The 70,567-nt window shown below is 40.0% G+C and overlaps 6 protein-coding genes, 1 long non-coding RNA gene and 1 pseudogene across 9 annotated transcripts; 4 read left to right on the forward strand and 4 right to left on the reverse strand.

The window, feature by feature from the left end:
* Positions 1-866: 866 nt before the first annotated feature.
* LOC124193233 lies at positions 867-18,074 on the forward strand. Its single transcript, XM_046586962.1, has 7 exons — positions 867-1,317; positions 13,263-13,573; positions 13,672-13,723; positions 14,889-15,021; positions 15,560-15,732; positions 15,944-16,180; positions 16,954-18,074. The coding sequence occupies exons 1-7, from the start codon at positions 1,257-1,259 to the stop codon at positions 17,034-17,036; spliced, it is 1,050 nt and encodes a 349-aa protein (XP_046442918.1). The 5' UTR covers positions 867-1,256; the 3' UTR covers positions 17,037-18,074.
* Positions 18,075-18,330: 256 nt separating this feature from the next.
* LOC124193232 (sodium channel and clathrin linker 1-like) lies at positions 18,331-20,374 on the forward strand. The gene is made up of 2 exons (XM_046586961.1): positions 18,331-19,119; positions 19,405-20,374. The coding sequence occupies exons 1-2, from the start codon at positions 18,463-18,465 to the stop codon at positions 20,188-20,190; spliced, it is 1,443 nt and encodes a 480-aa protein (XP_046442917.1). The 5' UTR covers positions 18,331-18,462; the 3' UTR covers positions 20,191-20,374.
* LOC124193230 (mediator of RNA polymerase II transcription subunit 17-like) lies at positions 20,304-22,997 on the reverse strand. The gene is made up of 9 exons (XM_046586957.1): positions 22,857-22,997; positions 22,471-22,798; positions 22,052-22,406; positions 21,767-21,981; positions 21,587-21,701; positions 21,353-21,518; positions 20,938-21,247; positions 20,644-20,792; positions 20,304-20,574 (listed from the first exon to the last, which is right to left on the reverse strand). Exons 1-9 carry the CDS (start codon positions 22,958-22,960, stop codon positions 20,349-20,351), a joined length of 1,968 nt encoding a protein of 655 aa, XP_046442913.1. The 5' UTR covers positions 22,961-22,997; the 3' UTR covers positions 20,304-20,348.
* An 88-nt stretch (positions 22,998-23,085) lies between these two features.
* On the forward strand, positions 23,086-23,555 carry LOC124193235. Its single transcript, XR_006874121.1, has 3 exons — positions 23,086-23,175; positions 23,232-23,389; positions 23,448-23,555. It is a non-coding gene; the product is annotated as an uncharacterized LOC124193235 (long non-coding RNA).
* A 160-nt stretch (positions 23,556-23,715) lies between these two features.
* On the reverse strand, positions 23,716-26,168 carry LOC124193231 (E3 ubiquitin-protein ligase TRAIP-like). Of its 2 annotated transcripts, XM_046586959.1 has the most exons (8): positions 25,978-26,168; positions 25,847-25,915; positions 25,764-25,781; positions 25,545-25,658; positions 25,385-25,474; positions 25,134-25,282; positions 24,189-25,071; positions 23,716-23,890 (listed from the first exon to the last, which is right to left on the reverse strand). In XM_046586959.1, exons 1-8 carry the CDS (start codon positions 26,020-26,022, stop codon positions 23,801-23,803), a joined length of 1,458 nt encoding a protein of 485 aa, XP_046442915.1. In that variant the 5' UTR covers positions 26,023-26,168; the 3' UTR covers positions 23,716-23,800. The 2 variants fall into 2 exon arrangements, with proteins under 2 accessions (XP_046442915.1, XP_046442914.1); XM_046586958.1 differs by having other exon boundaries at positions 25,545-25,781.
* A 186-nt stretch (positions 26,169-26,354) lies between these two features.
* On the forward strand, positions 26,355-27,860 carry LOC124193234 (annotated as a pseudogene).
* A 2,235-nt stretch (positions 27,861-30,095) lies between these two features.
* Positions 30,096-30,936, reverse strand: LOC124193236 (endocuticle structural glycoprotein ABD-4-like). The gene is made up of 3 exons (XM_046586964.1): positions 30,825-30,936; positions 30,570-30,760; positions 30,096-30,496 (listed from the first exon to the last, which is right to left on the reverse strand). The coding sequence occupies exons 1-3, from the start codon at positions 30,831-30,833 to the stop codon at positions 30,187-30,189; spliced, it is 510 nt and encodes a 169-aa protein (XP_046442920.1). The 5' UTR covers positions 30,834-30,936; the 3' UTR covers positions 30,096-30,186.
* Positions 30,937-33,279: 2,343 nt separating this feature from the next.
* LOC124193237 (F-box only protein 21-like) lies at positions 33,280-35,908 on the reverse strand. Of its 2 annotated transcripts, XM_046586966.1 has the most exons (9): positions 35,624-35,908; positions 35,325-35,567; positions 34,866-35,265; positions 34,596-34,777; positions 34,216-34,531; positions 34,034-34,153; positions 33,700-33,973; positions 33,452-33,615; positions 33,280-33,378 (listed from the first exon to the last, which is right to left on the reverse strand). In XM_046586966.1, the coding sequence occupies exons 1-8, from the start codon at positions 35,782-35,784 to the stop codon at positions 33,461-33,463; spliced, it is 1,851 nt and encodes a 616-aa protein (XP_046442922.1). In that variant the 5' UTR covers positions 35,785-35,908; the 3' UTR covers positions 33,280-33,378; positions 33,452-33,460. The 2 variants fall into 2 exon arrangements, with proteins under 2 accessions (XP_046442922.1, XP_046442921.1); XM_046586965.1 differs by having other exon boundaries at positions 33,280-33,615.
* Between the last annotated feature and the right edge of the window lie 34,659 nt (positions 35,909-70,567).

The following is a 70,567-nucleotide window of genomic DNA, read 5'->3' on the forward strand; positions in this document are numbered from 1 at the left end:
TCGATACGAGAGACAGAGAGTAAGGGGGCTTGAAACTCTTTTGATTCGTGTTTTTGATGCAGTAACACATGTGAATCCTAGATGGCGTTTGCGCAAATATTCGACATTTTAGTCGATCAATTTTCGTTAAGAGACTAAAAAGGCTAAAAAGAAAAGACGTGGTGCGAAGTAATATGACACAAGGCAATCTTCAAAAGTTTCTCAGTAATGTACAGACAATTACCTGCGTATTCACTTGACTAGCTCTTAAATCATATATCATCTTCTATCATCCGGAATTAAAATTGCCAGAATCCTTCACGTGAACAGCACTACCGTACATTGTTTGATAAAAATTGCGCATTGTGACAATTCTATTGACAGATTTTATCTCAAAAATTTCAAACAAATTATGTGGAAGAATTTTGTTTTGTTTGCCACGACTTGTTAATTATTTTGAACATGTCACTCGCTCATCATTTCGCGCTCGAGTGAGGCATTTCGCCAACTGTTCAGTCGCGTAACATCTGCAGGACGCGAAGTTAAATGAGCTAACACACGCTCCTCGTCTCGTCTCCATGCGACCCGTTATAAATAATTTTGACTCATAAAGACAATTGCGCTCTCTGGTCGGGAGATTTGGCGCCGGACATGGTTTCGGCTGAATTTTGCTGGACAGCGGGAACGATACGGATCCTGGTAGATGAACTGAACGAGATAGAGCATATGGAGGAGGAGCTTGCCTCTCTTGTCGTCAGCTGAGCCATCAGCGAGAGTTAGAACGCCTAGAACGCCTAGAAGGGTAGTGGGAAAGGGGGCGGGACTTGGCCCGTTTGTCTCGAATAAAAAAAAAAGGAAAATAGAAAATAAAATAACAGAGAAGGGAAGTTGACCGACCGAGGGTCTGACTGACTCACAAGTAGTCCATCCAGTCATCAGAAAGGACGTTCGAGTTACCTACGGACAACCTCTTTTAATAAGCGGGCCCGCAGTTTTTCAACGAGAGGCAGTTTAAATCGTCTTCCGGTTGAAACATCCGACTTGTTTCCGTCAGCTTCTCATCAAAGAAATTTCATCTATTGTCAGAAGCACGACCGTTTCAACTGGCTCCTATTGTTATTCGCTCCTACTGACTTTATCGAAAAAAGACATTTTCAACGGACAAGCAAAACAGCCAATCGAAAGACATACTCAGAGTTCGCCTTTTCTCCTTTTTGATCTTTTGACATTGTTCAACTGAAGAAACCAACCACCAACTGAACCAATTGACAGCGAAAATGGCCAAATCGCTACACATCGTTTTCACGTTCACCATTTCCCTGCTGTGCTCCAATTTGGGTAAGTAGACACACTGCTAATATTAGTTGTCATTTACTACTTGTACTGGTTATGTAGATACGCTATAAAGACGTAATGATATATTTATACAGTAGTTTATTTCATTACCGATTTCTCCGCCGAAAGGCTGTGCGCTTAATCCCGTGCTGTGTGGTCCAACCGGTTTTATGTTAATAGTTGTCTAGTGATCTCGCGGTGATTTTCATTTAAGCTCTCACTGTGTTTCGTTTCGTTTCGTTTTTTTTTTTTGCGTCCCGTCGAGGATGATGGCTTGTCATGGTATCGGTGATATAGGACCTGACAGCATTTGCTAGAGACCCGCGCGCCGTCTCCCGCTGGACGAGAGCTATTTATGTTTGGTTTGAAAAAAATCTGCGTCAGCGCCTAGTTCAAATGATGGAGTGCGCACGCACCTCCACCGTCGGGGGAAAAGAAAAAGAAGGAGGAGGAGTGAAGTTCTCAGGGAGGAGGGGGACAGCTTGAGCAAGAGAAGAGAAGAAGTGTACGAAGTTTGTTTCTTTTTTGTTCATCTTGATATCGCGCGTGACACGAAAGCGCTGCGTTGTCATCCATCGATCAGACTATCACCCCGAAACCATCTTCTCGGCGGATCAAATACCGTAACTCGACCGCATTGCTCAATGGCTCTAGGGTTGATGTGGGGGGGGGGGGATTAGGGGAGGGGTTCAACTTTCTAGTCGTCAGTTCTCATAAACTCACGATTGAATTACTGATTCTTTTGCGGTGTCACTTTCGCCCGAGATTTTTATTTTACACACATTTATCGCATGCCCTCTGCTCTTCGCCCTTGGCACTGCAGATAAGCAGATGGACAGCTCACATAATGAACTGAATTCCTTCTTCTCCGTTATCCCGATCAAACTAATTGAATTAGTGTTGATTGAAATGACTGTCGGCCTCGTACGAGATTTGGCTGAAAAACGACTGAAGGCCAGTGCTGCATCGGTTGCTGCTGCTCACGCTGAGAAATTCCCGAACGAAGAAAATGCCGTTCCTCGTGAAGCGACGAGAGACAGTTGCACCACAATTTCCCGCCATTGTCAATATAATGAACGTATAACACTAGACGTCCTTTTGTTAGAATGGACACGTATAGCGGTAGTATGCGCGAATAGCTGTGCATGTGCATGCAAGATGGTGTTGTCCAATTGAAGGGATGTGATGGCATAACAGGAGCCGCTCACATTTGCGCCCAAGTTTATATTAATATTCTTGGCGATGGCGAGTATGTTATCGCGTTATTTCATCGACAGACTAGGTCATCCAGTCAAAGTTCTGTCAAGGGAAAAACACGACCCAAGTGGAGCGGTCGGATATCGGCTGGTCAGCGACACGGTCAACACATTTGTGAACAATTTGGTCGTTATTATGCGTGCGCTGGGAATGGGTTCCTTCTTTTTCCCATGGCTCTGGCGTTCGGAATTCTACGTGAGCTGTTATAGCAATACAATGAAACGTCTACTTTTTGAACTATCTCTCCTACGACTAGGCTACTACACAACATTTCTCCTTTGTTATTCCAGAAATCGGGAAAGAAAAGGGGACCACATTTTTATGGCTCTCAGAACTCGATCACAGGCCTCTGTTTCATTCGAGTTTCTCTCTTGTGTAGATTTCCGAGTCGCGGGAAAAAAGGAAACAAAATTCGATGGATAGAATAATAAGAGAGAGAGTGCTACAATTGCTGAAGGGGAGTGGGGGAGAATTCTTTTCACTTGCCAAAGAGCCTCGTATAAACAACAAAAAGGACAAAAGGAAAAAAAAAAAAACAATTTGAAATTCCAAGTTCCGACGATGTATGAGGATTCACGGTTTAATTGCAGAGTCATTTCGTCCTTAACCCTAGCAGTGAGTCCACAATGCACGGGTCAAAAAGCTTCCACAGCGCCACCCTACCCGGAATCCTTCCCTCGTTGCAACGGAATGGTCAATCATATGATATATCCGGAGGACGGAAACAGGTGTCCGGAAATCCATGCTTTATTTCCGGTCGCCATTTAGTTGTCTGATCTGGATCACAACTACGACATTGTATCTCCATTCTGTCTGTAAGCATCCAGCAGTAGTGGCATTCTGACGTTACCCTGTTATTATTACGACATGACGCAACCATATCCTATCGCCTATTTGTTTGCTGTTATTTGGGAGGGGGGAGAGAATATGAGTCAGGGAGAAGTTACCTCATTCTCTACATACATGCAACGCTCATGGCATGCGTATGACGTTACATGACGCATCTGTCATCTCGTTAAAACAAAGCAGTTGCTGGAAACCGAAAAAACCAAACAAAAGCAAACAAACAAAAAAAAATACCAAAATATAACGAGGTATAGCAAATAGAAAGAGAGGGTGGCAGAGTGTGTGCGCGTGTTGACGCCGGTTTATAGATTGGAATATGGTCCGGCTGCCGTCGCTGGTGCGCGCGTACACCTGCTCACACACGTTCACCAAAAGTCGCATCACTGACCAAGCGTAAACCGGAAATTTGTCTACCTATATTTACTCGTCTTCTCCTTTATATTTTCCTTTTTTTCCCTTTTTTTTTTGCCTTGGAGGGGGGATTCGACAATCGTGCTAAAGGACCAAAAATAACAAAATATGCACCACCCAATAAACTGGACCGCTGCTCCCATATATAGCTAAATATCTCCATGTGTGCAATATTCAGTACACACACACAGGGTGTGTGTTTTGTGCAAGGTATCCTGGGGTTGGCACAGGCACGAGTTGTGTACGTTTTTTTTTTGTGTCGTTATTCGATTGAGCTCGTGCACGTCCATCTGCCAGTATAGCGTCGGCTGGACAATTTGGTTTCAGCTGCCGCTGCTGACGCGGTTGGGTGAGACCCCAACAAGGTCTCTTCATCAGCTGCTGGCGTGCCATTAGAGGTATCGCAGTAGCGGCACCACCACAGCACCACCAACCGCAGCACTGCTTTCTCGTTTTTCACTGGCTTCTTTTGTTCTTCACCTGCTGCTCCTGCTGCTCCTCTTCAGCAGCCGAATGTCCTGAAAAACAGCAACCCCTTTTTTCTCTCTCTCTTATACTATTATTCCCCCCTCTTTTTATTTCTCCGCTTTTGTTCTTCTGGCTCTTGTATTCCATTCCCCCGTTGACGACGACGACGTCCTTTTGCGTTCTGCATCTTCCATTCTTTCGTCGGGTGTCTCTTTCTCGTTTCGTTTTTTTTTTCTTTTCTTTACTCTATATTTACGACATGACGGTCCAGCCAGCGATCGGACACGCATTAGTAACGGCCAAGTACACCGTCCCCCCCCCCCTCTCTTTTTCTTGTCCTGTTTGCTATTCGAATAGCTTCTTCGAATGTCTACACACATAGGCATCACGACACTTCCGCCGCTACTTTCCAAGGAAAACAATAACAAAACAGCCAAAAAATGAATGATGTTGATGCATCATTATTATTTTCCCTTTTGTTTTCTCCGGCGGGAGGGACGATTCGTTTGATCGTGTCATCCCCTTTCGGTTGCGTCAGGGTCATCCAGAGATCCGTATCAGGAGGACATATGCGTGGGAAATGTGACGTCGAATATCTCTTGAGCACTTTTCATTTTAACTATCTCCCCCTTTTGGGTTCTGCTCACCCCCATCTCTTTCATTTCCCAATAAGGGTTAATTGCTGGCCCCTATTTCAAGTTTACCGAGATGTTATAAAATGAATGAACGGCTAAAACCACACGTCCCTTTTTTTATACTAAAAAATGTCTAACATTTTACAAGGAAAATAATAATAAAAAAAAAGTTTGAATGATTTCACGGGGAAATGAACCTGAATGCAGCAGAATTCAATGGCAGCAGCCCATCAGTCCTATACGTCAAAAGCAGTGATGTAGTACCACTGGCAGAACAGGTAGCAACAACAAGCGGACAGCACACAGCACACATCAGTCAATAACAACACTATTGTACTACTTCTTTGGCTGTGAAATTCGGAAAAAAATAGCGGGCCAAAGACCGGATGTAAGCGAGTCTTCTTATATACATGTCCCGGTGGCTCTCCATCTGCCCGGCTTGTATATGGACGGACGATGGATATTCTTTTCCTGCCTTCCTGTCTTGCATACGGCTTCCGGCACGCATCTGCGCGCTTTGTTTTCCTTTTTCCTCCTTTCATTTTTCCTGTCCGTCCATCCTTTTCCAATTCGATCTCAACGTGCAACACGCATGTTCCGTCCTATATACGTTTAAGCCAAAAACAAAAATAAAGTATAGGGCCATACACGGTGTTACATCACGTAGGTGCGTAATACCCTAATCGTTTTCCCTAAAGATTCTCGGAACTCGAGTGGACGATACTGCTACGGGTCTATGCTTATAGATGAAAAAGCAACACGATCGCGGCCTTCCTTGTCCGCTGGATGATTAAATTTAATTTTATGTTTGCTGACTACACGCGTGTGTGTCGTTTTGATCTACCCGTATCCTTGTCTATATCCTTTTATTGTTTCTCTTTTGGGCAAAAGAAGGAAGAAGAAAAAATAGGTTCACCGCTATAGATCATAAGTGTCTGACGGCCCTATACACACGAGGCGTTCATGTGGTTTTTAACAGCTGATAGTAAAAAAGAAGAAAGAAGAAAAAGAAAAGGAGAAGAAAAGAATATTATGGTAAAGAGGGAAGACTTTGGACGGCCTCTCTCTCAGCAGGCCATGGCAATCTATCCGGTTTCTAATAGGGCTTGAAGGTCTCGAATTCGGGGATTAAATTACGAATGAAACTGTCTTGCAATAAAACGAAATGTAGATGTATGAATCAAGGGCCGCGTTATTCGCCTGTTGCTCCTGTCCCTTGACTTATAAGCGTGAGATTGAAATAAACCATCATCGTTCAGCAGCTAAGACGTTCAGCAGCAGCGGCAGTAACGAAAGTTATACTGCCACCGACCAATCCGGCAAAAAAAAAAAACGGCAACGATACATCACTAGTTACTATACATGTATGATAAATAGCATACTTTCCATTTTATAGATACCAGTTATATCTTTTCTTTTTGATGCTGGGATGCTAACCGAGTTCGGAGAGAGAGAGAGAGAGAGGAGGAGGTGAAGGTGGGCAGCCCGGGGAGGGTGGCTCAGGAGCAGAGCGCAGCAGTGTGAGGGAGATCCATCTTATTCAATGTCTGCGCATAATGCCGGTTGGGTTTCCCTGGCATCATCATGACAACGCGTCAAAAGGCTGTAATTTTTAAAGCGATACCAACTTCCTTTTCGAAGCCAATGGACACATGTAAACAGAAGAGAAACGGAGGGAAAGAAAAGAAAGAAAGAAAGAAAGAGCTTCGTCGTTGTATATATTTAACCGCACAAACTGTAGAGATCCTCTTCGGCGGAAAGGCCGCCAGATGGCCGCCATCCTGTAATTGCTTATGCAAGATGCAAATCGCGCAATGATGGGTGAAAACTCGTTACAAACATTTGAAATTTACTTCCTCCTTATCCATGTGAGATTGTAAAAAAACGATAACGCGCGCGCTTGTGTAATCGATGCGGTGTATCATATATTCCATCCACTCGCGCGCAATCGGGATTTGAAATCGGGCCGACGACTAACAAGATACGCTATATACACGCCTATAAAGCATCTTACGTTGCACATACTAGGCACTCTCGTCTACAACAACGCTGTATACCTAATAGGCACCTTCGGTAATTTCCGAAACAAAACAAAAATCCCCATCGTGATTTGTCTTTTTTTTTTCAAAGTGGAAGAAGGATGATTTAAGCGTCTTCGGTCAGTTCGGTGACTTTGAGACTCTTAGCAATCGAACTTTCCCGTATGCATCCCGCAACGGAAGATGAACAATTCATGTAGCTAAAAGAAAGAAAAAAGTGATCCCTGTCGACTTTCGCCTTTCGCTGCGTTGAATATTCTGATTTGAAGGAGCCAAAAAGGGGAGAGTGTGCGTTAATAGAGAAACTATGCGCGAGCGCATATAATCTATAAGCTGCTCTTTTCAAGTCAACATTGTATCTGTATACTATACCCCGATGCAGCACGCCATGTAAAACTTATTCAGGCAATATTGCGTCATAAGATTACGCAGGCAATAAATCAAAACCAATAGACTGAACATGTGAGGCCACGGCTATAGAAAGGATCTCGAGAAGAACAACGTCGACGAGTTTCCAACGAATTTCAGACTCTGCTCTTTCATCCAGACATATGAATTACCGAGCGGAGCATTTGCCAACGCGGTAACTCAAATCAGATTCGATTCGACCTTATACTAGCTCGAAGAGCGGCACAACGCCGGCGATTGCTGATTCCACGAAAGAAATCGACTCTCGTCGTCCCTTCTTATTTCCCTCTTCACAATTCACATTCCAACGTTGTTATGAGGTGTGTTGCGGTCGCAATGCCACGTGACCTTTCTCTCTCTCTAGAGACTCGTCTCGTCCGCATCATTCTCTCAGTCGAGGCCGTGGTTAATCAACAGATGAAGCCGTTCCGACCTTTTCAACCAAGTGAGGGGTCGACCTCGCCCTTTGATATAGCAACATATCACGACGAACGCGACGCCGTCAGGTCTCGATCGCCCCACGGCGTCACTGCACAGCCAACGATAAGGGATTTTTGTTTCAACATTTTCATGCAGCAGAGGGGATTCTTCTTCTCGAAATGTGTTGGCTTTCGATGGTCTCAATATCGTCTGCTGTCTATAGTTAGAACTTGCTTGGAAGCCACACGGAAAAGTGGAGCCGCCCATGATGATATCAAGAAACCTGACCCCGCCAGTGCATGCAGTAGATTAAACTGTGTACGATACGGATCCATTCGGTAATGTCCCGTATAACATCTGTTAACTGGGCATCTGTACATCGCGCCCTATATATACCCGTTCAACACATACGAAAATACGCTACACGCATGTGATCCCTAACCGATTCGAATTTCAAACAATTTATCCATTTATTTTTATTTTTTAATAAATCGGAACCGGAAGTCGAGTTGAGCGTCGAACGGATTCTTCCGGTTGTCAACCTACTGAGTGCAATTCCAACCCCCGCGTAAATTCGTGATTGTTGGAATATAAGACGAGCAGCAGCTGCAGTATGTGGACAGTCACACATACTCCTGCCGCCGCTTTTGAATGGTGGCCAGCGGTTGCCCGACCGGCGCCGACAAAAGAAGTTTGAAAAACAACAAAAGAATCAAAACTATATTTAAAAATATACATGTTTTTGAAAAATCAACGCTGTTTCTAAGGCAGAAAGAAGATGGAAAAAAAAGTGACAACCGCTCGTCCGAACCTAGTGATTACGCTCAGTAGCTCAGTTCTATTTAGGGATTTGGCAAGCGTTGAATGCCGTCATTTTCTAGAATGGCTAACACAAGTTGCCCGCGTGTTGTACAAAAGAAGTAGACATCCAAGTATATATACAGCGCAAGCAGATCAAGCAACCGCGAGCTATGTTGGCGGGACATTTTTAGCAGATCAACGCCCCCCAACCCTCGTTTACAGTGTGTCAAAACATCGCGAAAAAGTGATCTCGACCAATTCGTTCATCGCGCGCCGATGTAACAATTGCGCAATGGGGAGATCTTTGCGTCATATCAGCAATTTCAGTTATGGAATATTTCAGGTATTCAGTTATGGGTTTTGATTGCAAACATCAGCTGTTATCGGGAGGATGGTGGCAATTATTTCTATACGAATGGAATCCCTTGACATAATGATGATCGCTAATTCTATTTGAAACCATGGCGTATAGCCGTATACGTATTAAGTCGAAATTCTAAGGGAACGAACGGTAATACTCGTTCATCAAGAGAATGGCCCTTTAGGGACTCATTTAACTATTGAAAGATTCTTCACACTTTTAAACTTGAAGCGCTGAATTTCCTTCTATTCACGGTGGACTGATAGACGACTGCCTTGGGGCCGAGTCTCTTTCAGATGCGATTCTGGATTCTCTGTGTGTGTATGCTGTGCAATCAAAGGAACCCAAGTGAGAGAAGGATAGCTGAGCGATTTCTCCGATGAAAAGAGAAAAAGTGTTAAAAAGAGGCAAGCACTCGAGAGAACCGCATGAAGCCATCCGGAATTGGAGGTGGATATATATAAAGTCTTTTGGTGGGGATCGTAATCGAGTCAAATGTTTGTTTGTTTTATTTTCTTTGCTAAACATTTCGGCTCAAATCTTATCGTAAAGGACGCGGAAGGAGGTAAAATAAAAAGAAAGGGGGAAAAGAAAACAAAAAACGAAAATACTAAGCAAGAGAAGGAAATAAAAATAAGAAACGAAAAGGAAAAAAAAAGAAATAGGAATAAGAAAAAAAGGGCCACCAACGGTGAACAACATCTATCTGACGCTCTGCATCTCCAGAGCGATTCTCTGTTTGGTCTCGGGCTGGAGCAGTGGAGCATATGGGCCGGCAAACGTCTCTGAGGGTGATCCAGCTAGAAATAGTCCATCTGATAGTATGTCCCTGCGCCCTTTGGGGCGAAATACGTCAGCGCAAGCGTGAGTATATCAGTATATAATCAGGGCCTGGACCCTGGGAGCGAAGGCATCGAACAGTCGGCCTCGTCGCACGTAAAAATCGACGGAGCCGACGTGATTTACAACCGGACCCGCGCGCGGACACCCCACCAGAAATAATCATCAAAAGAGGGGGAACAAACACAAAAAGGAACTCGGCGGAGGTCGCCGCCTTCTTGACTGGTCTCGCTTCTATAAATTTACCGCCCTTTTTTCTTGTATTGCCAGGCCACTGCAATAAGAGGCCTGATACCAGCAAAAGTCGAAGAGGAGAGAGAGAGACCGATGGGGTATATAGAGTCGAATGTATAGTAAAGAAGAGTGCGACATGCGCTCCATAGACACAAAAGAGAAACAAATATTTGGGTATCGAGGCCTGCCGTAAGCCAAATAAGAAACCACGGGATCGAGGCCTCCATAACGCACGCCACGAATGTGTCAGACAAGAAAAAAGGAAAAAGAAAAAAAAAAAGTTTTTTTTTTTCTTTCTTTCTTTCCTGGCGCCTTGACCTGCCTCTCTTTCTCTCTCTAGCTCTCTGCTCTTTCATGTAACTCTCTCTCTCTCTCTCTATTTCCACCTCTCACTCTTTTTCAGTTCCTATTCCCATCTGCATGGCCAAACATGAGAAGAGAATAAGAGATAGCGATGAAGAAGAGACTACCCGCAGTGCAGCCAAAATACCGTACCTCTTGTCTCCTGAACCACAATGTTTGATCCTCCAAGCTCGCTCACATGCCCCCACTGTCTCAAGCCCTTGCGCCTGCTTGCGCAACGCTATCAACCGCACGCAAAACAGTCCGGACGGTCAAAACACAGACGACATAAGACGGCGACGAATAAAAAATAAAGACAAATATCTCGAGGGAAACACTATCGCGCCCGACGAGTCCTCACTAAAACCTTTTTCGGATTCTTCAGGGTTATTCAGCACCCAGCCCAGCAGTAGATATTCTTCCACAACAACATTGCCCGTCATGTACATACACCGGTCCACCACCACCACCACCAAAGTCCAAAGCGGGTGGCGACGGTGGCGTGTGCGCTCACGACCGTGTGTGGCCCGTCTTGTGACTCTGCCCTTTCCATAGGAAGGCGAAAAGGTCGCCCCAGTCTATAGCATCTCTCGACGACGAATTCTATACACGCAACTGTTTTGTACCACCAGTTGTATAAACCACCGGAGCATATACGTAATATATGACTTGTTATATGTGGAGGCCTCCCTTCAATTCTACACACATAGTATCCATTATATTACACCCAGGCTTATTTCTCCTACCAGTTGAACATATTCACGCTAGATTCAAACGCCGTGAAATCGGCGCACTGTATCACGAGGTTTCGCGGCTTGCGTTAGAATTAGAAATATTGCACTTCTCATTTTTCGGACTCCTTTTTTTTTCTTTGAATGATACTTTAGTCGCGGTTGCAACCGCAAATCCTGACCATATTTTTCACGCTCTGCGAAGAAAGACCACTCCCCTCCTCTCGCCTCCTGAAGAAAAAAAAAAGAAACAAAAAATGGAAGAAGAAAGAGATAACAAAAACGACAAGATAAAAAAAGGAAGAAGAAAAAATATCTTAGCCGAGATAGACGATTGGAACCGTGTCCATGTTGACCTGTATACATAAGCGATTTGCTCACTCCATATATATATATATATATAGAAAGAAAGGCGCTCGTGATGTGATCTAGTATCGGGAGTAGAAAGTTTCTCGGTGCTGGAGCGCGGTGGGGGGCAAGGGAATTTATCTTCTTCAATTTTTCCTCCTTTTCTATCGCTCCTTTGAATACTGTTTACCCAATCCAGTCTGATACGAACCACCCCAAATTGGATATGTGCACCACACGTGATTTGCAACCGATATTTATTTTATTCAAATTTTTTCTCCATTTGGCCGATTTTTTTCTGCTGCTGCCGAATGTCGGTTCCATACCTTTTTTTGTTATCTAGTGGAAAAGGAAAATAGTTTGTTCACCAAAATAATTGGCTAAAATAGAAATTTCCTACGCAAAAAAAAGTCGACATTGATGAATCGATTTGATTGCAAACAATGTCACAATATGCTATTACGTTTCCCTTGATTTATTAGCCCTGCAGCCTGCTGCGTAGTATATCATAATAATAGGGTTGAATTTCATTCTAATATACACCCGCCTGCTGATGGAATCGAAATAGAGATTTCCCGATATTGGGAATCAGAGGACATTCGTCATTACTCCCACGTTCGTGTAAAGTGAAGGCGTTTTCGTTACGCGCATCAAAAGTATACAGACTTGCGTAAACGCATAACACCCGGATCAGCAACCGCACGCGCGTGCCTTTCGATTTATTATAGTAGTCCCTGACTAATTTCCCGCTTGAAGGCTTGAAATTCGCTGCAGAAAAAAACAACATATGTCCATCCCCCCTCCCACCAAAAGAGAGAGCGGGAGAAAGTAATAATAGAAATATCAAAAAATGTACCTCAAACGATAATAATAATAATTACAAACGATTTGATTTGAAAATTGTATTTGCACATTATGACCGATTTAAAACCAGACCACAGCACCAATAATACGTGAAATAATAAGCTGATGAAATCATATAGTCCGTCTCTTAAAAAAAAACATGGTGCGGGGGCTACAGTTTCCCTTATTAATTCAATTGTTGGGGATTGTTATTGTGCTGAATCATCATCCAAATCCCCCGTTCGAGCTTCTGGTCGCGTATGGGACGAAGCAGTTTGAACAGTTGATGTCATCACATATTTAAATAGTTCCCTCTTGTCTGTTGCCAGAGAGGATTTTGCAGCTCACTTCCGGTTGCATCTATAAATGGACAATGGTTTCAATTATCCAACAACATAAAATGAAAAAGAGTGAAAGTCAAATGTGCTGATGACGTGTCCAAATAATTCACAACGCAGCGACTCATTAACAGCCAGTTAAGAAATGGAGCGCAGTTTACCCTTGTTTATTTTTGCTGATCGTGACTAGATCAGCCAATCAACGAGCTACGATTGTGTGTACATACATAGTGGGTCATCACGATTTACCATAAGCTCGAAAGCGGTTTCTAAAAAAAAAATCCGGCGCTGTAACGCAGTGACGGCGGTTAATAGCTAACAAATCTATCGCGGTTTTATTCCTTTTTCTCCGCTATCTAGACTATAACAAGAAACAAAGAAAAAGCAAAGAAATCCATAGCCTTGGAAGAAATCCAGCTTGTAAAGTTCAAATTGCCACATCTGAATTTGAATAATCGTTTTTTTGGGAAAATTGCATTTTAAAAAGCCATGATAGTAAAATAGAAAATAAAGATTATGTAATTGATGACATGTTTTCTCTTCTTCTTCTTCTTTTTGAAAAGATGGAAAAGAAAAAGGAAAATGACTAATGGTATTTCTGGTTCTATTACGTGATATGTGCACAGGCGTGGGAGGAGTGAGCATCACGTCGATCCGAGTGCCACCGGCCGTTGAGAACGGTAGCGCCCCGGTGATATTGGACTGCGAGTACTCGCTGGCCTCACACGAGAAGCAAGGACTGGTCGTTCAGTGGTTCTTTCGCGACCACCCCGTGCCCGTCTACCAGTGGATTCCGGGAAAGAGGCCCCAAGATAACGGACCACTTAAAGGTCGCCTCAACCTGGAATACCGGGCCTCGGAAGATCCTTATCACCGTCACAGGGCCCTGGAGATAGTGCGACCATCCACCGACCTTGGAGGCGACTATCGCTGCAAAGTAGGCTATTCATATTCAACCGATATGTTATTTCATTGTATAATAAAATACCGGCGCGCATAAAGTATATCTCACTTTCCAACTTTGATTTCATATAGGTAGCCACTTTTGACAACGAAGACACTCAAAACGCTCACATGGTCGTCTACGGTAAGGCGATGCTCAATCCATTACTTGTTCCTTTTCTTTTTTTTTCCATTTGGTCGTCTTCTTAAAAGGTTTTCGTGTTTCTCGCTTTTTGTTCTTTTGGTGCTATGTTTTTTGTGTGTGTGTGCATTATTTCCCTGGTTTGATTGCCACTCTATTTCTTTCTCACAAGCGGTAATCATTTGTCACTGTCCCGTATTTTGGGTGTTCTCGGCGACCGAGTCCCTGTCACAACAAAGAAACAAAACTAGGAAAGTTATCACAGGCAGATGATCGCTTTAGAAACAAAAAGGGTATACAAGAATAACTACGGCTTGCATGTAATAATTAGCCACTGAGCTAAATAGAAAGAAAAAAAAGTCACGTTATTGCGATTGTAGCTACGACACATTGGAAATAATACAGGCCCTAGCGTACGATCAACTCGGGTTGACCCGTTGGCCTAAATTCAAATTTCCTTGCGGTCGGGTGCCGCGATAGTTTAATGACCAAATGAAGGACAGGATTGATTGATGCGCACGGTATATAAGTCTCATTTCCCACATTACTCAATTCCTTTTCGGGATGGAAATGAATTTTGATGTCGACAAATAAAGCCGTCGAATATGCGCCGCAGTGGGAAGTGCTGCGAGAGAAAACCTCGGGGAAATTGGCGGCGATGATTTTGTTTGATTAGCCTGGGAATGCCTTTCAATATTTCGTCGTAAAACGGAGCGAAAGAATTATCGCATCGCAACTACAGCGTAACGGTGCACAATTCGCCCGCTCGTAAAAATCGACAAAAGGAGCAATTTTGATAGCAACACGGCCGTCCGCGTCCGTGCGTGTCTATCGCCTGTTGTCTCTACGCCTTTGATGAAAGCAACAACATCAAGTCAAATAAAGAAAACAACAGTAGATAAGAACCCCCAAAAATAATAAAATGGGAAAAATTTCAAGCCATTCGGGAGAGGATTGTTGGAACACGCCCGGAAACTTCTGCATCACACAATCCGCCTATATTTATATACGCTTAGCTTCCAATCACTCGATTCTTATCTCCTACCTTGGCCCGTGCTGTGTGTACAACTCTTAAATAATGTAAAGCCAGCATAGCATAGCCCGTCTGTGATTGTACATTGATTACGTTTTTATTGGTTGAACTCATATGTTTGGTATCTGATTGCAGTGCCAGCCGCTACGTTCACAGTGGGAAAGACCAAGCCGACGATATCAACAGTGAATGTGACCTGCAAGGTCGAAGGCATCTACCCTCTTCCCCAACTCGAGCTGATTCAAGAGGACGGACCCCATGGCAGCAGGTACGGTAGACTTCGAGTTCTCGTTTTTCTTTCCAACCGCGACGTATTCGGCGCAAACATGCACCACAATAAATAGAAATCTTTGGTTTTGTATGTATATTTACGGTGTGTGTGTGTGTGTGTGTTGCGTGCGTGTACGTGCGAGTGCTGTGCGAGTCTGTGGGTGTCCGTGAGTCTCTGCTGTATAGAGAAGATATAAGGAAGGAGGTAAAAGTGGAAAGAGAAAAAGGGAAAGAGCGCTGGGGCTATAGAAGATGCAGAGAGCGAGACTGCGAGACGGTGAAAGAGACTTAAGAGAGAGAGAGAGAGAGAGAGAAGCAAAGGGAAATAAACGGCTCGTGACCTCGCCGTGTCAAAAGCCACTCACGTTCTTATCATTAAAATGCTACATCGACCGGCCGTCGTCGATGGCGCGTAATCTGTTCGGTCGTAAAACGTCTACCCTTTTGGAGCGCGGGCCATCGGGCCTCCTTTAATGTTCATCTGGCTTGATTCTTTATTTATTGCTCATGGCTCTTTGCTTCTTTTTATTTGCCAGGATGGCCGTGAAAGAGACGACGCTGTTTGTTTCCTCGCGAGACGGACGCTACGACGCTACCTTGTTTCGAGTTCTCGAAGATAAACATCTACCTGCTGACACTGTCTTTGAGTGCCTCTTGTCTTTACCCGCCACAGAGTATCAAACCGTCCAGAAGTTGTCTTACCAACCAGGTATTGTACTACTCCGCTTAATCAACGATGAGCAATCATCTGCAAAAAGATGCAATCACTCCAACTGCTGTCCATTTCACTGCTGTACATTTGAGTGATTGACATCTTATTGACATTTGGCAAATTTGGTTTAATTTACAATCACTGTTGGATGATGGGGACACGTAATTCACAATGGAAATCTCATTCTGACAATGGCTTATATCACCAGGTGCACCCGTGTCTGATGCCATGCCCCCGCCGGATAATGATATAGATGAGGATCAGTCACACACATGGATGGGCTCTGGTGGTGGGACAAGCATTCCTTCTTCCGTTTCGGCACCGCACCAATCCCTGGATTCTGTTGTTTCTTCCGCCGACGAGCAAACTCTGCAAAATGATTCCGAAAGCACTGACATGTGGCAGAGTGGCACGGGACGAGGCATTCGAGCCCACGAAACAATTGGTATTTATATAACTTGCTGACGCTCAATTATTTCTTTAAAAAACTTAAATAACGATTGGCTTAGAAATTAAAATATTAGTAGCGTGTGTTAGAATAGTCTTGATTTCATGACGATAGGATGAAAATAACTAAGTAAAACAACTTTGTAAAAGTTAAATTTATGTCTATTCAATTGAACCACAACGGATAAAGTTATTTGGACGATTTACGCGATGGAATATACCGCGAGAATACTTTAGTGATTGTAAAATGTTACGACTCAGCTCCTATCAGAGTTATTATATTTTTCGTTCCGCTTCCGACAAAGTCCATCTTTAAAGAGAATTTTTGTAACACTTAAAATTATAAATGACTGCAAAGTAAAAAAAAAATGAAAGCGACAAAAATGCCACGGAATTCTTTTTACTTGGTAAAGTGTTTCCCAGAGTATTAAGACAGTGAAAAAAACAGTCCAAATCACTACAAATGTTATGTCCAAAACAATAAGAATGTGAAAATAAATGAAAATCAGAGAAAAGAAGATAAGGGAAGTCACTTTTCACGCCACAGTGACTCGCACTTTCCCTCTAATACGAGAGGAAAAAACAATATATTAAAAAAACCCATCGATGCACTGTTATATTTTGTATTGTAGGCTCGACAGCGCCTTTTTAAAAACATCTTTTACATTCAACATTTCAACTCATTCGCAATATCGATTGTTCAACTTTTGTGTGTCCAATGTTAACACGTTTAACGTTTTTGTTGTTTGCTATTTGTCGATTTGTTTCTAGACAATGGAGCAAATAACTACTTTCGACCGCGGATCCTTGAGCTTTTGTTGACGGTCGCCATTGTCGTAAAATACTTCGGCTGAAACTTCCGGTTTACACCACGTCCTTCCTTCTAGTTTCTCCTCAACTGTATCGATTTATCACCAACCACCCCCTCTATAAAAAAAAATCCTCTTCCGTTTTATCGGAGGAAGATGATGAAAATTGCCTCATCTGTAACCAATCAGTCAATTTCCTATCGGATCTTCCTCGCTCATATGATGTCAAGCAATTTTCAAATTTTCTTTATATACATACTATAAATATTTGCACAATACTAATGACTAGACTAAGAAGATATATATATTGTGTGCTTATATTTTTCTGTAAAAAGTGATCCTAAACGCATCATCGATGGAATTTTGGCTTCGCCTTATTCTTATTGTATTGAGTTGAACAAAAGATTCAGGAAACTTTTTGGTTTCAACCCGACTTCATGTACTTTTGCATTTCAATAGAAAAGAGAGAAGCGCCTACTAAATTAAAATCGTTATCGAGCAGAACATTCTTTTTTTTTTACAATTTTACAGTTACTTCTTCATCCCTTTTCAATTCAGCACCACGAATAATAATCTGGCCTCTTAAAACAAACCAATTTACATAATTCAGTCACCTGAGGACTCGAGTATGAGTCATTTGATGTAAATGACTACAACCAATTCGATCTTAAAAAGGTTTGCAATTTACACAATTAGTCGTGTTAAATGTCTAGTCATCAATGACCAACAACAGCCTTGGTTATTCGCGGTGCAGAATTATTAATACATTCACAATTTGCTATTTATCATTATTGCCTTAGTTCTACCATCATAATAAATTTTCCCCGCGCTGTGGATTAATTGAACACCTGCAAATTTCAGTAATAAGTAATAGCTTATTGTTGTTACTTATAAACATCTAGCTAATCTAACTACAACCTTATGTTCTTGAGAAATTGTATTTCATTCATAAGACAGACTAAAACATATTTTTCCCAAGTTGTTTTTTCAATTGTTTGTCTCTGATGTATCAGTCACCATAAATCATATGTGTAATTAACAAATTTATTGATAACATAAATAAAAAATACGACACACTTCAAATGAATTGATAAAAATATTCGGCTAAACATGTCATCAGTGTTCATCAACGGCGTCCAAATCATACCCTAAATTAACATAGGTTGTAAATGAGCATACACGGCGTTTTAAATTGAAGAGGGTCCCTCAACTCCCTCCCCTTTAATATTTTCCGCGAATTAAATAAAAAGAGGAATTGTTTCAACCGGGTAAAATATGAACAATTCAACAAAAAAAAGTTCCCTTTTTTTTGGAATACTATCATGTCGAGACACCGAAATACGTAACCATGGAGATACATCGCAGTTGACGGTGCGCAGTTGCTACAGCAATAATACTGAACAAGATTGTATAGGTGTGTTTCAAAATTTTGTGAAAAAAGGATTTCCCTTGCGAAAAAACTGATTTTAAAATGGCGAGTTCTGGTAGAGGTAACAATGCGAAAGATTCCAGCAAAAAGGATAAGGTGGCGGATTCCCTCCGAGATGAAATGGAGTTGGTAACAGCAGCTTCACTGGAACTTCAAAAGTTAAAAAGACAGCTTCGCCAAACAAGAACAGACTTGAGTACATCGAAAATTGCAAGTCGCAAGACCATTCAACGTCAATGTAAGGGAATTGAAATGCTTGAGAAAGAGAAAGCGGACTGTGAAGCCAAACTCTCTCTCCTTAAAGCTTCTCAAAAACCTCCTCAAGCAGTACACAAACTAATACAGAAATATCATCAAGCCAATCAACAACTTGAAAATATTCGCCAAGAATTGCAGTCCGCTAAGACAGAACTTCACGATAAGGATAAGAGACGGTTAAACAGGTACAGATCGCCAGTGACTGAAACCACAATAAAGCCAACACAGGACAAGCTTGATCAAGTGATGCTGCAGTACAACAAAATATTGGCAAAAAATGTACAACTTCGGCTACAGCTAGAAGAAATGATGAAGGTGAAAGAAGAATTCATCAGAAATCTAAAACAATTGCAGAATGAACGTAGTCAAGTAAGAATGACGGTAGATCGACTCTACGAAGAAAACACTGCCCTGTTTTTACAGAGAGAAGAATTTCGTTTGGTATGTAATAGTGGCGCTTTCCTTTGGGATTTTTTAAAATTGTTTTTATTAGGACACTGTGGTAATCCAGACTGTACTATTGGTCCACTTTACGTATTACTCCTTTATTATTAGTAAGTTTAACTCACGAGTATAAAGAATAATTGCCAACCAAATAAATAAAAAAACTTGCGTTCCAAAATTTAAAAACAGTTTCAGAATAATGCCATTGGAAAGCGCATACATTTAATTTAATGACTATGTGGCTAAACGTAATATACTAATATTTTACAATTGAATCGAAAGAAATTGAACCTCCTACGGGAAAAATTGGAAACGACACGCATCCAAGGTCAACGGGATCTCCGTGAATACCGTCGATTGCTGAACAATGACGAGAAGCTGAATGTTTTCCTAGAAATGAAAAACCAAGAACGCCCCTGCATTGACCTGACTAATCGCAGTAACGCGCAACAAACAGGCGACGACCATATGGCGATGAAAGTAGTTGAAGAGTGGCGGGAAACTTTGGTTTCTCAATGTGGCCACTGTAATTTCACTGAAATAGTTCAACAATATCTGCACAATTTAGAGCAAGGATACGTGATGTACGGTTTGATTGCTCAAAAGAATAACGAAATTGATCGATTAGAAGATGAAATAAGTGACATGGAGCAGAGTTTGGAACACCATCGGTCCAAAAGCCACCAAATGTCTGAACCGATTTCATCAAATTCCATTTTTGAAAACAGGAATTCCTCAAACTCAAGAAGCCCTCGTAAGCAAGAGCAGGAATCAGCTATCGCCTCTCAATTCATCGCAAAGTTCCAAAGCATTTTGAACACTATGGATCTAAAAGTAACGCTATTAACAGATCAAGGAAACCCAATATTTTTCGATTTCCCAAAAGTGATTGAACAGTGTAATTTAGGATGTACGTTGCTAGTAGAACGTACTAATCAACTAGTTGCAAGTGTTACTTCGACCGATAGCAGCTCAAACAAACAGAGATCATGGGATTACCCTGCTATTCCTCCACTGGCAACTTCACGTTCGTCAAACTCGTCCGGTTCACGCGAAAGCCCAAATTAGTAATTTTAAAAAGGTAAACTTTAATCGTGAAACAAATCTCTCGTTGATTTTCGAAAAAACATGAAATACACATTGAAAATTATGTAGAAAGTAAAATTTCAAATACAGCTGGCAAAAGTACAGATTTTCGAATGTATTCGACACGCAAACTATCTCATTCAATTGGATGGCTGAAGGTAAGTAAGAGAAGCCATTAATAGTTCCATTCGGCTGAGAAAATTTCTTCCTTCTAATTTCTCTAGTCGGACTTCTTCGTAGCTAGCGTTCAGTTGTTCCCAACGTACGTCTTTCAACACTTTGTTCTTCTCAATATCAGGACGTGGATATGTGGACAAGTAAACTTGAGGTTGAGCTGCCTGAGGCCCGCAGCGAACACTTAAAACTCTATCAAGGATAAATGCGGATATTTGAGGATCAAAAATATTATTCAAAAAAAAAAAAATCTCCTTATACCTATTTCCCGATGGAGATGACAAAATACATGACGATGCATTACCAAGTGGTTCGACTGGTCCTAAACCCAAATGTGCTGAACTGCTTACCACGTGCCAGCCGAGGAATCGCGCCAGTGACTGTACTGCGTTGATTTGATGTTGTGAAATCTTAAGAGAAAGAAAATGAACATAATTTAATGTCGATATTTTTCCAGTAGTAACGAGAAAGTTAAAACTAAGACATCCTTCTCACAGACTCGAGCTAACGTGTAATTGTTTATCTGGAATATTTAACTTTGTTAATGAAGTTTACCTGGCATAGAATAAGATCACGTAACTCTTGTGGTTCGTACGACATCTGAAGAACACGACCATCACGGCAGATGCATTTCAGAGTTTTTTCTCCAACGTGTACTACCAATGCTGTCCGTTGAAGGGTATCGTAACCATGCGTCATGATAATTATTTTAACACATGAAAGAGTTGGAGAGTTTAGAACGTTCCAGTGTGATATAATAAGGGGGTCACGAATCTCTCGAGCAATAGAGTCGATCACAAACATCGTCCTTAGTCTGAGTACAACATGTTGTCCTTGTCTTATTATCTGTTCAAGTATGTTTTCACTAAAAAAGAAAAGAATTACAATTTTCACAATTACTTCATTAATACATACATATACTTGTAGATCTATAAAGTATATTTGCTTGACTTAGCCAACGGTATCGTACTTTTTTGTCATTGAGAGAAGTTCATCTCTGTCGTAGGCGTGTGGTCCTGCAAGTCGTCGTCGTTTGGTAGGTCCAAGTGGTGCTGATGAAGGATGAGGTACCGGCTGACCAACATTATTCAAGTGCACTTGTCGCAAAAGTTGGTGAAGCGAGTGCTCTAGTATATCTGACCGGCGAAATAAGATAAAATTGAACAGAGAATACTTACACGAGAAAATCGCACTGTATACTTACAGTTATGATCAACCTTGGCGATTGGAGAAGTAGAATTACTTACTGGCTGGCGTTTCTCGACCCCTACACTTTGAGATGACTGGAAATGAATGGATAGTTGGATACCGGGAAATAACTAGATTAATAATGAAAGAGAATTTAGTTTAAATTAGAAAACTCTTGTAACTTTACAGTACACACCGATGCAGTGATTTGATTACCAACAACCATGTGAGGAATTGCAGCCTGTAGTTGAACTGCTTCTCGCGCTAAATGTGAGAACAACTCTTTACAAAATAATACATTTTGAGCTGCTTCAAGTTTGCCCGTCCAAGGATTTGCATCTCGTGAAGGATCCGAGTGAGTTAGTGAAGCGTGAAGTAAATTAAGGTTGGCTGTGCATAATATATCCTGATCTGAATAGTAATTTTTTAAAAATAAAATGGAGAAAAAACCTAGAATAAAACAAGTTATTGATTAGCTTACCTTTCTGGATAGTAACTTGGATATAAGCTGTTCCTCCAAGCTCAGTGGGGATGGTAACCTTAATCATTGATGGTTTAGGCTGATTTTCACTAATGGTTTCATTGGATAAACCTGGAACAGGATCTTCAGATTTTGTGACTTCAAAAATACCAGTGTGATAAAATCGAGAGCCTGCTGATTTGTAACTTAGATCTCCAAGGATAGCATTGCCAATTTTTTTTAGAGTCCAATTTTGCCTCAGCCTCAAAAGCTCAAGGTGAAAATCTTGATTACTTTTAGCCCTGGCTGTATCTGACTGTGATATTTTAAGACGTTCTGCACCATGCAACAAAATATTGGCAGCTGCAGTCAAACCCTAAAAGCATAACAAAATATGTTTGAAATACAACTTAAAGCAGCAACAGATAAGAAACAATTACCCTTTTCTTTGAAAATAATTGAGCAAGTTGTCGTTGATCAGGTTGTTCTTGTTGAACAGGATCCAATACCATGTATCGTTTATCTTTGGCAACTGTAATTACATCAGCAAGTACACACACTTCAGTCAATGCTGAACGCAGTTTATTCCGGACAGAATCCCATGGCCAACTAGAAGCTTGTAGATCTGGTTTTTTAGAATCTTCTTCTACATCTTTTTCTGTGGCACTAGTTATAGGAGGCATTTCTTCATTATCTTCTTCATCATCTCCTTTCATCCAATCTATTTTGTGTGCTTGTTTTGTTAAATTTTCCGACAATGTCAAAGGCCTATTTGAAAAATTTCCATGTAACATATGTCTTTCTGATTAAGTGTAAAAGTACTTACAATTGATACACTTCTTGGCCATCATAAGCAATTTCCTGAATCAAATTTTCTGCAGGTGCCTCAACCGAAACATTAACAGAATTGTTGGCGAATAAATCATCCATGGTGAACTAAATGTAAATCGCGGTACTATAATTTACAATTTAGCTCTTAAGTCTTAACTTCAGCCCGACAGTAAATTTTGTTTTTGTTTGTTTCTTATCGGAGTCTGACTCTGAATAACAATTCGGTACAAAGCCGACTGCCCAGTCCCAGTGGTGTCATGTGTCACTCAGTATTTAAGGAAAACCTATTTGCCAGATTTCTAAAAACTTGCCTGGTTAAAAACTTAAAATCGGTAAAAAAAAAATTAAATAATAACTTGTGTTTGTTCAGGCTCTCTCTATAGCAGGGGCAGGGGTATGGAGAGGATTTGTATGATGGATTTGGAGGTCACGCAAAACCCGAAATTTACCCAAAAGGTGCCGGTTCCTCCAGTTCATCACTTTCAGGCACTAAAAAGAAGAGAGGACCAGTCACAATGAAAATTAAAGGTAAACACTGTTTATCATTACTGAAATAGGATATTTAAAAGCTTTTTTTTCTTTACAGGTAAAACGCAGACCACGACATTAGATTACTTTTACTCTCAATAATATACATTGAAGATGTTAATTTGCTGCTAATAGTCTATCCATCAATGTCCTCCAAAAACAAATTGTCTTTTTTGTATCCTTGTAGAATTAAGTAATCTGCTGTGCTGCATGAACAACAATAGTCAGCTTTTTTTGGCAAAACAATTCTAGAAGTCAAGCATAAATTATGATTTGGTTATAAATTATATTACATTAATTATAAATTTAGGTAATAGATGCAAAGGTAGAATCAAGATTTGTATTTAGAACATTGAGTTTTACACAAAACTTAATCCTCGCGAATTTGAGAAACTACTTTTTGGCCTGGTTCTAGCGGTACTTGGCGACACTCATCGACAAAGCAGTGCTCAGATTGCGTGCGCGCGATTTCTTCATGTTCCTCAAAAACTTGCGATCGACCTGCAAATGATGAGAAACATTAAAACATTAATCTCAACTACCATCTGTTAAACACATGCATGGCACGAAAAGTTCAAGTCAAGTAACTTAGAATGAAGTATACTGATTTTTTGATTTTAGTGAACAGTAATCAATATGGGCTTGGTTTTTAAAGCAAAGAGGAACTACAAAGAATCTTCAAAAGTATACCGCACAACCGATTCTAGTCAATTTGAAATATGTTCCAAATAATGAAATAACTAAGGAAACCTTTGTTGGATGGGCACTAGTTACGGGTATAACCACTAGTTGACGGTACCTGATCGACTTTCATTTTTTTAAACTTCAGGGATTCACCATCGACGGATGCGGATGAACTGCTAGCTTTGCGAGCCTCCTTTCGCTGAGTACTGGAAGTAACTTCTTCTTTTTCAGGTTTGCTAAGCTGCATGCTCGAAATATTTTGTGATGACAACATCAATCTAGACGAAGGAACGTTAGAATTTTTCATTCTAAGCGGAACTAATGGAGTAGAAGGGGACGATGGCGTTGTCATGAGAAGATTAGACATTCGAAGGTTGGTCGGAGCAGGGCTCTCATTGATTAGACGAGATGGATAACCACTCGGCGATGAGATCGACTCTGTAAGGGCCTTAAGCTTTTCTTTAAGTTTTGCATTTTCTGCAGTGTATATTTCAATCAATTCTTCTGCCAAGCTTGATTTCTCTTCTTCTTCTTCTTTCTCCTTCAATTCCTTCTTGGTTTGCTGGAGTTCAAGGCGGAAAGTGCTCAGGAGTCGTCGACATTTTCTTAACTCTTCGTTGGCTTTCTGCTTTAGTTGTACTTTAGTATTCAGCTCGGACTGCAGCTCTTCTTCTTGCTTATTCAGGAAAGCGACTCTCTGTTGGAGAATGCTTAGTTCGGTTCCCAATTGACGGATGACCAACTCACGATCCAACCTATCCTTTTCGTACTTGTTAGATTTTTCCTTTAGAGTGACATTCTCTTGCCTAACTTCTCTCAGTTCTTGTTGTACAACTTGAAATTCCAGGGACTGTTGAAGCTCAAAAGCAAAAGCATCCAGCTTTTGTTGAAGATCTGCAGAGTTCACTTCAACAGAGAAATCCATATCAAAGAAGATTCTGCCTAGTTTTTCATTAGACGTGGTTTGACGACAGGTTGGACAAAATGTGTTTTTGGTACTGAGCATTTAAGGAAAAAGATGTTAAGGATATCAACAAGAAAACTGTATTTAAGGTGCTACCTAAGCCATTGTGTGATGCAAGTTTTGTGAAATGTGTGACCACATTTTGGAGCCATGACAACATCAGATTCACCAAAGGGCTCCTGACAGACATAACACCGGGCACGCATTGTGTTGCTTTGTAAACTTAACCAGTAGTTTTTACAAATCTGAAAAGATAAATAATCATGAGTAAAAGAAAGAAGAAGCTGTCCATATCCACCAGTTTTGTTAGGTGGTGCAGACTTCGATCCCATATTGTAATTGTTTACATTTCCTACAGGTGCAGGTTTTGCTGCTGCCTCTTCAGTAACCTCTCCAAAACGATTAAGAATCTGAGGGTTTCCTATTTTTTCTCCAACCTAAACAAGAATTTTTCAAAATGGAGAGATGTCCTTATTTGTAGTTCGAAACTAAGTAAAGTGAACATACTTCACTTCCAGGCACAATTGGCTCAACATAAAAAAATAAAATTTTCTTTGCAGCCCTTGTAGCAACTTCGTGAACAACACACTTTTTTACTCTGATGATGGTAAAGTTCTCAAGCTGTCCATTCACAATCAGATGATTTAGTTGTATTGCCAATATTCCATATGCATAGGAATATTTTCCATCAGAGATGTGAATTCTGTAATAGTCATCATTATTTACCTGAAGAATTTCGTAACCCTATTGTATGAGATAGAAAATGTAAAAATGGTGCAAATGAAGAAAAAATCTTGATCGTTGCTTACCAAAACTTGTAGAATTAGAGGAAACTTTAAAACTTGGATTTCATTGTGCAGGCCATTCCCAATGATGGACTATGTCGAAATAAAGAAATTTATAGTTTTACTCAAAAATTCGAAATTATGATTGATATTACCGGAATTGCGCCGCTGGTTAGTGCTGGGTGATTTCTTCTGTTCATTTTTCAACGGAACCTTTTTAAACGGGGATTTCGTTCAGTCAACGTGCTAGAGGTTTTACGGTTTTACCAGTTTTTACGGACAAGACGACGAAGTACGAAGTACGATGGGGGGAAAACAACAATGATTCAAACGAAACCAAGGCTGAAGGTGCAGCGTTGAATGTTTACGAAACTTTTTAATTCAATGAAGAGACCACTAAAAATATAAAGAAGAAAAATAATGAAAAAGTTTTTTTTCTGAAATAAAGGTTCATACGAAGCAAAAATAAGTTTTCGTTTTTATTCGCATTATTGGCGTTGTTGGATTTTTTGTTTTTCGAAATGTCCGGTTGTTATAACAACAGTTGCAGACGACAACGGAACTGAATTATTTGATTTCCTTCAAAAACGAGTTAATTGCCAAAGAATCTCGAAAAATGATTTCGGAAAACTTTAGTAAAGCTATTGAAAAGATTAACAACAATGATACTAGTGTTTTGCAAGAACTTATAAAATCCCGTGACGTTGAAATTGACGATGAGGATGAGCATGGAATGACATTACTGCAACATGCCGCTTTTAAAGGGAAACAAGATATTTGCCAGTTGTTCCTTGACCTGGTAAGTCTAACTATGTTCAATGTATCAATGTTGTTAATTTGATTGACTTTTTTTTCTCTAAGGTAGCTGATGCCAATGGAGGTCATCATGAACACAAGTATACTTCCCTTCATTTTGCAGCTGTCTGGAAATTTCGATATTTGTCAACAATTACTTCAGTGTGGTTGTAAACCTGATGTGGTTAACTCAGTAGGCAGAACTGCAGCTCAAATGGCTGCATTTTTAGGTAGGCTAGTCAATTATAATGTTTGTACAGATCATCCAAAACTAAAATGAATTATTTTGGCAAAACAGGGAATCACACAGTTGTTTCCATCATCAACAATTCAGTTCCATCGATCCAGTTCACCTTTTGTTGACTATTCAAAAACTTCCTTTGCTTTACGATAGCCTCACAAAAGTGAAAAACGTCTTGGAGATACTTAGCGAAAATCAGATGAAGCGCAGCCAAGAAGTCAACGAGATCCTCGCACTTAAATACCACTATTTGCGTTTCCTAGTCGAAAGAATGGCCAAAGAGCAGCAGCAGCACCCCGACAAAACCGTTTTGGAGTTATTGAATCAATATGTTAAAGCATTTTTGAAGCAACGTCAATCCGATGGTTTTCCCGAGTTTATGGACAACTTCATCCGCGAGTCGATCCGCACTTTCCCTTTCAAGGAGACGACCATCTTCCGCCAGTTGCTGGTCAATCTGTCCAAGACAAAAGAGGAGACTCCACTAGCTCTCAATCTTCTCACTTCCTGCATGAACGGTCAGCGTGGATTTCAAGATGACGACGCCTGTGCCACTTGCGGCCAAGAGAAGGTAGCCAGCAAATGTTCCATATGCAAATCTGTGCAATATTGCAACCGCGATTGTCAAAAGTTGCACTGGTCTATCCACAAAAAGGAGTGCGACAAGTTGGGCAAGCAATTTAAAAATTTGGAAATTAAATCTCAAGACTCCGAGGCGAAGGCTGCCTATCCGGAAACCAGCAAATAGAAATTTTGATTATGTGGGGTTTTTTTGCATGATCGAATTCGATGTATGTTCACCCCGTACGTTTCCTTTTTAATCTACAATTGTCTACAGCGGACCCCTGTTTGTTTCCATATTTAGCTAACCTATTCAGTTGATTACGGTCCAGTCATTTACGTGCGGTCCCATTGTTTTTATATGGCGAAAAATCTGCTTTGAATGGCCCCCATGTTATCGTCGCATTCATCCAACACAAATACAAACCTTGTCATGCCTCATTTCTGGTGTATTTCTTTTCTTAGACTAAAAAACCAGCCACTAGATGGACATTATTCTCTTGCTTTCCTCCACATCCACATATTGCTACACTAAATCTTCAAATGTCTACCCTTCACTTAGAAATATTTCCCTCTCACCTTAAAACAAGGAAATACAAATTACGCGAAACCAATTACTGGTTTTTAATCCACGAAAGATAATTGAAAACTTGTTGTAAGAATTTATCGTATAGTTTAAAAAAGACAATAAATGAGCCCTGCAATGAATGTAATCTCTTTTTGATAAAACCAACCAAAAGATAAACTAGCAGCAGGTTTTTTCCGTTTTTATTTCCCCGAATTAAGTGTCGTTGGTTTTGCGCGAATCGGTTTCAAAATGCCCGAAAAAAATGGAGTTACGGTCCACCTACAAACAAGCAAAGAATTTTGGAGCCATGACAACATCAGAGTCACCAAAGAGCTCCTGACAGTAACTAAAACTCGGGGGTCGGGGCTCGGGGGTCGGGGAACTAAAACTCGGGGAATGGACTCGGGGGTAGCAATTTTCCCCGAGCTTTAGTGTTTTCAAACGGAGTGACGGGTAAACAAAAAAAGACTAAAACTCGGGGAATGGACTCAGGGACGGGGAGTCGGGGAATGATTTTTTGGGCTTACGGCGGGCTGACGGGTAAACAAAATACGACTAAAACTCGGGGAATGATTTTTTGGGCTGACGGAGTATGGCACGGTACGGCCTATTCGGCTCACATCTATTTGATGGAAAATACTGAAAATATTTTTAAAATCCGTTAAAATCAAATTGCGGTGATCATTTTAAAAATTATTTTTAAAATTATTTTTAAAAATATCGATATTTTTAAAATCAGACCGCAAACAAATCAAAAAGATTTTGAAAATCTTTTTTTTTTCTTTTTTAAAATTTTAACTTTGTCTTTCACTCAACATCTTAAAAAGATTTTAAATGTTTAGTAACGAGTTTAGTTTAGACAGCGACTCCGGGAGCGAATCGGACGTGACTGACGACGACATGGGCAGTAGCAATAGAGACCGGTATGAAACATGCGACATGGATTATAGCGAATTTGACAGCAGCAGCGACACTGGGAATGATTTACCGGACATCAATAAGGATTAAGGACTCGGTTGATGACGACTTGATTGACAGCCCTGCTGTTGGCGGGAGCCAAGCTGACTGTGACATTTCTACGTTGGAAGATGAAGATGATTTTGTCATCACCAGTGTTTGCAGTGACGACAGTGACGTGAGCGGATATCCGTCGTGTGACAGCTGTGGCGATAAAAGAGAGATGTCTTCGGACGAAAGTGACGACGAGAACTTTGAGCTAATTAGAGATTATCGCGACGTTAATGACGACGGTCCATCCGAGGAATTGACGCTGTCTGTGACCCGGTTGATCCTTCGACTTGGAGCCGATCCTAATGCGGCCGACTCGCACGGAGCGACTCCTCTCCACTTGCTGGCCATGAATCGTGGCAACCTCGCTCAATCTCGTCTGCTGCTGGAATACGGAGCCCACATTGACCAGACGGACGGAAGCAGGTCGACACCCTTGATGCTCTTTCAGGAATGGCACAGCCAAATCACCAGTCAGGGGAATCCCGATCTTAACCTCCAATTCCTCATCGGCTGCGCTCTGCCACTGCCTCTTCGTTGTTTGGCTTCTCAAGTCTTACGCCAAAGTGGAATTCCATTCGACGAGGAGAAGATTCCACCAGTCCTTCAGTCCTTCATTCAGCGTCATTAAGAACATTCCAATGTGATTATTGTGTCAGTGTTTGTTTTTTTTTGTTTTACTTTTGATAGTAGTTGTCACTGTTCTGTCAGTTGATTTCAATAAATTTCATTAACTAAGAAATATTGTTTCGCCTATTCATTTGTTTGATTGTTTGCTATTGCTAAGTACCAGAGTTGATTGCTCCAGAGGAAAAGTTTCGTAGCTAACAAATTTCTGACATTATTAAAAAGAAGTATTTTTCTTCTGCTTAAATTGAAGTGAGGGCAAAGGACAGAAGAGGGCAATAGTAATATTTAACAGTGACTAATGCGCGTATAAATAAAAACAGTATATCAGTATAGAATAGAATATATCAGAAGAAAAAAATCCATTTGTTGGCTAGCTCATCGCTTCATGAAGCATTAACTTTAACTTGTTCAGCTTTTTTCTGACAACCTGTGACGGTGACCTGTGACCATAGAAAGCGAAATCCCCCCAAAAAATTTGGAAAATACTTTATTAATTTAATCAAACTTTGTCATGGTACAGGTCGTGCAGCTAAGGATAACACACGGAACGTCATGAAGAATTTAATAGGTATTGTAACTCGTGCTGCCTGCTCCAGTACGGTAGTAAGGAAGGGCAGGGGCAACTGGGAGTTCGTAGACGTGGACGGGAGCGACGGGCAAGTGGTCGCCTCTTGGTTGGAATCCGTTTTCATCGGCGGTCCAGGTCAGAGTGAATTTTTCGCCTTCGGGGGAGACCCAGTAAGAGGATCCAGCGTTGGTGTTGCCATAAACGTCGTCGTAAGTGGCTTTGCCATAAGAATCGTAGGCGACGCCTTGCATCTTCTTCTGCACCTGCGATTCCTCGTGGGTCGTGTAGTCCGATCCAGAGTATCTGCAAAATTAACAAAATTAATTTTTATTATTATTTCTCTTAATAACTTAATTTAAAGAGAATAAGGACTTACCCCCATTTGCTGCTTCCGTCGAGATTGCGGACGTCGTGTTGGCTGGTGATGGTGATTCCACCATATCTGCTGTCCTTGTTGTAGCCGGAAGAACCGTAGCTGGGAGACGTCATGGAACTGGAATCTTTGTAGTTGGATGGGTAGCCGGAAGGAGCGGCGACAGCAACGGCCAAGAGAGCAGCGACGATAAACTGAATAAAAACGAAGTTTAACTTTTCTGTAAAAATAATTCAATTTATTGGGTGGATTAGTTACCAGCTTCATGTTGCTTCGATTGTTTGTTCCTAAGAATGGTGCTGTGGAGGGACAATCGCTGGACTTTTTATACTGGCCGGTACTCCCATTTCATCTATCTAAATCGCTTAGTAAAAGGCCGTCAGTCTACGTCTGTCCCGGTTTTTCTTTTTTTAGTCGTTACTATCACACACAATGGCAAGGACGGCCGCGCCCATTGCAAATTCAATCCCATTTCAATTTCGAAATTTTAGAGAAGATTTCTCAACTGTGATAGTATGTAAACCGGTGCAACTGTTAATGCATGCAAAATTTCGATTCTAAAGCTCAGATTATGTAAACGTTGGCGATATTTTTTGGAGAGAATTGGAATTTACTTAAATAGTAAGATCGATCCTTGAATCGTCCTTGTTGTCGAAATTCCTTGAATAGCACTTTCGAGGCTTTATTGTAATCGAGCGGTTATATCATACACTGTTGCAAGAATAAAGCGAAATTATTCACACAGCGTTATCTATCGTAGAACGTTCAAACAGAAGCAAAGAGTTGAACTGCATGTTTGATCTATCTTTATCTCCCATGTTCCTGCATGGGAAATGAGGAAGGATAGGGGATGTCTACAAGTATATAGTTTTACTTCGATTTATCAAAATTTGCATTTCGGGAATGGACTTTCAAACTTGTACAAGTAAAGGCTTAACTTGTTATTTAAAAATCTTTGTGTACGAAAAGCTTAGATTGAACGAAACAGGTTAGAAAAAGGCGATAGTAAAAATATTGAATAATAAAAATTCAATGTAACTAATGCGATTTCATTCAGCGGCGCACGCACATTCTAATCTTGACCCACACTCCAGTAAATCTCAGCACAACCAGAATAGTCAACTCACGTGATTTATTCGGTTTCATTCTGTCTGTCACAATAAGAAAAAAAAACACAACTCAGACAAATGGGTATCAGCTACGGGTGATTTTGCCACCTTTCGTTTCGGCGGAACCTGAAAACCATTTCATGTTGGATTTTCACTTTTAGGTACTTTTTTGTTCTTTTTAACTTCCAAAAATTTTCGACTCTTAACTTGAAAATACATAACTGGAGTTGGTGTCGACTATATTCTTTTCAATTTCACAAGTCCATTCATCCTCTTGAATGGTATCGGGAAATTATTTTTCGATAGTAGAACAGAAAACGTTAATTTTCCTATAATGTGTTAGCTATCGCTTCTCATCGGTAACGGCGTAACGCCATTCTTTTAGTGCAAAACATTTATGGTTTCGGTCAATCTCAATCGTTACCACGAACGAAAAGACAAAATTTTATTTTATTTTTCATCCCGAAACGGCTGCAATTTTATCACCAACTAGGGCGAACGAGTTTCCGAATAAGTAGGTAGTAACTCTTAATCAATGCCAAGTGCGTTCCTTTCACTCCTCTGTTCGTTTGTTTTTCATTTTCCGAATTTAAGAAAATAGTCATTTTGAATTTTTACGAGCATAGGCTAGGCCCTATTCTCACATTATTATGAATAAAAGTTAACTGGATTTTAATTTGGGCTTTAGAGTATGGATTCTCCTCTTCTTTCATGCATAACCGATCGGAAAGACCTTCATCCTACAAGACCTTAAACTTCCTCACCATTTATTGTAGGTATGTATTTTCAAATAGCTGAAATAATAATAGTTGTTTAAAAATATTAATCATTTCAAGGTGACCCGGCGTTTCGGAGTGGCCGGGGTGAAAGCAGCTCTAGATTAGTTTGGATATTACGGCGGACCCAATCGATCACCCATGCCCAGTGTCAGTGCAGACGCTAGTCAAGTGATTACAATAGCATTTATTGATAATGAATTTGTTCCGCAATTACGGTAGTTTTGTAAAAACATATCCCCCAAAATTAATGCAACTTTATAATTTAGAAAATACGAATGCTATTTTCTAATCGCAAAGAAAGTTCTTTATTTTTTAGATATAATATAAAAATGTTCTTAAACCAAAATTAAAAGTTGATTTCCTACTTACATGTGACTATCAGTTAAATATGATTGGTCATGTGCAAAATTGTTTAATCTTTTACCATTATTCATAATTTACGCAAAACTAGAGCTTTTTAGTATATATTCGAATAAAACCATGTTATGGTTGAAGCTAGGAGAAATGTAAATACTAAAAGATACTAAAAACTAGGCCACCACTATACACTATACAGGTTTTCCTCAGCTAATCGTGATTAGGGGTAAAGACTCTTATTTTCATTATGGGAATCTATTCGATTAGTGTTTCTTTGTCTTCTAAATGACTGGAATTCAAAAGTAATTTAGCTCTGCTTCATGAAGCAGAGCTAAAATGAAACTATTTGGCAACAAATTCTAACGAAATATATAATAAATAAAATATCTAATACTGGCTATGTGTTTAAGCAATGTGCAATAATAGAATCAAATCAATATGGATAATTAATGAAGCAACTTTTCGGAGTTCTTCGACACAAAAAGTTTAATTTAACGGAATTTAAGTTTTACGGAACTTTCAAGCCGACGACGTTCAACTTTCACAACAAAAAGAAGCTTCCAAGTTATAAGAGAAAAAAATCAAGAAATAAAAGTGAACAGTCCGTAAAACCCATTAAAAAAAAGAAAGAAATATTGACCAGTTTGAGTTATCCAATCAATGATAAGGTGACTGCTTCATCCTCGGGAAACTGGGCTCTTTTCTCCGCATTCGGCAAGTACCTACGGCCGTCGAATCTCTCAAAATGAACCCAAATTTTATCATGCTCGATGGGAACAGCCGCAGGAAGGAGCTCCAAGGTTTCTTTAAGAAAACAAAACAAAAAAAGATATTTGGATGGTTATTTAATACTAAATCTTAGTGGTCCAGAAACGCATAATTGGTTACCTTCAGGAACGTTTAATTGAAAATGGGGGTTAGATTCATCACTATCAACCATCAAGATATGATAGTGCGGCTGATCTTGGCTTTCTTCGTCCGAATTATTACTAAAGGAATAGCTTGTCGCCTTGGATTTCCATTCATTCGATTCTTGAAACTTCACATTCCAAGACACAATAACGCAAGGCTTCCTACAGTTTCTTCCCCATTTTTTGTAATTGCAAATCACAACGAGACCAACTGAAAATTTTAACGAGGACGGCCGATGATGAACAGTTTTCTGAAAAAGACAAAACAATAATGAAAGGGAAAACTTTGCATTTTCAAGATATAACCTCACCGCTGCAGCGATTTCAGCTTTTTGTTCGTTGAGCTTACTGATACATTCCTCTAACATTTTCGATGGACTCCGAGAATAATAACCAATAAAAGGTTTAAATTCTGGAGACTGAAAATAATTCTACAAATAAACAACAAGAATTAATCGTATGAATTTGTTTATACAATAGGTGGATATCATACTTGAAGTAGTTGGATTGCATCGTCTAATTGGATGCCCAAACGGATACAGTGTTCTGCGTAGCGCGTGATTCTGTTTGGGTCTTGGGGCGACATGGAGCACCCCAATCGTACATAGAATGACAAATTGTCTCTCATCCTTTCCAGCCCATATATTTCATCATATTGGTGCCTTCTAAAATACGTTAAAACTTCTTGCATTCTAAACAAAACCGAGTCGACTGACACTGCTGGTTGTTCTCTGAGGGATGGATACAAACTTGACTGGTTTAAATACCCTCCACGAAAGACGTCAATATAAATACTATCGTCCTCTGACCTAACGAAAGGAAACCAAAGAATCTTACAATGTTAAACTGTATAGCAATAGTTTATGCTGTTACCCGGCTGAATCCTTCCATCTAAGAAGAAGAAGAGGACGGTTCATAATAATGAAATTCGGGAGATTATTTTCTCTATCATTCTTGTTACAATAAACCGCCTCACAAAGAATGCCCATTTTCCAAGCCACTTCCTGATAGATGGCACACAAAACTGCTGGACAACCTTCCTTTCTTTCAAACGCCTTCAAAGTATGGAGAACGAACGAAAAATATAAATAAATAACGATCAGCATTGCATTTTAGCCAAATTGATAAAGTTGGAAGGCATACCTGTTGAAAATTACTATAGAGTCTGCGATCAGTATAAAAATCTGGAAATTTTTTAAAACCCAATTCATTGAACATAACTTGGTTTATGGAATCCAAAATTTTAAGATTTTTCTTCTTTGGATCATCAGTGCTAGCACATGATACTTTTCCCACTTCCAATTCCAGCAGTTGTTTCACTCTATCAGTTATTTTTTCAACTGAGCTTTCCAGGTCTTTCAAACAAGTTTGTCCTTTTCCATGTCCCAATGTTGACCACTGTGAAAGAAGTGCAACTCCCTCAAACAGAGACTTTCGAGATTCTGGTTGGGCCATAAAATCTCTCCACTTTTTGTCCAGTATAGACATCCTCACTTTGACTAATACATCTTTGGCATAGTGAAGTGTGGTTTTATTTTGTCTTCTAAAGAAAATCAAATATTGGTTATGTTTAAATTTCTACATGAATTAATTGATAGTCACATTTTCTTGTCATAGATGATTTCTTCAAGTTCATTCTGGACATATTCAGAAATGGGAATGGGATATGACTCCGCAATCAACTTGTTGATCACAATGAGGGGAGATTGACCCAATGGATAAGCTACAGAGGACATGTTTTGAACAGCTTTTTGAACTTCTTTTGCTTTCTTTAATCTCATAGTTGTCCACTCAAACCAAACATTTTCATAGCAATTGGGAGTCTGCGAAAGAAAATTGCCCCACCTGTGCAACAGTTTTTAATTGTAAAAAGAAAGCAAAAACATTATTAGTTTTATCACCTTTGAATGAACTTGAGCCTCCATAGCTCATCTGATTCTCGAATAATATTGTATAAAGGCCGACATGAAACCATAAGACTTTGCAAGTCAGATATGGAAATAGTATCCAGTGAAAATATGTAACATATTAAAACTTCGTTAGGCAAAGAAAGAAGACTCATTTTTTTAAATCTGAATCTATTTTTCGACCTGAAATACACAATGCCTGTTTAATGTGTACGTTCAAATTTCAAAGTACGAAACGGACGAACATTCGATCGGTTTAGAAATTTAACTACTGATAAATGATTTATTTGGGCATTTGGGTTTAGAAAAATCATTGCGAGGGTGCCAAATCTTAAAAAAAAATACTAGATAAAAAAATGAAATTGAATAAACAAATAAAAAACCGCAAAAACAGGCAAAAACTAAAAAAATGTTCGCGAAATGGGGTGAAATAAAAAATATATTTAAAAAATAACCTATTTCATGATTGGGATCTATGGCTCTTTCATGGTATTGGAAAAAATTGGAATTTTGAAGTTTGGACTTTGGAACTAGCAAGGGGTCCGCAACTCAAATTTACTTTTTATTTTTTTTACTTTTTCCTTACTTTATTTTTCCTTTTTTACTTGTGAGATAGGCTTTCCTTCAAGCGAAAATAAAAGGGTAGGGAGGGGATGGGGAGGAGGGGGGGTTCGTTCGCGCGCGCCCTTCTTTTAGCACGTAAAGTAAATTTCCTTTTTTTTTCCTTTTTTCACTTTTTTTTGCTTTTTTACCTTTTTTATTGTAGTAAATTTGAGTTGCGGACCCCTTGGGAACTAGGAAGGAAATGGAAGTTTGGAACAATTTGGTGGAAAGTTGGAGCAGGGCTAGAATTAATTCGAATCAATTTGAATTCAATTCAACTTGAATTGAGGTGACGACGTCGTCACCCTATCTGTACAGATATAGGATAGGACTCCATAAATAAGACATTAAAACATTGGTTTACTAGGGTTCTTATGAAGTTTTCAATGAGCATCAAAAAATGCTAGACGGCAGAATTTTATCACGTCCCCATTTGATGTGTTTCACTTAATTTCACTTATTGTCAGCATGTGGCACATCTGACGTGCCATCACAAAACTGTAAATTGATCATTGAATTTCGTCCCGTTTAGCTATTTGCCTGTAGGCAACTATCTATACGCCTTGACTGGACTAGCCAACAGACCAGAGTATACATATCGATTGTGAATGTATTGCATAAAAAGGTGAATTACTGAAATTCTTTGATCAATAAAATAATCTCATTCCATAGTTTTCTGTTTTCTATTCCAAAACGATGGCGACTTTTATCTTAGGATAAAATAAGACATTTTCTAACTAATAATATAGGTTACAATATTAACCAGTTACTACACAGTTACTACACCGTGGAAACTGATGGTTCCGGAGCAGCGGGTGTTTTCGTCTCGGTTTTCGTCCTGAAGAAACGAGATGATACCAACAGTTCCAATAGAAAGACCAGGAAAGAAAAGCCGCCACCTAGGCCGAGGATAATAAAAGAACTGGTCATGTCGTAAAGAGTCAATTGGCTTTTCTTCGGTCGGTAGGTCTCCCTCGCCAAACACTTGTCGATCGGCTTCAAATACCGCTTGGTAATTCGAGAATAGAGTCCCGTTTCACGCATCGTTTGGAGCCTGTTAAAGTGTCGGATCGGTGAGAAATTTGTCATAACCCTTTCAGAATGACGTAATGTACCCTTTATTAATTGTGGATAAATGAGGAAAGTGTTTAGCGACGCCGAAACTCCAAACTTGTGAATAATCCAGTTCTTTTCCAAAGGTCAATTTGCATTCGCCACGAACCCACGATGTTCCGCCATGCTCTTGTACACCAGCAACTCCCCAAGTCTCTTGACCTGATGAAAGCCAATCAAAAAGATGTGAAACCCATTCTGTCCATTTCTTTTTGGTTTTTTCCCGTGACATAATAAAAGATGTAATGTTACAGAAATATCTTATTACAGCAGTTGGAGAGTTTTTTTGTATTTCGACGGAGGCAGTTTCACACAAGTCTCTACCTGATGTAGTAGCTTTTCCGGACTAATCACGACACTTACGGTGCAACTTGGGTGGCGACTTCCGCGGCCGTGAATAATTCAGCGCAATATTTCTGGTGGTGGTGCAATAATCCTTGTCCTCCATAAGACCCAACATTCGGAAATAACAGTGTCATTCGGCTTCAGCACTCGGCTGAAAACCACCAAACTTCTTGCTGTACTGCGTAGGCGCTTTCGTACAAAATTAAGAAACAAAATTAGATTTCGAGTGAAACAACAGGTGAAAACTGGTTTGTTGTTTGGTTTCTATCGCAATTTACAATTGTTATAGTTCTATGACTCAGCAACCTCGTGACGTGGCGACATGTCAGTTTCACGTCATCCCTCATCAACACTTTGACTTACTAATGAGTGCGTGAAGTTAAAGGGTCCAATCAGTGCGCGAATCAAACCGAACAGCACGAAACGCGATGGCGACCAGCGTGCCAAAAAAAAACAAATAACCCATCCATCCACCTTATACTTGGTAAAACTGTCAGATGTACGTATGTCTTTTTTAAATATTTATGCTATCGCGAACATCAGACATCCGCGCCGAAACAGAAATGTCAGACATATGGTGAATAAAGGGACTCATCTTATTCGCGCGATTTTTAAATTCAACTTATTAAATCATATTAGTTGAAGTTCCATTTCTTTTGAATCAACAGAATTTACTGATGAACTTCATAAATACGGCGATTACTACAAGTTTGGTATTTGTGACAGACTGACGAGGTAATTAAACATTAGGCTAATGTTCTGATTTTTCGTATTATATTGCTGTCGATTGTCGAAATTGTATTTATAATCTTGCTTTTAAAGAAATCTTCATCGTCACTAACAATTTTATCGTGATTTTGTGTCTTGTGTATTTTTGTTTACCCCACGTTAATTTGATACGAAATGTCTCTGGTTATGTTATCTGTATAGAATGTGCAGCAGTCAACGCTTTAGATGCGCTGTCGAAACGCTATTGTTTCACGCAAGTTAAATCTTTCGTTTATTTGAATTTTTTTTAAAATTCAGTACAACAACACATTATGTAACAAAGGCTTTGATTTTTTAAAATATAAAATAGAAGGTTTGAAACATTCCTTTGCCTCAAAATACTCCTCGCAAATACAGTTATAATAATTACTTGTCGTTTAACAAACCAATTTCAATGTTGGGCCATTTGATAAGTTCAACATCGAAATGCCTAGATATTTTGGATTAACTGATACCGGCAAAGAAAAGAAGAAACTGCGTAAGGTCAAATACCTGAATCCTTCAATAAGCTGTTGATCCTGGACAGCAATGACGATTGAGTACTTCCGCCGGATCAGCTTCAACGCTTCAACGGATTAATAATGGATTTAAATCTCTCTACAGGAAGGAGATTCCGCTAGAGTAAGAAAACAACTGGAAGAGAAATAAAAATGTTCAAACAAGGCGGTGATTGACCAATATTCTTCATCGGAAATTCTTATTTCAATACAAGGCAACTCGAGTATACTCTTACAGATCCAATAAAAAGCCGAAGACTGATATTAACGGCAATGCCTCAAATAACTGATCATTTTTGCAGATGGCTTTAAATACCTGCGAAAAATAAAATTAAAGTAAATAAAACCCTCGACTAATGTGTTATTAGGTTAGTGATACAGTGATAAAGTAGGAATGGGATATTGTTTAAAAAGAATTTGGAAAATTTTCGACCCAAAGTTAAATAGATTTAAAAAACTGGGCCAAATCGGTCATGAAATATTGCAATAAGTGTCGGAAAAGAAGAACTATTGCGCAAATTATCCATAAAATATAAACATGATCGACGATCGAACATTATGTACTTCAAAAAATAATTTAGATGACATCCATTAAAAACACAAGGGAAGAGGAGCCGTTTGGCGATCGCAGCTCACATGGACAAGGTTTTGGCAGCAAATGTATGGGGGATTCCGACAAGATAATCCACGATGGATTATCCCAATCGAGAAATCGATAATCTCGTCAAACAGAACGCCACTCCGCACCATTACATAACCCAAGTCATAATCTCCTAATCCTCTGCCGCCACAGTTTGAAAGAAAAGGATAATCCTGCCACGCGCGGATGTGGCGGCAGGAATGTTTGCCAAGAATTTCTACTCGATCGACCAATAGGAAAGGAGGTCAACTGTCTAAAAAAATGTTTCCTCAATAAAAAAGAAATCGAAAAGGTGGAAATTTCGCATCGAAGGAGTCGTCTGCTATCGATAGGTGTACACCTGTGTCTCGTAGCTCGTAATAATTTTGAGAAATATAGTGTAACAAATTTCGATCAGTGTGTAATTATAGTGCTCATCTAAGAAACAAAGTGTGCTTTCTCTTGTAGTTCCACAAGTTGGGACAATAAAGGGTGGCATCAAGTCTTAATTTCTCGTGTTTGTTTTTGACTTTTTTCCCCAGTGAAATCAAAAACCCACCCCCCACTTCCACTGTCACTGCCACCTGACGGTAGCAGGTGACATGAATGAAGAGGAGATCAGGGCTGCAAAGGCGGCCGCCGCTAGCGCTCGGGCGTCCCTGGCCCCGTTGTTGCTCAACGAGCAGGGGATCGCAGAAGAGCCGGAACCCGATTCGATGGAAGAAGATTTCTTTGGGGAATCGCGTACGGAAGAACAGGAGGCCACTACGGAAGCTGAGAAAGAAGAGCAAAGGAGGCGCCGCAAGGCAGCTGCCGATAAGTGGCTTCGAGACAAGGGTTTTACCATTGTGCAAAGAGGAAAAAAAGGAGAACCGTCCAACAAGCGAGGCAGAAAAGACATCGAAACCCCAAGCCCGGCAGGAGAAACAGAATCATCTTCTCTCCCCTCAAGAGGCAAACCACCACCAATTCCTCCCCGTAGGTCAGAAGCGACCACGGAGTCAAGCCAACAATTCAAACAGCCACCGGCCAACAGAATGACAACCTCATTCGAAACCCGCCTTGTAGCAAAAGAAAACGACATGATCGTAGATCTAAAGAAGGTGAGCCCGATTCTAATCAATAAGCGCCTTAGCGAGCAAGTAAGCAAGGGCTCAGTCTCCAGCTGGAAGATAAACCCGGGTGGCTCGTTAACCGTTGTCGCAACGGGCGCAGCTGAGCTACTAGAGGTGATGGCCATCCAAACCATGGGATCATGGACCATATCGGTGGTACAAAAAACGTGCAAAGGTGTAGTACATGGAGTGCATCACCTCATTACTAAGGAGGAGTTCCTGGAAGAAGCAAGTGCAGTCAACCAGGGCAACGTCGTCAAAATTGTAAACGCAGCGCGCATAGAAAGCCGACCCGGGGGCCCATACAAGTCTCCAAGCAGCGTTATTGTCACGTTTGAAGCTGCGGAGTTACCTGACTCGGTTAAAATACTGAACAGTATACACCGGGTATTCCAATACATCCCAGAGCCTACCCAGTGCTACAAATGTCGCCGGCCGGGACACATTGCCAAGGAATGCGGAGGAAAGCAACGGTGTGCAAGATGCGGAGGAGTGCACCTCACCAAAGACTGCACGGTAACGAGAGAGCACTGGAAGTGCCCAAACTGCAAGGGCCCCCATAGTGCAGCTTTCCGTGGCTGCCCCCAGTGGAAAGAAGCAAAGGCTGTCATCAGAATAGCAGTTGTGGAAAACATCCCTCGATCTGCAGCAGTGGCCAAAGTAAGAAGTGGTCAATCATATGCCGCGGCAGCAAAAGCAACGGATCAGAGCGATACACAAAAAGAAAAAACCTCGGAACCGAAAAACGCAGGCTCCTCCGACGAATCACCAGACAAAAATGCACAAACAACCGAGCCCCTCCAAGAGGTGGCACAGCAAAGAGGGAGAAAAGATAAATTGTCCAGCGCAGAAAAAAAGCTGGAAGCCTTCATGAAGATAATGGCGCAATTCATGGACATCCTGAGTGCATGCACCAACAACCAACACCTAAGAACCCTCGCCGGAGCAGCCAAAGCTCTGTTGACACACGAAAGCAGTGACAACAGCGACAGCAGCAAAGACGACCAAAGCAGCGACAGCGACGATGTCGAGGAAGAGGAAATTACAACTGCTCCCTTCACTACAGGAATCCAAAAAACACCAGAAAAGAAGAAAAAGAACAAAAAGAAAAAAAAGAACAAAAGAAAGAAAGAAGACGACCCCGTTGCAGTTAGCACCGCCAGTGTACAAACCAGCCAGTCAAAAGACGCCACATGATGACCAGATCTACAGCTTTCTCTTTTAACAACCCCAAGACTCAAATCCGGATACTCCAATGGAATGCAAGGTCCCTTAACTCAAACGGAACCGAGTTCGTAAAGTTTTTATCTGAAATGACATCCCCTCCAAATATTATTTGCATTCAAGAGACGTGGCTAGACGAGTCTAAAGAGTTCGAAATTGACGGCTTCAATCACATCAGAGCGGACAGAAGAGACAGGATTGGAGGAGGAGTAGCGACTTTTGTCGCCATCGGCACCCCCTTCAGACAGATTGATCTGCCGCCATCCACACTAGAAGTAGTCGCAGTAGAGGTTTTCACCGACGGAAAAAGCATCTCCATTTGCAATATCTACCACTCAAGTCAGGAGAACGATGTGCAAGTTTTTGAAAATATCCTCAGAGATTTACCCCCAGACTCCACTCCTTTTCTGTGCGGAGACTTCAACAGCCACCACGAAATGTGGGGAGGAAAGAAAAACGACCACAAAGGGCTCAGTCTTGTATCTTTCATCGAAGAAAACGGGCTAGTTGCACTTAACGACGGGAACATAACGTACAGATCCAGTTCAGGAGCATCCTCCGTCCTAGACTTGACCATAACAACGCCAGATATTGCTACAAAGTGTAGTTGGTCGGTCGTATCTGAATCAACGTTCGGCAGCGATCACCACCCAGTAATGACAAACATCGCCATACCGGTCCCCGTGGAGCGCAGCAACAACTCTAGGTGGAATTTTAAAAAAGCTGACTGGGTCGGCTTTGCTCAAACGTGCGCAGACTTATCCTACATGGACCTCTTCTCCACCGATATTGATGTTTTCAATGACAATGTGACTCACGCCATCATCCTAGCAGCCAGCAACCACATCCCAGTCGTGCGACAAGGTCACCACAAGCCGGGCGTCCCATGGTGGAATGCAGCGTGTGCAGACACCATCAAAGAAAAAGAAAAGGCCTGGGTGAGAGCAAACGCATCAAGAAATCCAGACGACTACAAAATATACAGCACTTTACGTAACAAAAGCCGATCGGTGATGCGAAACGCGAAGAAAGAGCACTGGCGAGCTCACTGTAGCACAATAAACAAGAACACAACGTCCCGTGATCTCTGGGAAAAAACCAACCAAATGCTGGGGCGAAACAACAAAACAAAACCGATCTCGGTGCTACTCGACAAAAATGGGGCGTGTGTTACGGAGTCATCAGCAAAAGCCAACCTATTTGCAAAACACTACAAAGCAGTAAGTAGTGACACCAACCTTTCAGAGTCCTTTCTCCAACACCGCCGAATCTCCGAACAGTCCATGGAAGATGGTGAAGCGGACGAGCCGGACGGACGGATAGGAGACGCGGAAATGAATGCAGATTTCTCAATGCAAGAGCTGACGACCGCCCTAAAAGAAGCAAAAGATACAGCAGTGGGATGCGACCGAATATCTTTATCAATGCTACGCCACTTACCGGATACAGCACTACGTACGCTACTGGCCCTGTACAACGAGTCCTGGAAACAAGGCACGCTACAGAAAGGATGGAAGCACTCGCTGATCATCCCCTTGTTGAAGCCAAACAAAACTGCATCGAAACCGGAGTCATACCGGCCGATCTCGCTTACCCCGGTGCCATGCAAGGTCCTAGAGAGAATGATTAAGATCAGACTCTCTTGGTACCTTGAGAAAAATCTCCTCCTCGCCCCAAATCAAAGTGGTTTCCGACGAAACAGAGGGACTATGGACAATTTAGTGAGGCTCGAAAACTCGGTCCAATCAGCCCTAAACAACAAAGGATATGTGATGGCAGTCACGCTCGATCTTGAAAAAGCCTACGACATGATCTGGATAAAAGGACTAATTTACAAGCTCAAAAAACTCGGCATAAGAGGCAACATGCTCAAGTGGATTACCTCCTTTTTGGTCGGTCGGTCAGCACAAGTATCGTTAAATGGAACTCGGTCCGAGCTCTTCTCCTGCCTAAACGGCACACCACAAGGAAGTGTCATCAGCCCGTTATTATTCATTATCCTCATTAACGACATTGCCAAGAAACGCCGCTCCTGTATGTCGGGAATGTACGCCGATGACATTTTCATCTGGCAGAAGCACCGAAACTTAAACTTCCTGAGAAAGAAAGTAGAAAAGGACACACAAGATGTTATCGACGAGCTCAGACTATGGGGCTTCCTAGTTTCGGCAGCAAAAACCGGAGCAATAGTTTTTTCCAAGCGGAACATACCCGAAAATCTGAGCATCACAGTAGACGGAGCTAGCATCCAAGTGCAAAAGTCAATCAAACTACTGGGCATGACACTCGACAGCAAACTAAATTGGTGCAAACAAATAGACGACGTCGTCAGCAAGTGCTCAAAAGTTTTAAATTTACTACGCCTCATTTCTGGAACGAAATGGGGCGCACACGCAAAGCCCATGCTACAAATATACCAGGCCCTGATCCGCTCAAAACTCGACTATGGAGGAGAACTCATCGAGTCCGCCTCTATCACAGCAAAGAAAAAACTGGACAAAATCCAAGCACAAGCGCTGAGAACAGTGGTGGGTGCGCCAAGGGACACTGCAACAGAGGCCCTGCTACGAGAGACGGGCGAAATGCCCTTGCACCTTAGGAGAAATCTCGCCAGCGTCAAACATTATTTAAGGTGCTACGAGGTGAAGTCTGACCTGCTAGCAGAAAAAGAAGAGTGGTTCAAAAACGCCAAGCAGTGTTTTCTCTCCAGAGTCGAGTCCGTGACAAACACCTTGGACCATCATCCGAAATCAGCCGAGAAATTATCCATCAGCAAGCACCCGCCATGGCAGGCTCTGCTTCCAGAAGTTACGACGTACACACCAAACGACCTGAAATGGCAAAATGTGGTCCACATTTACACAGACGCAGCAAAATCAAAAGACGGGCGATGTGCTGTTGCCTTTGTGGTACCAGAAAAAGTCATCGTTGAACAGAAGCGTCTGGTGGACGGTTTGGCGACAGCAAAGTGCGAACTCGTAGCAATACACCTGGCAGTAAAGTGGGCAGAAGCACACGCAACACTGGGGAGCTTTGTTATCCTAACAGACTCAAAAAAGGCATTGCAGATACTCAACTCAAGTAGTGAAAACAACAGTGTCAAAACAAGCACCGTGGACACCTGGCGAGCACTCTCCAGAGCTGGCACAACTGTCAGCTTTTCGTGGGTAAAAGGACACAGTGGAATATCCGGTAACGAGCAAGCTGATCGTGCTGCCAAAAATGGGCTGGAACTAAAACCCAGCCTCAGCTGCAGAAGAGACACAAACGACATCCGTGAAAACGTTGAAGACCTCCTCCTGAACAAATGGCAAGGCCTCTGGGACAAGCCGAAAATGGAATGTGGACGTTTCACCCACAGACACAGTCCAGTCGTGTCAAGAATCGCCTCCCTGTTCGGCCAGTCAAGAAGTGAGCAAGTGTTCTTATCGCAGATTCGCCTCGACATGCTGCCGCTAAACTATCGTCTGTTCAAACGCAAAAAACATCCGACCGGTCTCTGCAGCAACTGCGATGCCGAAGAAAAAGAAAATGTCGAACACGTACTGCTGGCCTGCCCGGCGTACGCAAAGAAGCGAGAAGAAATGATGAACGTAGTGAGCGAAAACACTCCCACACTGCAAGAGCTGCTAAATTTCAACGACGAGGTAACTCTCAAAGCCGTTTTGGACTTCTTTAATGCCATAGGCATCAAAGCCCGACTCGGTTTCTAGCAAGAGAAACCAAAAACCTAAAGCCGGTGCCCAGCATTCTCCCTAAAACGCATGTGCAAGTGGCGTAAATAGGCCTGCCGGCCTGGAAACGTCAATCCCCATCTCCAAAAAACCAACCAACCTGGAAATTTCGCATTCTGTCTTTGGACTTTGTTCACTCCACATCTTTCTCAAAGGTCAGTTTTCTGTTCGTGTCTGTTCCTAGTTCTGAGTTACGATTTAATTTTGAAGTGCTAAAGTAGTTAACGTTGAACTTAACTATGCATACTTATGGTAATTGTAATTTCTCTACTCTTATTCTTTGTATCTAAGAACATGATTTAATCTAACTTTGTTTACTTGCAGATTATTATCCAGTTGTTTCCGCACTTCGAAATCTTCTTCCGGGTCAGGACGTCAGCGCCACTTTTACGACGAGGTCCAGCTGGAGCTACTGGAAGCAGAGTTCACCAGAGATCCATTTCCCAATCGAGAAGGTCGTCGCCGCATTGCCCAGTTGATTGGCGTCTCTGAGAAATCGATTACGGTATGGCATTTTCATTTTTACTTTTTAATTCACTTACCTGAAATTAATTTGTTTTCTTGATTGTATCAGTGGTGGTTTCAGAATAGCCGTCGACGTAACCGCCAACTTGGATCTTCAAGAACCGCAACTTCAACTCGCGAAACAAATCGGCAACATCGTCGATCACCGCCTTACGTTTCTCGTCAACGTCAACAAGGTATAAGTTTATATTGGATCGAAAAGAAATATGGGATTGATTTAACTTACATCTTTTGTTTTAAATTTGCAGATACTTACGACTCCGCTCAAGTCCTTCCAACTCCTGGATTCTATTCTCATCAACCGGTAGTTCCAGCCTCCATGGAACCAATAAACTACTCTACGTCCGGATCATCATCGTCGTCTCCACTTCAATCCGAATGGCTTCCTTCCAGCTGTCCACAAGACGTCGTTAGTCCCCAGTCCAACTACAATAATTCGGATGGAACGCATCAGCAACCTCAGCAACCACAGCAACAAGACTATTCCTCCTACTACTGGAACAACTGGGAATACTCTCCTCCTTTCTATCCAACTTCTTTGACCAATTCGACTTCTCTCCAACACTCCAACACTGTTCCTGATCCGTATTCTTCGTCTTACAGTTATTATTCACCTGAAATAACAAATCCGTATTATTATCAGTCGTGTACGTAAATATGTTAATTGACACATGATTGACAATAGAATAAATCACGATAAATATCTTAAAAAGCTTTTACCTTTTTTTAAAAAAAAGTTGGTGAATCAGACGTTTCCTATTCGATGGCTAATAGATAGTGCCGTGCACAGAGCACGAATGAATGCCAATGATGCAAATTTCCCGTTTTAAAAAAATTCTATTAAAATTAAGCCCTCCCCACTCGCCCCCCGTGATAAACTAAAATTATTTAAACTGTTGAGAACACTTTGCCAACATCTAAATTTGGTATGCCATGTATTTCTAATACTGCACTTTAAACGACGTTCGAAATGTGCAAGGAAAATATGTAAGTGAACACAGCAGGAAAAAAACGAAGGACAAACGTCAAATGGAATCAGAAATCCATGTACAATACGAGAAATACCCAAAAGGCCCAACATTCCTAAGTCCTTACCATCTCGACGCTGTTTTCTTTTCAACAATTTCAAAGGTTTAACGCCAAAGTATTACAGCATGATATTGCGAACTAACATTGCGATTGCGTTTTTTACGCCACATAGCTATATTCAGCCGTTGAATTTTCGGTCCGCTTCAGATACTCCTTTTCAATCAGTGTCTCAATGCACTTTTTTATCAAGATAATGGGAGGATCGAAACGGGTTTTGGCCAGGTTACTCGACACCTCCCGAATTAAGTCTTTGTGGAGAAGAATCTTCCTATCTTTCATGATTCGAACGATTGTAGCCTGGGGAAACACAATAAAAAGAAAAGTCAGATCTCTAATGTATTACGCTAAAATATTCATAAATTTCTTACCTGAAGGTATAGATTCCTGTCTAAGTTTACGGAAGAATGCGTCGTCTCGGTTTCTTGGACAGTCTGCTCCTTCTTGACAGTGTTGTTAATACGAAACTTGGTTCGTCTGTTGCCATAATCCATATTGAGGGAAATGACTGTAGGAGGTTGGAAAACTTCGACAGTGTCACCAGTTACTGCCAAAAGCTTTGAGTTTACCAATGACTGAACGGTCTTTTGGAATTGATCCGAGTTTAGCTTCGTGGCTTCCATGAGTTCTCCACAAGTCAAGGAATCGGTCTTTTGAAACTCAAGAAGCATGGCCATTTGGAAGGTGATTTTGATTGATTTGATTTTGATTTATTTATAACGCGCATTATCCAAATAAAGTTCTAATGACGCGGAAAGTACAGTCAGGCTAAAAGTCACAGAAAAAGCATAAGACACATCAATCGAAAAGGTGCTTGAATAAAAGAGAACGAAACTTGGGGAGTGTGGTGGCATTACGAACAACAAGAGGGAGTCGGTTCCAGATGGAAGGAGCGACCTTTGCAAAAGATCGATCACCAAGATTGACATGGCGAGTGCGAGGAACGCGAAGTAGAGCAGATGAAGATGAGCGTAGGCTGCGTGAGTTTTCAAGAGGAATGATTATACGAGTCAGGTAAGTAGGTGCGGAGCCATTTAAACAGCGATAGGTCAGGGTGGCAATACGAAAAGTGATTCTGTCGTTGACACAGAGCCAGTTAAGGGAGCGCAGATGGGAACGAATGCTGTCTCTCTTCCTCACACGAAGAATGAGACGAGCGGAAGCATTTATCACGCGCTGCAGCTTAGAGAGCAAAGTGCCAGGAAGACCAGCGAAGAGAGAACAGGCATAGTCAATTCGAGAGAGGACAAGAGACTGGACAAGGCACTTAGTAGTAAGAGGATCAAGAAAGCGCCGAACTTTGCCAATACGCCACAAGTGAAAGAAAGAGGACCGACAAATATTGCGAATGTGGGAGGACATCGAAAGATGAGAATCAAAAGTGACGCCAAGGTGTTTGACTTCAGCAGACGGTTGAAGAATGCCGGAGCCCATTTCCAGCGGTAGAGGGGCAAGTTTGTGGTCTTGATGAGGTGAGACGGCGTAGAAGAAAAGACACTTAGAAAGGTTGAGGATGACATGTTGATCAAAAAGCCATCGATCAGTGCGACAAGTCCAGTGACTAAGGTTTGCGATAGCAGCCCGTTGGTCAGAGTGGTTGGTTTTAGAGTGTAGTTGGAAGGTGATTCGACCATTTATGTCATCAGAATACTGATCAATAATGACGCCATCAGTTGCGGTTTGTTCGGGAAGGGCAGAAACCAGTAGAATAAAAAGGATTGCACCATTGACGGAGCCTTGAGGAACACCATAAGGAACTGGAACACTCGAGGAGAAGCAGTCACCAACACGAACACACTGGGTGCGACCGGAGGTTCCCATGGTGATGAAGTAACGCTTTTTCTTTAATTTCAGTTTCAGCTCTCCGTAACTCAAGTGATAAAGCCATGTAAGCTTCCGGCCGTCAAACTGTAGACGATAGAAATCTTCAAATTCTTGGACCGATTTTTCCAACTCTTGGGGTACGGCGAAATCGGTAGGGCAGAATTGTCTAGGCCACGCACCGGTTTCCTTATGTTATATTCCCCCTCCTTCAGATGGCTTGTCACATTCCCCCCCCCCCTCCGAGATGGCCCCCAGTTCTCCCCTAGTGTGATCACAAGAAGATCAGTCTGGACACACCTAAAAAGCTAGTAACAAGCCGATTTAACCCGTGCTTAATACACAAGTGTCACACAAGCCCCCCCCCCCCGTCTGTCTCAAGTCATTACAAGCAACGATCAATATGATACGTAACGGAAATGAGATGAACATTTTTTATTTGTAGATTTCTTCGAATTAAACTTAAATAGATTATTCTTACAACGAGGTTAACGAATAAAAAAAGGAAAGACTGAATCACCTGTCTTGTATAATCTTCAGGTTTTTAATTCGTATTCCTATCGGTAAACACTTTTAAATTTATTGTCCTTGTTCTTTCATGTATTGACTAAGGGTGAAGAAAATATAATTAGGATAATTTCCTATTAGAGTAAACAAAATGTGTTCATTAACAAATGTCTATATATTTACCTTCTCTGTTGTCATTGGTTGAGGTTGCGGTATTTTTTGGCAAGTTGTTGTTGCGTGCTCACGTTAAGGTAACAATTTTTTATTTTCTTATCATTTTTAGGGATAATAGAGCCCCACATAACCTTCTCAACATTTAGTTGCACGACGCCATCTTCGTTCGGTATTTTCTCCAGCTTTTTTGCATGATTACTATCTGCCAATTGTGTCGTTTTTTCGTACTGCTTTCTATTATTAAATAATTTCATCTTTACTGCGGGATCTGGTTTCGCTTTTAAATAAATCTTTAGCTTCGTAAGTCTCCTGAATGTTTTTCCACTTGGTCTAAAACAGAACAATTCACCCAAGTTACTTATCCATTATCATAAAGCATACGAAAACGAAAAAATAAAACAAAAACGAAAATGTCAATGTAAACACAATGAAACAATAAAAAAAGTAAAGTTGTGGAAGCTTCCTTAACAATTTATAGTCGGATTGTTTTGAACCATTAACTTTTTATTTTTTGAAAAACTTTTCACTTGGACAAGGAGGACATGGTCCCCTGTCAGCAGGGATTATAAACTGGTGCGAAAGCATTAGCAATTAGCCATTAGCCCGGCCAACTTATTGAGTCCGTTGCTTAAATAGGAAAACAAGTGAACAAAAAAAGGAAGAACACGATAGAACAAAAAAACAAAATTCGCCAAAATCATTCGCCAGAAGCATATGTTTTATCCGAAAACTCACATTTTGAATTCCACAGTCAATCGTCTCTTTCCACCATAGTAATCTATAGTACATAGTCTTTCCATGTAATTATCTGGTTGTCCTAAAATTTGTCTCCATTCAGTTCGTGCTTAAAATAAAGAAAAAATTAATTAGTTTATGACCAAATATTACGCAGTGCGGCATTATTAATACTTTCTAATGGTTTATGTCGTGGCATTCTTGTGAGAATAACTTTGACGACTAAGACGTGTTACAACTTCCAACCATAACTGTCTATTTCTTGGAAAAATGGAATAAGGAGCGCCGGTACGACACCTACCAAACGTCACATGACTCCTCTAATAACGACGGTTCAATGGTGCACGTCTTCGCCGAAGCAATCGTTTTCGGTTATTTTCTTTTAGAAGGACTTCATCCCTTTGGTTCAATCGGAGGTGGAGGATTCAAGCCAACGTGATTAAAAACGACACGGTTAACCTGAATAGTAAGTTAGCGTATAGCTTCAAAATTTTTACTGTTCATTTGTTATTTTCTTTACCCTAGAAGTCGACTTTAACCTCGTTCTGACTTATAACTTTGAAAATGTTAGCCGTTAGCCCACCACCAGGAGGATAAAATGCCGTGATCGGAGGTCGTTGAAGAATTGAACATTTTCAGGGTAAAGAGATAAAATTGAAAACGGAAAATAAGTCCACTGCAACCCAAACAAAGATGGAAATGCCTTCAACATCGTACGCCGATATTATAAAAAATACAACATGGTTGACATAATTCGACTCCTGAGCACGAAAAAGGAGGCGAATTTAATGGTAATTTTCCAAATGGTTCACCGAAAGCGATAAAAAGGAGACACGATTGACCAACTCCTACATCATAAAGGAAGCATCAAAACAGCAAAAATTGCATTAGCTGCAGATGAGTTGCGAAGACACACACACAAGAATTAATTATGTCTCCGAAACGGCTGACAACTTTTATCTATTTCAAAATGGATAATGGTAGTAAAGATTTGCGAGATATTTCCGTATCTTATCAAATTGAAAACTTTTATCGACAATTTTGATTTTAGGGCATGGCAAAAGATGTCAGTGTTCCATTAAATTACTTTGCTGTTCTTACCTCGGTGCAAAATCTCATCCCAAAAGGGTTTTTCGATTAAGGTTTAAAGGAATAACTTTGAATATTAATCGACATTCGTGAACCAATTAGATTGCATCATAGTGATCGATCGTTTCAAATTTTTACACTTAATATGACAACGCTGTTTCTAGGGGCGGGCCTGAAGGGTAAGCCAAGAAGGGCCTGAACGTCTTCAATTTAGGCCACGGGCCTGAAAGGTATGGGCCTGAAAGGGAAGGGCCTGAATGTCGTACATCCTAAATTAGCAAGTGCTGTTGTGATATCTGGCTTCAAACACAGCATCCAGCTGAGCGACATTAGACCTAGTTCTGGTAAGTTAATTCATTTGTTAGCATGCTAATGCTAACAAATGAATTTAAAAATCTGAATTTTTTGACAACTTGTAATATATTGTCATGTAATTTGTTATTAATTTTGTATTCTTAATTTGTATAAATTTTCCCTCCTTAAAAAAACATGGTAATCTAAAAGATTAATCAATTAAAAACAGTATTATTAACTACTTATCAACCAAACACATACAAAATATGACTCTTTTACGAGTCTTGACCACGTGCGTTTGTTCCAGTAATTCTTCAGATTGTCTCGTTGCAGCCTCTTATTTAAAAAACGTGATGAAACGCCTGCATTAACGTTTTGCGTATTTTGTTTGTTTCAAATCTTTCACGAATAGAGCAAAATTACCCAACTAGACTGCGATTCTTGCTCCAGCCCTCATCATGAAAGTCGCCATCATGAGTCAACTTTTGATATGCCTATCTCGAATGAAGAGTGATTTCGGAATTTTCCAGCACACCGACAAAGAGCAATTAAATTTATTCAGCTCCGGAGAGTTTCCGCACAACTTTGTGGCAAATCACCAAAGAATCCAACGAAAACTTTGTGAAAGCTCATGACAATTTGGAGAATATTCTGTTATTACAGAGGGTCAAATATCTGGTTACGCAAGAGATTGCGTGAGGTGCGTAACAAGTTCAAACGAGAGTAAAATTGAAGAAATTTTTGGACAGACGCCTGGATAATATCAAAGAAGTGGTTGACGCTGGAGCCAGGTTGACAAAGAAAGTCTGCGATGATTTTGATTTATTTGAACAGCTGATAAATCAAGTCATGGAAGCCTCATCGCTAAGCATGAAGCAAAAAGAGATAAAAATTGTGAACGATTTTGAGGAAGTGATGAAGATGGAAGCAAAATAAAAAAAAAAAGAAACAGCGAGACAATAAATTACAACTCGAAAAATTGGAAGACACTCACAATTGGCTTGTAACTCATGGAATTGATGAAGAATCATTTGAAAATGACGGACGAATAAAAAATAAGAGAAAACGCAGAAAGAAATCGACAAAATATCTGAAAGCATTCAACATTTGAAAGCTATGCGAGTTAATATAACCTTGACAAAACTTTAGACCAAAATGAAACTCTTCGATCGACCTCGGCCAGTTACTTGACCGAGCATCCATCGCTTTTTCAATAAGATAAGAAATTAGTTTATTGAAGTAAATAACATTTCCAAGACTGAATGATTTTTTTACTGATGCAGAAGAAAGTGGGTGTCCTACTAGTACGAAAAAGGTCTAATTACAACGGAATATGGATATAAAAGAGTGATCCAAATAAAGTCGTTTTAGGGACGGCAATGGACCTACACAATTGGATGTCCTACGGACAAATATTTGGTGACGCCAAAAGGTTGTACCAAATCCGATGACGTATATGGGGAACATTAGTACCTTAAGAAGAAGAAAAGAGAATTTAGATTTTCCAGGCTACGGCTGGATCCGTTTGTAAAATGCGGATTCGCATTAGTTCCGTTATTCTGCGCTTCAAACGGGGAGAGCGGAACGGAATTGAATTAGAAAATCGATCGTAGCTTGAAGATGACATTCTCTCTCGATCCGGATGACCCCAACGGTCAAACGTGAAAATTCTCTTAAAGGAGGACAAAAATTTTAATCAATCAATTTAAAGTGATTCTCATTTTGATTGAATATAGGTGAATCTGAACCGACGAGGAGTGCTGACCAGCTTCAAGTCAAAATCGTTTGACTTCCTGGGCACTTCCAGGATCCTTCCACCTCATCAACTTCATCAGCATCACGACAGACATTGGACGGATGAGAACTCGCCCGGTAGGGACGCTGTGGCCGAGCGCCGACGTCGGCTCTTCCGCCGCAAAAAAGCCAATTCGGACTCGTGCTCTTTAAACTACTTTTTGAAATTGGACAGTTTTTTTACGACAAATCGCCTTCCGGCTCTCAGCAATCACGCTGCAGCTCGGTGGAGAGAAACCAGTCGGCCCAACACGCCATCCAGCGCGGGCTGGAAGTGGCCCTGAAGACGACGACCCTCTTCGCTTGGAGCTCGGTCGAAGCCTCATCGGCGAATCAACATCTACTCCAGCAGACCAATCAGCCGTCTTTCGTCAAACGTGAGTGACAAATCCATCCATCTTGAATCTTCTCTTTCTTGTCAGAACGAATTTTCTCTTTTTGTGTGTGTGTGGAAACGAGCGCACACACGATTTGATTGCCGTCGAGTTCGCTAGATGGCGTTGAATGTCGTGCGTTTGAAATTTGAATGAAATGGAGTGTAATGTTACGTGTCGAGAGCTGTATACCTTGAAGCGGTGGAATATTCTATCGAGTCACAATCATCCTGACGCCCACACTCCCCCATCAGATGATTAAAAACTAACTCGGCAGCACGGCGGCGCTCTCTATATATACTCTTTGAAAGGATTGGCTCAGCGTGAGAAAGAGGTTTTCGTTTTTTTTTGCCTCCTCTCTCTCTTGTCTTTATCATCGGGAAACCTTTGGCTGCTGGGCTGCACGCAAAGTTTTCAGGCTTATAATAATAATACCATGTGATGACAGCACACGTTAGGTGAAAGGTCTCTAAAGGTCTTTGACAAGTCCTTTTTTCCTATAAAGTTACTTTCTTTTTCCTCTCTCACTCTCCCTTATTCTGCTTTGCCGGAAACTTCCTGCACTTTTTCTCAATTTTTTTTCTTTCTCTTTTTCGTTTAATATTTATATTTCCTTTTTTCTTGGCGTAAGGATACATTTGGATTTGGCATACGACGCGTCAAGGACGTTACCGTGCGTCAGGGTTGACACCCTAGCGGTGTTGTACCAAAGCGCAACAGCCGCTTCGGTGCCAACTCTACTCACCCGATAAAGGAGTGAAAAAGAGCATGATGTATTAGAATGGTGGGGGAACTTATGGTTGGAATCGGCTATCTAGACTGAAGCCCGTGGTCGCCTATGATCAGTGCTGTCTAGTGGACAATTGGGTGGACTATGAGCTAAACCCCCCCCCCCTTGAATGCTCTCAACGGTTTGAAAATTCTCCAAGTCCAATTGCACATTGCTTGTGTACTGCAGATACGCAAAGGAAGAGTCAATCATAGTAATTAAGCATTATTTTTCCAGCTTAAATTATTTTAAATTAATAGACAAAAAATATGAAAAAAAGAAGTGAAGAAAATTTGGCTCGAATCTACCCATTCTAGAGTCGTAGACCGGAACTCTAACTACTGTGACAACCAGTTGATGTCAAACATCTTAAATATTAAAAATATATACTATTTTACAGACGAATTATTTTACAAAAGAATTTATTATTTTGGTTCATAGGGGGTACCGACAACAGGCGACAAGCATTGCAATTGGCTGCTAAGAATTTTGCCTTTTGCACTAAGCTTGAAAAGTTGAAAAGTGTACGAATGGAAAGACAAAGGGAGAGTGAAAAAAAGAGGTACTGAGCCCTTACTTCCCCACTCTATTCTTCCCTTCTTTTACTTTCCTTCCTTTCGTCCTCTTTTCCTATGGAAATGTCAATGCTTTTGGTTTGAGGTTGCTCCAATCTGGGAGAAAGACCTATCTAAGATGGGAAATACCTATCCCCTTTATAGAGAATATTCTTCGTCTTGGACTATGCAAAGACAACACAATTATACAGATACAAAACAAGATAAAGACTAAGTAAACGTCCGAAGTTGCCAGTTCTATTCAAACACCCCCAAAAATTTGTGCACAAACCAGTGGTTGGTCTTGCATGGCGGCTTATGGAGCTTTCGCCGGTGTCATAATTAGTTATTTTTTCCCCATTCAGTCATGTTCATTCCCATTTAGAATTAGATAACTGCATTCCTTAGTTATCAAGCGATATTTAAAAAATTTTTTGAACACGATATTCATTGTAGTTTATTTATTGTTTATTTTTTTAGAAAAAGGCATTTTGTTTGCAAAGACTATTCCTGTCCGGAGGAAAGAGAGAACTCCGTGCGCCCCTTTGTCTCCTCTTAGTTTCTTCTTCGTCTCTTCTTTCCATTCTTTACTTGAGGCAGGAAATGGCGATTTTTTTTTGGAAACACGATAGGGACGTTTACAAAATGCGGAGAGATGTCTCTTCTTCGGCGAGATACTCAGCACTTAGCCCACTTGCCTCTCTGCTCCGCTGCGGCGAATGTTGGATTTGTCTCTCTCATGAAACGGAATTCTCGTTCGTTGTCTGTTGAACTGAAGTTGGATGACTCTGTCAGGCTCAGTTGAATCACCGTATTCTTCTTCTTGCTCAGGTGGGTGGATCCTTGGAGCCGCTTCTCCAGCGGGATCCCACTCGTCCTCACTGTCACAGGCTGAGCCGATGGCCGACTTGGTTGGAGCCGCTGCTGTTGCAGCTGGCTCCTCACGCTGAGATCGAACTGGAATTGGTGAAGAACACGGAGTTTGAACTGGCACTAGAACTAAAGCCGGAACAGTAGGTACAATTGGAGCCTGAATTAAGTCCGGCAATGGAGCCGGAATTGGAGCCGGCAATAATTAATGATTCAAGAGAACACACTTTTTAAGAATGAATGGCAACGGGGGATTTAGACATCATGCCACTACAGAATCCTCTACCACCATCTTGAATGGATGCGTTTTCTACTACTCTAACTGTAGCAGTATTGGCTGCTACATTTGGAGCCACGACGAGCGTCTGAATTACATTTGGAGCCATGACGGGCGCCTAAATTACATTTGGAGCCATGACGGTCGCCTGAACTACATTTGGAGCCATGACGGGTGCCTGAACTACGTCAGGGTTTCTTGTTTGACATTTCTGTTCCGCCTCTTCCCTGTAGTGTTCGTAGTGTTCAATAACTTTATTACGAAACAGATCGGAGGCCAACTTCAAAAAGGCCATATTTTCAGCATCCCTTTTTGAAGTCTCACTGACAAACTGTGCACGATGACCTAATAAACATAAAATTAGCATATACATATCATTTATAAAAAAATAAAATACCATAAAATACGGCAGGAACCATAAGTTCACACTTGAACTTTGTAAACAAGGATCCATCCAATGTGAGTTTTTTGGTGAGTTCCTGAAGAACAATTAATTTGACAGAATCAATGTGGAATCCTCCGTGTAATTGTTCTCTATCGGATTCCACTGCAAGGACAGTCAAATCGAAATGTCGCCCACGACTAAAATAGTTAAAACGAATTGAGAAATTAAAAATATTACTACCAACTGCATTTCAAAAAAATAACCTCCACTGGCGAGTAAGGTATCCGCGTTCCACAAGTTTTCTTACGGCAGCAACAACACACACATTCTAGCCATCTTCCAAACAGTAACACACATATAAATCATCCAAATCCAAACCTGAAAGTAATTTAGACAAATTATTAAAAAGAAAAAACCACTCGTCATCACCATGTGTTTCATGCAAAACACATAGTGATGCATCATTCAAATAATGGAAATTTTTATTAAAAGCTTACCTGGCACTATGAGTGACACACGAAAGAGTTTGTTATCTCTATCTTGTGATACTGTGTACCTTGGCCCAACTTTTAGTTCCGAGTTCTTTTTTCGAAATTTGTAGAGTCTCTACCTGATAGTATCGTTTGGATCCATGCTGCAGTAGTCTAGAAACAAAATTACATTATTTTCAATAAAGTTGCATTTATGTGATGAATTCCATAGTCATTCAACGATAAGTCGGTGATATTAAGGTAAGCAACTGAAATATTACTACGAATGATTCGTATATCATCATCAGTAACACATGAAAGTAAACATATTAGAAATTTATTCTAATTAATAAAACTTGCCTGAAAAATAGGAGATTTTTAATAATTAACTTGCAGCACTATGATCTTCTAAAACACATCAAACGATTTGAGTCATCGGCTCATAATTTTGTCCAGAAAGTAAAAGAATGGCGGATCTGTCGTTTCCAGAGAGAACAGCTTCGTCGCTTCTAACACAGCTAAAAGAGAAAAATTTCAACAACTTTAAAATGCAAGATTTTTATAACTAATTTCTTTTTTTGTGTAGTTTTTTAAATTAGAGTAATTAACTACAATATTTTTAATCTAAAAAAAAGGTTTTTATACAATAAATGCACCCACTGTGTCTCTCGTGTCGTGTTGTATCTTGCCTTGTAATTTTGTCCAATTCGGTTTACTTGTTATTCTTTTCCTGCTTCTAATCTACATTATTAAAATTACCAATAATTTCTATAAAATTTAGATTGCAATAATCGTTATTTACTTTCTTAATTTGTATGAACACATTTCTGCATTGGGTGATATTGCATTCACTTCTGTTGGATCTTACTGTTGCTGTCATCATGCCGTAAATAACTTAAGGATTTCGTAAAGGGCATGTTCTTCAAGCTTTCCCAACTAAAATCCAGGTATACTTCTCAAAAGAAAAAAAAACGCTCGGCAGATGGTGCATATAACGCTGCACATATAAATGCTGCAACATCTAAAAATGAAACTCTTGATAAATTTTTATATTAATACAATGTCATGAAACTAACATAGTTTAAAATATTTCCTTTTTCATGCACATGTCATATGAAATTATGCTTTCCATTAATAATAAACCTTGTTTCCAAATTCTTTGGTCATTCACATAGTATAGTATATAGTATGTATATGGCACTATAGCAGCAGTAACAAAACACAAAGACAAATGCATAGTAAAAAACACAAAGAAAAAAACCAAATGTGATCTCTATATATATTTAAGAACCAAGAACAGCTCGTACTTCGATGGAAGAACGGCATAACGGACAAGTTATCAATGTTTTAGCACAATCACTGCACTGCAGTAACCTTGATGACGGCACGGCAAAAGTGTAACGACAGCTGGCGCATCGCAGAATGATGAGCAAGAATCTTCATCAATGTTGGTTAAACTGTACTGCTCTAGCTTCTTTGATCTTGGCTTGGCTAGATCTGATTGAAATAACCATGTGGCCAAATCCGTGCCACTAGTGTAGGTCAATTGCACAGACATTACATCATTGTTGTTTTCAACAACATCCATATAGAATTTTTCATTTAAAATCAGACTTGAAAAACTAACGTTTACCTCAGGTGCTCAATAGTGTTTCCGTGTAACGGAAACACTTGGGGCAATTTTACCTTTGTTGAGAAAGGGGGATTAATTTTGATTTTTTAAATTTTTCTAAGGTTATTTCTTATTTGTTGTTTTGGGCAAGCTAGCCAAAGTTCCAAAATCGACATAGCGAATCTGAATGTTAGTTTGACCTGGCACTACTTTTGCTATTTCTAATTTGTGCTCGATTCCAAGTATTGTCAATGGGATACGAGGCAATACATGCTTGTCCTTCCCTTGGATTGCAAATAGGTTCACAAAAATCATAAGATATTTCAACGTCTCTCATTACCTTCAGAAATTTGTTTTGGTGGCAGTACTGCTGGATCCAAACCTCGTTGGGTGAGTCAACACCGGTAACAACTACCAAGTTATTACCAGTATTGAACGGTAAATCTAACCTTCTTGACGAAAATTATTCACTATAGGTTGGCCAAAAGTCTGCTATTGGATAATTTCGATGTTTCTTGGAAGCATTTAAGCTCCACTGAGATCCACGTTAATGTGGTGGTAGTGATATAGAGGTAGTGGTAGAGCTGACATATCCAGTGGTGGTCTCCACGGGCAGTACTTCTACTACGAATTGATGATGCACGTGACGATTCTTCCTTATGTTGTGTGTCAACAAGAGCATGGATTGGGAATTCAGGATTCATCCGAGTAGTTGTTGGAATATTAAGCACAGCTACGTCATCTTCCTCTGGAGCATTGTTGAGACCATTAGAAATTTTCTGGAAGAGAGAGGTTGCTTTTCGCTTCACATTATCAAATGTTTCACTTGGATCTACAAGCTAAAAACCAGAAAACTTGAGGGAAAATATTTTAATTAAATTTAATGAAAATTTTACCTTCACAAGGCGCACGAGGTCCTTTCGGGATTACTCCTTGGTACATGCCCATTGGCGCCATCCTACCACAACCATAACCGTTGTACAGTGGCATCATTCCTGCGTGATCTATGGAAAATATCCGCAATTAACAAGTGCTGTCGAAAAAGATTAATTTATCGAATGACGAGAAATCACTTTGTATAACCAAATCAAACACGAATGACTTACATGCATGAGGCACTGTATAACTGCTCTCAAATTTCGTGTCATGCTACTCCATCATCACCGATGCGTAATGATTGTTATGTGCAGAAATTGGTTTTTTAATCAGGTTGTTACTCATCTGAGAACTGAAGTTAGTCAGCCATTACGTACTATCTGCTAAGATTATGATGTGGGACCGGTCCACACTTTTTCTACTCTACTCCGTAAGATTAACTGGCGAAAAAGTGTATAAGTGCACTATTTGAAACGAAAATTTAGTGATAGGTGACAGTAATGTTATTTATACGCATCTTAACAGGCATAAAAATTGTGGTGAAATGACTTATCCCACTAATTTGGTAAAGGTAATTGTTGTGTATCTGTGAACTCCATGAAGAACTAGGTACCCCATTTTATCAATTTTCATAGTGGTAATTTCACAGATTTTACTCAAGTAACTGAGTGCGGCCACGTTCAGCTGAATCATAATGATACTAAAATATTGAAGGAAAATAATCAGTGCTGAATTACACAAATGAAAAATCGATACGTCAGGCTTGAGTGAGGGATCATACGAATCCGAGAGGGAGGAGGTAAATGAATTTGTTTTGGATGTTAGAAGAATTGTGTAAGCGAAGCGTTTAAAATAATTTTGAACCTACGAGCAAAGTGTAGTATTCCACAAAACTGTTGAAATTGCAAAATATTTTTCTACTTTCGTACAGTTGTTTGTCAAGAAAATTGAATTTATGATTCACAATTCGTTTCAAAAGCTAGGGAGCACTAAAATTGTAAAAGATACAAGTTAGGAAGTAATAGAACAGCTCGTTTCGCTAATGCATGTGTTTGACGATATGCAGTCTGAGAGAAAAGTACAAAATTTATACAAAAGGCTCGAAAGATTTGTGTCCCCTGAAACAGTAAAAATAGGGAGACATGTATTAAGTAACAAATACAAAACGGCACAATACATTTCAATCCAAAAAGCAATTCAGTCCCTCGTATTGGACCTAGAATTCGCAGAAGCCTTCCCAGCACCGTCAAAAGGTGTAAGAAGTAATGAGAAGTTCACGGTTTTTACGCGGAACATCTTGAACACATTTTCAAGAGAGTAGATTGTCCAAAGAAGCAGTGAACTTAAATTACGTAATTTTATTAACACATTTTTTTCTGACTTGGCTTCTTTGAGCAATAGAATGTGAGCTGCTGCACTTAGTGGCACAAAAGGTTCTATTTGTCTTTTTAATTATGGTTCCAAAATCGAACGCTCGCCTGGCGAACAAACATCTTATTGCAATTTGTAACTCAAAACATCTGAAACAAGGTGGCGGGTATGAGCAGTTAATGAGTTACAAAGTTCAAGAAATAAAAAAATTTGAGACGGCTGGATATCTGCTAAATATTCCAGGGAAAGAAACCGTGCGAGTGCTTGGGACATTAACTCAATATACTGCCGATAATCTTGGCATGGAGGAAGCTTTTGGGATTTACACCTCTTTCAATTATGATGGCTGTGTTACCCTTTCAGAGACGACATGCGTCGTATTTTCCGTGAAAACCAACTAGCAATGAGAACTAGTGAAAAATATTACCAAGATCTAGAAGAAATAGAAGGCGACGGAAATGGTGGACGCGTCACCGGAATTAAACGTTCAGGTGTTTTGATTCAATTGCTGTACTACCACATAATGAATAATGAGATTAACGACCCAATGCAGACTGTTCCAAAAGGTATAATTCCTTATGTTTTGGGTTGAGGGATTTTTCCCTTTACAGAAGGAAACAATTGGAGTGTGGAATTTAATTATCAATTTTCCTATCTAGCATTTTTCTCCACTTCTAAAGTGAAAAAGCATTATCAACCAACGCCATTTTCACCCATTCTTACGTAACAGTAACCTCACTGCCGCAAAAAAATCTTGCAATTTTCCAAACTTTTCCCTTAATTTTTCTAAGTTTGCTGACACACGAAGCCAGAACTATAGATGCCTGGTCGGTTCACGGCTGTGTTGGCTTCCCTATCCCGGTTTTAGGGTAAACGTATCCCCGATTTTCAGACATTTTAGGGCGGAGCTTGTCAGAATTGTGAAGTGGAAACTGGAAACAGAGCCATCTAGGCTCTCAAAAGTAGCTGAGCGTAGTAGCTGACACACTCACTAGAGCGCTCATTCCAGTTTCCAAATCGGACCACGTTTACCCTGAAACCGGGATAGGGAAGCCAACACAGCCGTGAACCGACCAGGCATCTATTGCTCTGACGAAGCCTATCCTGACAACTTATTTTGCAGATTCAAGAATAATAGTTTACATTGCTTTGGCCTCCAAAAATAACTTAAGGAATGTTGGGTTCTCCTGGGATGCTGTACGCTGAATTCTTAGAAAATTTCTCATCCCTTTACCTGGATGTTTCCATTCGACCGAAAAAGCATTTTTTTACACTATCCAACGATTATTAGGAAAAATGACTTACCAAAACATTTTTCTGTATTTAATTACGAAAGAATAGATGGAGCAATAAAAAACCCACCCAAACAAAAAACAATTTCAAAAATAAATCCAAAACACTTGCTTTCAAACGGCAATGAGCTGAATTGAATTCTCAGCTAAACAAAGAAATGCGATGCAAATTAATAATGTTTGGAAAATATTCAAATGACCAAGAAGAGATCTCCCACCTAACGTTCATCACGCCTTTTAAAAGCGTCTCACTATTTCCACTTAGCTAAAAATGTCATTAAAATCGAATAAGTTTTGGAAATAAGTTTTTGTTGTCGTCAAGGCCAACCCGTTATTACAGCAAACATTCGGTAAAAATGACATAGTAATAAATGACAATAATAATGCATCATATGTGAGGAAAAACATCCCCTCTTTTGTTCCTGACACTTTATACAACTGTTGAATTTTGTAGTGATTCCTTTTGTTACATGGTTGAGCATAAAAATCCAAGCGAAAAACACGTTTGTAGAGTTGCCGACTTTTGTGGATTCGTTACATGGGATATTTTCTGACGACTATTTTTAGTCAGACGAAAGTATTTAGTTCTCTGAAAACGTATGTTTGCTTCCCCTTTCCTTTTTTAGTTGATCCGTTTATCCGACCATTATACTCTCAAACAAGACCCTGTACCGTCAAGTTCTCTAGCTCATTATCACTTCACATTGCAAGCCGTGTGTCGTCATCAGTTTAATTTTTTACTACGCCGGTTATGGAAATATTGTCATTAGGAAAAATTTGTCTAAAGAACATCCACCAGGCACTGCCAAAGATGACTTATTTACAAGAAATTTAGGTTGGGACTTGTACGAGAACATGACTTTATTGCCCATATCAGACAAAGGGTTTAAAATTTTTTTCCATGTATACTTGTACCTAACCCAATTTCTCAAAATCATGTTATTTTTTAGGAGATTTTCAAATGTAACTTCTGTTGCATCAACGAGCAATCAGGATTTATCTCAGAACCGCAATTGAGATTCATTTGATTCGAACTTCACAAATAATATGCTTCATTTCCAATTAGCCTAAATAGTGTTTCCATGGAAGAACTAAACAATGAGACCGAGAAATGTTCATCTGAACAACTGAACTTTCATGCTGACCTTTCATCACATATGTAGTAGGCATTCAGTTTGATTGATAAGAATGTTCAAATTTTTTAAGTTGTTTATTTTTAATAGCATGTTTCGTAGCTAAGCGTTCTGAAGATCTATAAAATAAGAACAAAAAAATACCACTTCAAAACTTGGACCATCAAATAAATCACCTTATAAGTCACCTGATTCTGCTACAGTTTTATTTTTTATTATAACCTTTGCCAGTATAAGTTGTAACGAATATATTTATTCACGTGTGTCTATAGAAGAGCTCTAGTTTCCTGCGAGAGCCCTTTTATAAAAAAAGAAAGGCCCCCGAGATGCAAACTGATAAAGAAATCATCAACTTCGTCTCAATACTGGTGAATGGTAAACCTGAAAAGCGGAATAATAAGGAAGAGACTATTGCTGAAATTATTGCTGATCAAGTTGTTGAAGAATGTTGGAACTGTTGCAGTGTTTTTTGCTAAAGAGAGTTAGTTCTAGTAATCTCATCAATAATCATCATTAATTACAATTCAAAAATTGTTGTATAGTAGCTGACATCAAGAGTAAAGATTCACGTTTTAAAATGGGGCAGCTTTTGTACGAGAGTGTCAACGAGGATAAAGAAAAAGGGAAAAAAAGAAGAAAGAAAGAAAGATTCGACTGTTAAGTGCGTTTTTTTTCTGTGTGGCTGCAAAGGTCATGTCGAATGGCCAAAGTTGGAAACGTCATAAACAAAGAAAAAAACTTAATGTTTAGTCTAGAAATTTCATGTAGAATACGTTGCTACACATTTCGATTGATCATCATTGTATACTTGTAATGTTGTTTTTTTTCTATTCTATTTCACACAGTGGCATTTAAAATCTATAGCCATTTGTCGTTTTTTTCCCTGGAATACAGAAATAATAAGGTTTCATGGAGTGATTATTCTCATTTTAGTTGCTTCTTAACTTGGAATTTAAATATAAGAAAATACAAAATTTTATGATAACAAATAGAAGAAGTCGGTTCAAATATCTTGATTGACAATCGATAATTTACACAAGTCCGTCATGCATCAATTCTTCCAGTAGCGTTGACAATTTATGTTTGCCAACTCATATAGCCTTCGTTCATATCGTACGTAAGTTTATCTCTTACTGCTTTTTAATCATTAGTGAAATTGTGCCCTCTTCCGGCTTCAATTTCCTATTTCAAAATCATAATCTATATAACTGCCATCCAGAACAATTCTTAGATCGCCAAGATCCTTCAATGAAGTTTCCGTTTTGTCGAATTTGTCGAAACATATTTTGATTATCAAAGTAGTAGGAGCTATCCTTTTCAATTACCATGCTATTCAGCACAACACTGGCTCAGATGAATTGATCAGTTTTTTCCGGCTTTGCCGTAATGGGTTTGAGGAAAAGCCTGAATCTATGTTAGCTAATATGCCAAAAGCATTCTCAATATTTCGCCTCTTGACAGCCTACAATATATTTTAACAGTAAAAGGGGGATTTGTTATATTTTTTATCAATTATTTTTATAACACAACATTCCTTGCTGATAGGTTCGGCTTCATTAAATAGGTGTTCAGAGGAAAGGCATCATCCTCTCGTGTAAATATCTGATGAATCGAGTGATTCATTATTGCTTCAAATATTTATAACATAATTTTTTGAAACCCCGAATAAACCATGAAGGAGAAATGAGGAAGTCTGATGTTGCAGTACGTTAACTTTGATGTAACAGGTAGTCTCATATCTCCATTTTCAAGTTCTTTAACTACTTGGGATTATGCGAAAATGCTTGCTGCATCCCCTTTTCTGCCATAGGATTTATAGTTCAAATAATTAGATCTAGCATTATAGTGGCATTAGATAGAAATATGTTTGCCATCTCCAGCTCCAATGCAATTTGAACTATTACAAATTTTGGAAAAATATCTTGATTTTTTTTCTTCCAGTCATCAACATCAGGCTTCTTAAAATACTGCGTAGAGAACGCATCAGCAATCGCAATGCAAGTCTGTACAATTATTGTAGTAATTGAAAGATTATCAATACGAAAAGAATATGACAGCGATCTTAAAAAATATCCTGATGGGATAAACCGTAATATTTAGGCCAACCTTTTTGTCTGAAATACGCAGATATTAAAATATTTTGAAGTAATTTAACATTCATTAATTAGTAGGAAATGACTCACGAACAAAAATAGCCTTCCAAAACCTTGTATCTTCCTTTTCAGAATTGGACCAACTTTGAGTAATAAGTTTTCAAAGATTGTGGGAGACATGCGAGTAATTGATTAATATTACGAAAAGTAAAACCATCTGAAATGGAAGATTCAATAGTTCTAAGGGATTGTAGTGTGAATGTTTTTTACGTTCTTTAGTTGAGTTATTAAACCAAGTACACAATCTACCTGCACATATAAAGTTTTTTAGTCATCCTCTTCATCCTTCGGCGAAGATAGAAGTTTTGACACTATTGACACTTAAAAAATAGCAGACTTTTACTATACATCATCTGCTTTTTGACAAAATTCCTCGCAATCTTCCCGTTAACACATTTTGTAATTTGAACAAACTTTTAGTGTAAAATAAGATTGTTCACTCCGTACGTACCGATTCGAAACAAAACGGAAACGCTAACGCTATACATAACATAACGTTAATGTAAAAGTGGGTGTGAGTGTGGGTCTGAACGAATACTTTATATCCGAAGCCGTTATTGCACTTATTCTCAAGACTGAAGAGTAGTTTAAAGGATTTGGAATATACGTGACATTTCATTTTCTATTTCTTCGTTGCTAAATGGACATTCAGACATTTAATTCCTGACATTCATTCATTCAGACATTTCTAAACAAATAAGAGTTATATTTTATTTATTGGTTCACCTCTTCCCAAATTCCCGATATATTTCGATACACTACTGCTATTAAGAGCTCCCCCTCGACGATGACTCCCGGAGTTGACCATCGTTTGACGTGTGATCCTTGATAAACGCACTGTAACCGATCGCCAGATGTGGAACGGGGTGTGGGGAACGTTTAAGTACTGAATTTGGAAATCCTTTGAACGTCTTGCACGCTTCACTAATAGCCACATGGCTTTTTACTATTAAGGGGCGAATGAACACCGATGTGCGTTAACCCGAGGACTCGTAGGTGGGACGCATCGTCATGAAGTGAAGTTGGGGAAGCAGGGTTGTTAAACGATAATTTCGTAGCCAAAAACAGGGACTCCCGGGCTACCTATCAGTCCCTCTCGTGCTAGTCCGTTCACTCCCACGAAAAGTCCTTCCGTGGCCGTGGCACAAGAGGGGTAATAAAGGGGGCCAGAGTGCCCAAAAAATTGCCCACCTGCTGACAGAGCCCATGAAACGCTCACATTTACGTCACGCAAGTGGGTTCCGGGAATTCGCGGATGGGTGCCTTCAGCAATTCTGGGCTACGTTGGAAACCACTCAACGACCAACCTACCAGGCAACGACCAAACAATACAGAAGATTGGAAAAAGACGACCTAAGTCACGTTTATTACGATCTGGTGGTCTGCAGTGAGGTAAAATAAGCGTAGAACGCGATCCACATATTCCTCCCAAGTGGCGGAAAATACCAGGATATCCTTCCCAACATTTCATTCCTACCTTACAGCAGTCAGTGGGAGAGTATGTTATTTTTTTTTCTTTCGACTTTCCACTTTGTGGAGAACTCAGGCACCAACATCGTCGAACCATAAACTTTTGTGGCAAGCAATGGGATTCTGGAGCTCAATAGTTGAATTGGTGTAAACTGTATGAATTCGTCTTCTTTTAATTTCGACTATTGTATTTAGATATTTAGAAGTTCAACCAGAAATGTGTAACCATTAAAACATGGATATCGAAACAACAATTGTAAACAATCTGCCTTTTATCCATAAGTGTCAAGAAAATGGGTATTTTAAAACTGGCTTGAGAATAGTTTCTCGTAAGTCTACCTCCCAGATTATGAGTTAAGCAAAAAATGCTTTAGAACACGGGTTGGTTGGTTTCGTTGAATATACTGGGAAAAGCCAACAGACGAATGGCCAGAAAGTTTAAAGATAAAATTTTTGCAGCAGGAAGTAATAATTTTTTATTTAGTTATACATGTATAATGTAATTACTGTAAATAAAATCTAAAAATGCCTGGTCTATGAATGTCCGCCCAGTAAAAGAGATGGTTTTTTCCTCCTTACGGAATTTATCGAAAAGATGACCAAAACTGACGAAAAGGGAGACAATAGCAATCGCTAGATTTCTTGAAAAATTCCAGAAATTCAACGCTCCGAATGGTGGTTCTCTTGTATTTTGAAAACAAAAACCCATTTGATCCAACATTTTTCGGTATTTCAAACGAGTTATAAAGGAAAAATCCCTCCTACGTCATTGACGTTGATTTCTCCCTATTCAAAACGGAAAAAATCGGTAAATAGTAACACAACTTAACTTGAAATGTTAAGCCATTTTAACCGTTTCAAATGTTACAGGCATCTACCATCAGTTTACATTTAATTATTTTTTCATCTCCCAGACACCACTATACCAGGAATCAATTTTCCTTTGATGTTCCTCGGTCAACTTTGTAGTTCCATTACAGTGGCGATCCTAAATAATGGTTGGTGTAATTATTTACCTTTTTTTGTTATGTATTCTATAAGTATCCCGAGCAGTTTAGGCAACTATTCCACTAATTGATTCCCCAATATTATGTATCGTGTAAAACTACTGACGGGAAAGTAATTTGATTCACCTTATCTTTTTTTATTGGTATTGAAATCCTATTTATTGCTCCAAGGCACAAATGGTGTTAGCTCCGAAGCCCTTTCACACATTGAAACAGTCGGCTTGAGAGTAAGTTATTACTTTCCCGTCGACTTTTATTTCGTGGTCAATTTGGTGACCAACATCGTGGAGATTATTAACTTCTGCTCTAAGGAGTGAATGCCCTATCATTACCCTCCTTGAAAGATGCAATTGCAAGCTGAAGAAATTGTTCAAAGTAACTGATGATAAATTTAAATTTTAACATTAAGTAGCTTATATAAATGTTGTGTTTCTCTTTTCTAGTTTTATCATAAACTTTAAAAAAATCTACGCAAACTATGGGAAAGCTAGCGATAATGCATATCATAAAGTATACAGCAATATGCTAAATCAACATAAGCATTTGCTCCAGACTGATTCTCTGGTATCTGCAGAGGTGAAATTTGAAGGTAAATTTGAATTTGAAGGTAATTTGAAGTGGCCACTTGATCACTTTCAAGAACGTCGTCTGTAAATTAACCATAAAATTGCAATAAAATGTCAAAGCTAGCGTTAGTAGAATCATCAGATTCAGAGAAAAGGATTTCCTATCAAATTCGGCATCCGAGATTTGTGCGATGTTTTCAGCTTCTTGGCCAAGAGAAACATCATTTATGACTTGCTCTATTTTCATTTGTGTTGCAGCAAGCTGGAACGCTTTAATCATGTTAGCCCAATTTTCAGTAACAATAATGGGGACATCATCGATATAGCACATTCAGTGATAAACTTCTGCATCAAGTCACCTTTAAAATTCCCCATGTGAGGCAAAGAAAAGTGGAGTAACTCTAGAACAGCATGTTCAAGTTGATGATCGCTGTGTCCAAGAAGTGGATCGTTGTACCTATTTATCAAGGGTTGTGATACAGATTTTAATTATGCAAACTATAAAGCTATTATAAAGCCACGCAAAGGAATAAAGGTGGAAACTGGAAAGTGAGATCTATATTAGTGGTCTACTATTCATAATAATAAGAAGCCATCCCTGACTTTATCCAAATGTCTGCTTTGATATTGGGCTTTGACACTGCCTGGTGAATTTGGTCATTGACTAGCTTTTTAGATTGCTTTTGCAGTTTTATAATATCAGCAGCTAATGATTTTCTTCCTAGTATTGTGTGTCTAGGATCCAGAATGGAATCAAAGGATTGCCAATATAATATTTTCTGCAAATCCTCAAAATATCCCTTTTAGATGTAAATTTAAACTTATGTGTAATATTAACAGGTGTTATGATAATGGAGTCATGTTATACTTTTGTGTATCGCAGTCAAATTATTCATATTCGACTTGGTTTATTGAGTTGTAATTCCTAATCATAGATGGCGCTAGTGACTGTCCCGAATTTGTGCAAGGTTTTTTATGATTGATCTCAATTAAGGAAGACGTTCGACCAATCTAATAAAACGCAAATGTGGCATAGTCCGTGTCCATAATTAGGAACACTACTATAGATGTTATTCCAATGAAAAAGTAGTAGACATGCCAAAAAGTCGTGCGCAGTGTACGCCGATGCGCACCACTGCGGTCGATAGCAGAACTAAGATTTTTATTACCCTTGACACCAAATTTAGGCCCAATCCTTTGTTCGAGAACCGTCTGCTTGTCGAACAAAGGATTGGGCCTACATTTGGTGTCAAGCGTAATAAAAATTTTAGTTCTGCTATCGGCCGCTGTGGTGTGCATCGGCGTAAACTGCGCACGACTTTTTGCTCGACTACTACTTTTTCATTGGAATAACATCTATACTCTAATTTGAAAAATTTTTGAAATTAAGGGTGAAAATCACTTAGGAATAGACTTACTGACGATCAGGGTTGGGAACCGATACTTCGAAAAACTATTTTCGATAACGATACCGATACCCATTATTTTTTCTATTTTCGATTATCGGCCGATAATGCAAAAAAAAGTATCGGCATCGCGATGAACGATGATTTTGCGATGAAAATAAAAAAAAAACACAAAAATGTCCAAAAATGCATGACACTGCTCAGTTTAATCACAGGAAAAAAATTTATGCATAGATGACTCACTGTTGTTTTAAACTATCAAGAACCCTCTTATTACATCGAAGAAAAACAAGCATTTCAAAGTTGACGT

This window comes from Daphnia pulex, chromosome 4 (genome assembly GCF_021134715.1).
Source record: "Daphnia pulex isolate KAP4 chromosome 4, ASM2113471v1".
NCBI classification, from domain to species: Eukaryota; Metazoa; Arthropoda; class Branchiopoda; order Diplostraca; family Daphniidae; genus Daphnia; species Daphnia pulex.

Coding starts and splice junctions, on each gene's coding strand:
- LOC124193231 (XM_046586958.1), bottom strand. CDS start 26,022: ATGAACAGAAGAAATCACCCAGCACTAACCAGCGGCGCAATTCCG. Junction 25,283..25,384: donor AACCTGCACCTGTAGGAAAT/GTAAACAATTAC, acceptor TTATCTTTTCAG/ATTTGTAAAAACTACTGGTT. Junction 23,891..24,188: donor AAAAAATGAAAGTCGATCAG/GTACCGTCAACT, acceptor CATCATTTGCAG/GTCGATCGCAAGTTTTTGAG.
- LOC124193237 (XM_046586966.1), bottom strand. CDS start 35,784: ATGAGTCTTCTTTCTTTGCCTAACGAAGTTTTAATATGTTACATATTT. Junction 35,568..35,623: donor AGGCTCAAGTTCATTCAAAG/GTGATAAAACTA, acceptor ACTGTTGCACAG/GTGGGGCAATTTTCTTTCGC. Junction 35,266..35,324: donor ATCATCTATGACAAGAAAAT/GTGACTATCAAT, acceptor GATTTTCTTTAG/AAGACAAAATAAAACCACAC.
- LOC124193230 (XM_046586957.1), bottom strand. CDS start 22,960: ATGGATGATTTATTCGCCAACAATTCTGTTAATGTTTCGGTTGAGGCA. Junction 21,519..21,586: donor CGCCAAGGTTGATCATAACT/GTAAGTATACAG, acceptor TTCGCCGGTCAG/ATATACTAGAGCACTCGCTT. Junction 20,575..20,643: donor TCATCTCCATCGGGAAATAG/GTATAAGGAGAT, acceptor TATCCTTGATAG/AGTTTTAAGTGTTCGCTGCG.
- LOC124193233 (XM_046586962.1), top strand. CDS start 1,257: ATGGCCAAATCGCTACACATCGTTTTCACGTTCACCATTTCCCTGCTG. Junction 13,724..14,888: donor CGCTCACATGGTCGTCTACG/GTAAGGCGATGC, acceptor ATCTGATTGCAG/TGCCAGCCGCTACGTTCACA. Junction 15,733..15,943: donor GAAGTTGTCTTACCAACCAG/GTATTGTACTAC, acceptor TTATATCACCAG/GTGCACCCGTGTCTGATGCC.
- LOC124193232 (XM_046586961.1), top strand. CDS start 18,463: ATGGCGAGTTCTGGTAGAGGTAACAATGCGAAAGATTCCAGCAAAAAG. Junction 19,120..19,404: donor AGAGAGAAGAATTTCGTTTG/GTATGTAATAGT, acceptor TTGAATCGAAAG/AAATTGAACCTCCTACGGGA.
- LOC124193236 (XM_046586964.1), bottom strand. Junction 30,497..30,569: donor GACGGAAGCAGCAAATGGGG/GTAAGTCCTTAT, acceptor TTAATTTTGCAG/ATACTCTGGATCGGACTACA.